The 61629-nt window shown below is 41.3% G+C and overlaps 1 protein-coding gene across 5 annotated transcripts; it reads left to right on the top strand.

Moving 5' to 3' along the window:
• The first annotated feature begins 31844 nt into the window (after positions 1 to 31844).
• Positions 31845 to 54820, top strand: Tial1 (TIA1 cytotoxic granule associated RNA binding protein like 1). 5 transcript variants are annotated; one of them, XM_028769356.1, is made up of 12 exons: positions 31845 to 32307; positions 38931 to 39027; positions 45137 to 45286; positions 45520 to 45574; positions 45715 to 45802; positions 47657 to 47732; positions 48503 to 48611; positions 49526 to 49621; positions 49737 to 49821; positions 50032 to 50155; positions 50336 to 50394; positions 50491 to 50600. In XM_028769356.1, the coding sequence occupies exons 1-11, from the start codon at positions 32276 to 32278 to the stop codon at positions 50351 to 50353; spliced, it is 930 nt and encodes a 309-aa protein (XP_028625189.1). In that variant the 5' UTR covers positions 31845 to 32275; the 3' UTR covers positions 50354 to 50394; positions 50491 to 50600. The 5 variants fall into 5 exon arrangements, with proteins under 5 accessions (XP_028625189.1, XP_028625188.1, XP_028625186.1 ...); XM_028769353.1 differs by lacking the exon at positions 50336 to 50394 and adding an exon at positions 51998 to 54820 and having other exon boundaries at positions 31853 to 32307; positions 50491 to 50630; XM_028769354.1 differs by lacking the exon at positions 50336 to 50394 and adding an exon at positions 51998 to 54820 and having other exon boundaries at positions 31858 to 32307; positions 45188 to 45286; positions 50491 to 50630.
• The last annotated feature ends 6809 nt before the right edge of the window (positions 54821 to 61629 follow it).

Genomic DNA, 61629 nt, shown 5'->3' on the forward strand with positions numbered 1-61629 from the left:
TAGCTCCCAGGGCCAGTGTACATTCTGAATGTAGCCTGGATGGGTGGGTGCTGAGCTGGACAGGGTCAGACATGTAGCTCTTGGTGGTTCTGCTGGGCTTCAGATACTTGGAAATATAAGAGCTGAGAGAGTTGTGTTACACGGTCAGAGGGTTAAGTCACTAGTACCTGCCATGCCTTCCACCAATATGGAGTATCGTCTGCTCCAGGCAGTGTGCTGGGAGGTAGAGAGAAGCTAACAACAGAATGAGACTGAGTTCTCACTTTCTTGGGGTTTAGAATCTCATCAGTGGTTTCCACACAAATAAATAAAACAAGTTTTAAAACTTTTTTTTTTTTTTTTTGGTTTTTTGAGACAGGGTTTCTCTGTGTATCCCTGGCTGTCCTGGAGCTCACTCTGTAGATCAGGCTGGCCTCGAACTCTCGAACTCAGAAATCCGCCTCCCAAGTGCTGGGATTAAAGGCATGCGCCACCACCGCCCGGCTAAAACATTTATTTTATTTTAAGGTGTGTGTGTGTGTGTGTGTGTGTGTGTGTGTCCTGAGGAGGCCAGAGGAGTCAGTCAGATACCCTGGAGATGGAGTTATAGGCAGTTGTGAGCTACTCAGTATGGATGCTGAGAATGAAACTCAGGTTCTCTGCAAGTTGTTACATGCTTTTAATGGCTGGTCTATGTCTCCAGCCCCAGCAGATGAACCTTTTGATTAACATCATCAGAAACAATCGAGACTATGAAGAAGCAGAGAGTCACTGGACATCTCCTGCATTTCTGTCACTACCACAAGTCTCAAGCGCCTGGACATTTTGTTGAAAAAGGAGTTTTGTCTAGCTCAGAGTCCTAGAGGGTCAGGAGCATTTCACTGATGGTTTCTTGTCTCTGGTGAGGTGGATAGCATCACAGTGAAAGTATGTGCATGAGTGTAAGCCAAACTTTAGAACTGGAAGCGAGAAACTGAGGAAGGGTCCAGGCCTATCATTTTTACAATAATTCAGTCTTCAGAAACTAACTTCCCCCAAGACCTGTGTTAATAATCTCTTTAGAAGGTAGAACCCTCCAAATCTGATTAAATCAGGCTAGACCCCACCACTTAGAGATTCCACCTCCTTAACATCACCACACTAAAGATCATGCCTCAGGTTGGACACCTTTAACTGACACTCAAATCTGTTCTGAACCACAGCATCTGCTCTCAATAGGAGGTATTGTGAGCTATGGCCTGGTGGATGAGACAGGCCCAGCTTTGAGAAGAGGTGCAAAGGAACTTTGTAGACTCTGGCCCTGAGGTAGGAAATACCTATGGCCTGAAGCAATGCCTATGTGAATCATAGCAAGGCACAGGAGAATATTTTCTGACCCAGAAGGATTCTACAAAACACACTGAGGAATTCAGACTTCATTCGAAATGCTATAAGATGCACAGGGGATCTTAAGCGAACAGTGGAATTATGGGAATCGTATTCTTTTCAAAAAATAAAAGTATTAACCTGTTGAAATGGAAAAGTCGGCTGCAAATTTTCTCTAAAGACATGATGTTCTAGTTATTGTTATGTTGCTGTAAAGAACACCACGACCAAGGTAACTCTTATAAAACAAAGCACTTAGTTGGGAGCTTTCTTACAGTTTCAGAGGCTTAGTCCATTATCATCACGGCAGAGAGCATGGCAGTAGGCAGGCATGCTGCAGGAGAAGTAATCTGAAAGGTACATCTTGATCTGCAAGCAGAGAGAAAGATTCTGGGCCTCGTATGGGCTTTTGATACCTCAAAGCCTACCCTCAGTGATACACTTCCTTCAACTGGCAGCTTCTGATCCTTTTAATCCTTTCAAACAATATCACTCCCTGGTGACTAAGTCCTCAAATATATGAGCTTATTGGTGTTGTCTTTGATTTTCCAAAACCTACTTTTAATAAGGGTTCTTAAATGCTTTAACCTCCCTTCTAGCCCACCAACCACCAGAGGTAGTAGAAAAGAAAGGTTATTAGGATATGGGGGAAGTAGACCTGTTTAAAAACAGTTCTTTGGAGTAAATCCAATTTGCGTTGTCAGCAGTCCAGTTCAACAGTGTCAGGATAGCCAACATGAATCAGCAGTGATGGCATGACCCAGCATAAACAGCCAGGGCTCTGCGGAATCGGAACAAATCAGCAGGAGCTACCAGGACCAGCATTGGCACCAGGAAACATTCTCTGCTGTGCTCCTCTCAACCTCGTGAAGATCAGCTGTGATGGTTTGTATGTTTGGCCCAGGGAGTGGCACTGTTGGAGTAGGTGTGGCCTTTTGGAATAGGTGCATCACTGTGGGCATGAGTGTGGGTTTAAGACCCTCACTTTAGTTGCCTGGAAGTCAGTCTTCTACTAGCCACTTTCAGATGAAGATGTAGAACTCTCAGCACCTCCTGCATCATGCCTGTCTAGATGCCGCCCTGCTCTTACCTTGAAGATGATGGACTGAACCTCTGAACCTGAAAGCCACCCCAATTAAATGTTGTTCTTTATAAGACTTCCTTTGGTCATGGTGTCTGTTCACAGTAGTAAAACCCTAACTAAGAAGTTGGTACCAGGGATTGGGGTACTGCTGTGATAGGCCTGACCATGATTTTGTTTGGAAGACTTTGGATTTGAGGACTTTGGATTTGGAAAGTCATGGAATGTTTTAAGTGGGGCTTAATGTATTATCCTAGTAGGAATATAGAAGACTTTGTTGCTGTGAGTGATGTCAACTGTGTAGACCTGTCCCAAGAGGTTTCAGTGGAGAAAAACTTCAGTATGTGGCCTAGAGACTGTTTTTGTGGTATTTGGGTAAAGAATGTGGCTACTTTTTGCTCTTGTTTGAAGAGTCTACCAGAGGCTAAGGTGAAGAGACTTAGATTCATTGCATTGACAAAGGAAGTCTCAGAAATGCCCATCATAGACTTTGTTTTCTTGTTAAGTCTCATGAAGAGTATTTTAAACAAGCAGAGCAAGGTGAGAAAGAAAAAATACAAAATGTATGATTTGAGTATTAAAGGGGTGTCAGAGATTACAGTTAAGTGATTGTATGAATCTCAGAGGAGACCTTGAACTTTGGACTGTTGATGTTGTTTAGACTCCTATAGACTTTGGGGACTTTGGAAGTTGGACTAAATGTATTTTACATTATGGTATGCTTAAGTATGGCCCCCATAGACTCATGTGTTAGAACAAGCCTAGGAGTGGAATGTGATAGTTTGTATATGCTTGGCCCAGGGAATGGCACTGTTTGGAAGCGTGGCCTTCTTGGAATAGGTGTGTTACTGTGGGCATAGGCTTAAGACCCTTTCATGTGTCTGCTTCAGCACAACATCCTTTCACCTGTGTCTGCTTCAGTGAAATGTTCCTTCATGACATGTCTGCTCCAGCAAAACACCACCCAACACAACTGACTTTCCAAAGAAACCGTAAGTTTCCATTTCATATCCCCCTTTCTGTTTAAGAATTGGCCTTTTCTCTAACAAACACAATAGAAATAATGATAAGAACCATCACATTTTAAATAAATGGCTTATGTACAAATAAGAACCATCACATTTTAAATAAATGGCTTATGTACAAATAAGAACCATCACATTTTAAATAAATGGCTTATGTACAAATAAGAACCATCACATTTTAAATAAATGGCGTATGTACAATATAGTCAAGTGATAGTCTAACAAAACAACCTTAAATTTCTATCAATATACAATAATTTTTAAAAACCTTAAATTTCTATAAATATACAATAATTTGAACAAAATACCTTAAAATTTCCATCAGCCCCTGATCCTAACCAATAACAACCTTCCACTCTAGATGATAACAACCATAACACATCAAGGTACCAAAACAACCCACTCCAATTTAAGGGATCCGGACAATGGTCTTCTTATATATATATTTGCTTCCTTCTGAATTGGGGCAAAGAATTCCTGTTTTGGGGCCCCAAGGGAAAAAAATAGTTAGTCTGAAAAAAGCTAGCTATAGCATTTATTACCCAGTCTCTGTATTTATTCAGTCTCTGTATTGTCTGTCCTGTCTATGCATTGTCCAGTCTTTGTGTTTATCCTGTGTCTGTGTGATTGATCATTAAGGTTAGCCCTTTTGAAGTTGATTTGCATGCATATTTTGGAGAAATCAGTAATTCAGACAGTCTGTGAATCACCTGGGCTATTTGCTTTGTGAAGACATCCATGTCTCATTTTCCCCTGGTCCGACCTAATCTTTGTAAGTTTTGTTGGTAACTGTCTTAGTTAGGATTTAATGCTGTGAACAGACACCATGACCATGGTAAGTCATATAAAGGACAACATTTAATTGAAGCTGGCAGAGGTTCAGTCCATTATCATCAATGTGGGATCATGGCACCATCTAGACAGAGATGGTGCAGAAAGAGCTGAGAGTTCTACATCTTTATCTTAAAGCTGCTAGCAGAATACTAGTTTCCAGGCAGCTAGGAGTAGGATCTTAAAGTCCACACCTACAGTGACATGTCTACTCCAACAAGGCCATGCCTCCAAATAGTGCCACTCCCTGGGCCAAGCATATACAAACTATCACATTCCACTCCCTGGCCCCCATAGGCTTTTCAAACACATGAGTCTATGGGGCCATACCTAAACATACCATAATACAAAATACATTTAGTTCAACACCCAAAGTCCCCATAGTCTATAGGAGTCTCAACAATGTTAAAAGTCCAAAGTTCAAAGCCTCTTCTGAGATTCATCCAATCACCTTTTTTTTTTTTTTTTTTTTTTTTTTGGTTTTTCAAGACAGAGTTTCTCTGTGTAGCCCTGGCTGTCCTGGAACTCACTCTGTAGACCAGGCTGGCCTCAAACTCAGAAATCTGCCTGCCTCTGCCTCCCAAGTGCTGGGATTAAAGGCATGCACCACCACTGCCCGGCCAGAATACTCTTCTTACATGTGAACTTTAGTAACCACACAATAGAATTTATACCAGGCTGTTTTGAGACTTCCTTTTTCAAAGCAATTAATCTAAATCTCTTCACTTTAGCCTCAGGCAGACTCTTCAGACAAGGGCAAAAAGCAGCCACATTCTTCACCAAAATATCACACCATAGTCTCTCTGCCTTGGGCCAGGTCTGCACAGTTTAAACCACTCTCAGCAACAAAGTCTTCCATCCTAGGAAAGCTCATTAAGCCCCACTTACAACATTCCATGGCTTTCCAATCCCAAAGTCCCCAAATCCACATTCTTCCAAACAAAAGCATACCACCCAGCAGAGGTAGTGGAAGAGAAAAGTTATTCGGGTATGGAAGAAATGGATCTGTTTAACAATAGTTCTTTGGGGGTGAGCTCGAACTTCTTTCTCAGCAGTTCAGTCCCATAGCAAACACCAAATACAAACCAGCAGCTGCAGTCCAGTCCTTTAGGCAATCACCACGCAGGAACCAGCAAGGGCAGTTCAGTCCAGAACCTGCAAGGCTTACCAACTGGCCAGGGTCACAGGAACTTCACAAGAAGTCCTTTGTGAGTTTCTCTCTAAGGCATCACAAGTGGAGCCCAGCAAGGCTATGTAAGTCAAACCAATACATACATATTGTTAGCGAAAAATAGCGAGGCAGAGAAAACCAAAGCAATGGTCCAGCTCCCACTGTCTGTGGGGTCATATTTATATTCCTTTATCATGTGTCCTTTCAAACAAGTTTCTTTGGAAAGTTAGTTATGTCAAATGACGTTTTGTTGGGGCACACAGGTGAAGGGATGTCTTGCTAAAGCGGACACATGAAAGCATGTTTTCCCAAAGCAGACACAGGTAAAAGGATGCTTGCTATAGTAGACATGTGAAAGGATGTATGATGAAGGAATAAAAATATGACCTCACAGGAGCTGGAGCATTGGTTTGATTTGGTATTTTTTGCTAAGGACATGCATGTATTGGTTCGCCTTACATTGAGTTGCTGAGCTCTGCTTGTGGTGACGTCTTAGAGAGTAACTTGCCAAAGAACTTCTCATGAGGTTCCTGGGACGTTTTGCAGCTTCCACGGACCCTGGCCAGTTGGTGAGTCTTGCAGCTTCTTCTGCATTGAACTGCCCTTGCTGGTTCATGTGTGGTGACTGCCTAGAGGGCTGCAGCTACTGACCTGTATTTAGTGTTTGCTACTGGACTGAACTGCTGATATCCTAACAATGAAGATCAAGCTCACCCCCAAAGAGCTATTTCTAAACATGTCTACTTCCCCCATGTCCTAATAACTTTTCTCTTCCACTGCCTCTGGTGGGTGGTAGGCTAGAGGAAAGGCTTAACCTTTATTAAAGTACGTTGGAAGAAATTTATGCCTATACAACACTGAGATCCAATTTCACTGAGCAGATCAAGTACTCTCATGTGATGAATTCAGTTTTAAGATACAAGAGCAGGGGAATCAGTGAGTTGGTCCCTAGAGTCAGAGGAGGCAAACACAGCTATGTTGGTAACCCTGACACCTTCCTTTGGAATCCCAGACATAACTGTGAACTATATCCAGCCCATGCCACCTTTCCTATCCTCCTGGTAGAAGTGCATATTGGCCCTGTCTCCCATACTAACACTACCCAGACCCCTTTGGTTGCTTAGAACACATACTTGCTGGGTTTTGTGTGTATGTTGGTGCTAGGATTGAACTTAGGGCCTTAGCATATATCAGGCAGGTACTCTACATACCCCCTCATGCCCAACTTCTTTTGGAAACTCCAAGGAAAGAAAATAAAACAGAGGCATCAGGCCAAGTAAATCCAGACAATCTCTGCATGTATTCCTAAGTAACAGTAGACTTGACCCATGGCCTGAACTCGCAGTGTGTGATGCCTGATCAGAGACACAGTGCTGGAGAAGGAGCCAAGAGTTCTATGTCTTGATCCACAGGCAGCAAGAGGAGACTGTCTTCTACACTGAGGGGAGTTTGAGCGTCTGTGAGGCTTCAAAGCCCGCCTCCACTGTGACATATTTCTTCCAACAAGGCCATACCTCCTGATGGTACCTCTCCTATGGGCCAAGCATTCACACTATAGGGCTGTATCTGTTTAAATCACCACAGCATTACATACATTCAAAAACAAATCTTACAAACTGAATAGGTTCTCCGTCTCCCTGCAGACATATGTCTCAATGGAAAGAAATGGAAGGAGCAAGTACAAACCATGTTTGAGATGATTTGGGTGTGAGGAGAGAGCAGCTGTGCTGACAGGAGTGGGGCGGGGATTATAATGTTAAACAGGATTCAGGGCCTGAGGCTTAAGAACCAGGTCCAGTAGAGGTTGAGGCTGGACAGGAAGGAGCCAGGCACTCAGCCCACAAATGCTTCTATGCTGACCAGCTGGGGCATGACCAGTTGTCTCTGTGCTGTTGTGGCAAGACCACAAGACCACATGGATGTCTTTTGCCCCTGCTTTGTCAACTAAGTGGGCAGACAGAGCAGTGAGATCAGGCCCTCCATGTCATGTGCCTGCTTTCTGGTGCAGTTCTCGAGTCTGTGTTTTGTTTTGTTTTGTTTGGTTTGGTTTGGTTTGGTTTTTTGAGACATGGTTTCTCTGTGTAGCCCTGGCTGTCCTGGAACTCACTCTGTAGACCAGGCTAGCCTCGAACTCTCAAACTCAGAAATCCACCTGCCTCTGCCTCCCAAGTGCTAGGATTAAAGGCGTGCGCCACCATCGCCTGACTGAGTCTGTGTCTTTTTTTTTTTAAGTTTATTTATTTATTATATGTAAGTACACTGTAGCTGTCTTCAGAAACCCCATAAGAGGGCATCAGATTTCATCACAGATGGTTGTGACCCACCATGTGGTTGCTGGGATTTGAACTCAGGACCTCCAGAAGAGCAGTCGGTGCTCTTAACCTCTGAGCCATCTCACCAGCCCGAGTCTGTTTTTTGACCAGCATTGGTTCTGCTTTCTGGGAGAGCAAGGTGCATCTCCTGGCATCTGTGATTTTTTTTAACTAATTAAATGTTACTCTCGACAGCCATAAAGGCCTTAATTCAGCTAGATGTGTTGGCACGTGCCTTTAATCCCAGTAGAGGCAGGAGGATCTCTAAGAGTTCCAGGCCAGCCTGGTCTATATAGCAAGTTCCAGGGTATACAGGTATGGTGGTTTAAGTGAAAACAGCCCCCATAGGCTCATAGGGAGAGACACTATTTTGGTAGGTGTGCCCTTGTTGAACTAGATATGGCCTCATTGAAGGAAGTATGTCACTAGAGGTGGACTTTGAGGTTCTAGATGCTCAAGTCAGGCTCAGGGTCTCTCTCTTCCTGTTGCCTGCTGATCCAGATGTAGAACTCTCGGCTACCTCTCCAGCATCATGTCTGCCTTTTTCTTTTATAAAAAAGAGTTGCTATGGTCATAGTGTCTCTTCACAGCAATAGAACACTGACTAAGAGACCAGAACTACATAGTAAGACTTTGTCTAAGAATAAAATATAAGCCGGGCGGTGGTGGCTCACGCCTTTAATCGCAGCACTTGGGAGGCAGAGGCAGGCGAATTTCTGAGTTCAAGGCCAGCCTGGTCTACAGAGTAAGTTCCAGGACAGCCCAAGCTATAAAGAGAAACCCTGTCTTCAAAAACAAAACAAAACAAAACAAAAACACAAAAAAAGAATAAAATAAAATAATTTTTATAAAATTATTATATATTATTATATTTTATTTATAAAATTTTTATAAAATAAATAAAGTACTTGCCTTCTCCTACTGTCATCTTTGAAAGACCAACTGCAGTCATCCACCTGGTTCTAAGGATTCAGATCTGAAGCTGTCTCAGGTCCTGTGATACCTGCCACATTTCACTTCCCCCGTGAATCCATTGGCTCAAGTAAACTTGTAAATTTTTGGTATAGAAAAAGACATATTCAGAGATTTCAGACATCAGACAAGATCTGTTACCAAACACAACCTTCTTCATTACTGCATTGCTACGAAGGGAATGGGGCTCCGATTCTGAGGAACTGCACACAGCAGGTCACACCAGATCCAGCCACCGGTTTGTGCCATACTCTTACCAATTCTGAAAAGCAGCCAAGATAGAAACACTCTTGCCCTAGCTAGACATAGAAGCCAAACTTAATTAGGAGCACCCTATGTCCTGGAGGGTCAGTCCTTGGGTGTAGCCATATCTGCTTTTAAAAGAGGTGCTGTAAAGCGGGCAGTGGTGGCGCACGCCTTTAATCCCAGCACTTGGGAGGTAGAGGCAGGCGGATTTCTGAGTTCGAGGCCAGCCTGGTCTACAGAGTGAGTTCCAGGACAGCCATGGCTACACAGAGAAACCCTGTCTCAAAAAAAAAAAAAAAAAGAAAAGAAAGGAAGGAAGGAAGGAAGGAAGGAAGGAAGGAAGGAAGAAAAGAAAGAGAGAAAGAAAGAAAAAAGGTGCCATAACCCTTTATGGCACCTTTAGTGGGTTTTAAGTTTGGCATAGGTATGGGAGAAATATCAAGGTCTGTGTGTGGCCTTGGCCAGCAATGCCCTGGTGCTTGTGAGAAGTTCACACACTTCTAAACTGGAATTGGCCAGAGGGAGCTAGTAGACTTGGTGATATGCTTGGACAGACTTTGAGTCTGGGTTGAGAATGCAGGGCATTTGACACAGCAGAAAAGACTCAGCTGACCAGCCAACCTGCAAGCTGGAGACTGAACCTCGGTCCTCTAGAAGAACAGCAAGCACTCATAACCTTTGCACCATCTCTCATTTCTTGATGAAAATTAGATCCCTCACAAGAGATGACAGAATTAGTGGGCAAATCCTCACTACCAATATTAGAGGCCAGAAACAGGAAGATGGTAAGTTTAAAACACTGAAAGACGCTAAAGCATGAAGCAATGTCTTAGTTAGGGTTTTACTGTTGTGAACAGACACCATGACCAAGGAAACTCTTTTTGTTTTGTTTTTCAAGACAGGGTTTCTCTGTATAGCCCTGGCTGTCCTGGAACTCACTCTGTAGACCAGGCTGGCCTCGAACTCAGAAATCCGCCTGCCTCTGCCTCCCAAGTGCTGGGATTAAAGGCGTGTGCCACCACTGCCTGGCCCAAGGCAACTCTTATAAAAACAACATTTAATTGGGGCTGGCTTATAGGTTCAGAGGTTCAGTTCATTATCATCAAGGCAAGAGCGTGGCAACTTCCAGGAGGACATGGTGCAGGAGGAACTGAGAGTTCTACATCTTCATCTGGAGGTTACCAGGAGAAAACTGCCTTCCAGGCAACTAGGATGAGGGTCTTAAAGCCCACACAGTGACACACCTACTCCAACAGACCCACACCTTCTAATAGTACCACTCCCTGGGCGGAGCATATACAAACCATCACAAGCAAAATTTAAAAATGTTTTGTAACTGCTTTGTGGTCATTAACAGAAGATAATCCCTCAAATCAAATGCTAGAGAAGCAAGAGGTTCAATGGGAAAACATGTAACCACTGTAGTAATTGCTGGATCAGGGAAGAATCATTAATGAATCCTCAAACAATCAGCATAATAACATGGGAAAAGGGACATTGAAATGGACTCAAATAATTAACTTCCTCACAGATTACTTATTGATTTCAGAGGATAAAAGATATCTAGTCAAAGGAAGAATTAAGTGGGTATCTGTTTAAGTGACTGAACTTACATTACCAATAATAGTACAACCTAATACTAGGTAACTACTAATATGACATACTGAGGATACAACAGTCCCTTTGCTATGTTCCTGCCAACAAAATAGCTAACCTGAACCTGACTATGAATGTGCAGAAAGAGAAATTCAAATCAAAGGCCTGAACTTTACAACATTACCCATGTAAAAGGATAAACAAAAGTATAATAAAATTGGTATTTCAAATGTTAAAATTTTATATGTATGGGTGCTTTGCCTGAATCACCTGTGTGTCTGGGGTCCTTGGAGGCCAGAAGAGGGCAACCATTCCCTTGGCACTGGAGTTAAGATATTTGTGAGCCAACAAATGGGTGCTGAGAACCTAATTTTCGTTCTCTGTGTGGAGGTTTGAATAAGCTTGGCCTAAGGAGTGGTGCTTTTAGTGGATGTGGCCTTGTTGGAGGATTTGTGTCACTAAGGCCCTGCTCAGTGTGGAAGAGATACTCTTGTTTGCCTTCCAAAGCCAGACTCCGGCCAGGTGGTGGTGGTGGCGCACACCTTTAATCCCAGCACTTGGGAGGCAGAGGCAGGCGGATTTCTGAGTTCGAGGCCAGCCTGGTCTACAGAGTGAGTTCCAGGAAGCCAGGGCTACACAGAGAAACCCTGTCTCAAAAAACCAAAAAAAAAAAAAAAAAAAAAAAAAAACAAACCAAAAAAAAAAAAAAAAGCCAGTCTCCTGCTGGCTGCCTTCTGATCAAGATGCAGAACTCTTATCTGTGTGTGTGTGTGTGTGTGTGTGTGTGTGTGTGTGTGTGTGTGTGTGACACACGTGTGAACATTTGTGTGTTGGGGGCAGGTGTGAAAGCCAGAGTTTGACACTGAAAAGTCTTCTTAAATTACTTCTGTACTTTATTTTTGAGACAGGATCTCTTACTTCATGTGGAGCTTGCTCTTTTGAACTAGACTGGCTGGCCAGTGAGTCCCTAGGATCTGCTTGTCTCTGCCTGCCAGCACAGAGTGACAGACATGAGCCTTCACAATCAGATTTTTATGAGTATGCTGGGGAGTCCAAACTCAGGTCCTCACGCTTGCATAGCAAGGAGTGTACTCACTGAGCTGGCCAGTCCACAGTTGGAGTCTTAAATGAGAGAACTGTAGGTTTAGCTTAATGGAAGTTGCCTCATCTTTCAGGTCACCCCCACATAAGAGTCCTTTTCACCACTCTCAACAATACATAACAGAAATAAGAGAGGAAGGATTTAATTTGGCTCACAGTTCCAGAGGTCTCACAAGGTCCATCATGGTGGACAGGGTATAGCACAACATAGCCGTTTACATCATATGTTCAGGAGGTACAGAAAAGGGACAATACAAAAAGGGGTAAGATATTCCCAGCAAAGAATACTTCCTCCAACTAGGCCCCACCACTTTCCAGAAACACTCATCCTGTGGACTTCTCCAGGGATTCATTCACTCCTGGGTCAGGGTCAGAACCCTTATGGTGTAACTGCCTGTGGAAATGCCATCACAGAGATGTTTTTAACTAATCTATGGATTTCTCAGTCCTAGCAACTTGATGAGGTTAACCACTGCACCTCTGGTTAAGGCACAAGTAAGAGAAGAAATCATAGAGTGACAGAAATTAGGGGTTCACGATGTGCATGTAAGAGGAGAGTTTCTAAGTATCCATTTTATTACTCTTGACAATGCCTGTACACTCCTTAGCTATCTCTCTTTGATACAGGGTCTTGTGTAGGCAAAAACTAGCTTTCAGAGTTGCACCATCTGGTTTTATGTGGTGTTGGGATCAAATCTAGGATTTAATGAATTGTATTAGTTACTGTAACTAGTCTTTGCTACTTTGTGTGTTCTTTTTCCCACACTTTGTGTGTTCTTTTTCTCCAGTTTTAGGAGAGAAAGAAGGAGAGAAGGGAGAAAGATAGAGATCTCTAAATCTAATTTTTTATTTTTGTTTGTTCTTTTTGCAGGACTACTAATAAAAATGCAACCAATCCCCCTGAGCAATCACCAACCACAAACCTCATCTCTTAGGGCTCCAGCAGTTATATACCCTCTGAAAGCTTCCCAGAATTCCAAATGTTGCACAATTGCAACTGGCAAAACCATGTCTCTGCTAGAGCACGAGGCAAATCATAGTCAGCTGCTGGGAAGCAGCCCCATAGCTCCACACCTGGGATTAAAATGAAAACATATGCTTATAATATTTGTTTTTTAAAGAAATCAAAATTTCAGAATTCTCACTACAAGTTACATTTCTATTGTTATGATAAGACATCATAACCAAGACAACTTATTTTTTTATTTAACTTTTTCTTGATTCTTTGTGAATTTCACATCATGCATCCCAATTCCATTCATTTTCTTGTCCCACCCTTGCAACCTCCCCTACAAAACGAAAAAAAAAGTAAAACTCTCATCATGGAAGCTGTAGTGTGTCGTAGTGTGTCCCACTGTGTCCCACAGCACATCTTTTTAAAAGTCCACACATCTTCACTTGCAAACAACGCTCATTGCACTGAGTCATTGGTCTGGTTCCAGGCTTCTGGCTTCTGCTATACTATCAGTACTGGATACTCACTAGGATTCTTCTTACATATCCTGTTGTTGCCCTGTGTCATGCAACTTTAATCCAGCAGCCTTGCATCTGCAGGCCTGACCTCTTCAAGTGCTCTGGCGGTTCATAGATGGGGTAAATGTTAGGGTGAGCCAACTCAAAGCCCTGGATCTGGGCCTGGGTAGTAGCTGAGCTGGTCAGCTTGCCAGCTCTCCTGCACCTATCAGAGCCCCTCTATTGTTTTGCCTAGATGTGGTGTGTGGGGAAAATTTAAAAAGGCCGCCGCGGCGCAAGCCCCAGAGGGGCTTCCGCCTCCGTGGCGGGTCCCACATTATGGAGGAAGATCTTATGGTTCCAGCGGCCTGAGGGCCTTGGCGGCGGCAGGCCCCAATAACATGAGGAAGTCCTTGGTTCCAAAAAGGTTTATTGTCATGGCGGATAATAGATGGATCTAGGCGTACCCCCCAAAACTCAGGGCAGTCCCGAGTTATATAGGGAGGGAGAAAGGGGGAGGATTAGGGGAGGATCTGGGAGAGGAATGTTTAATTTGCTCTGCCCTCTGGCCTTCATTAGTATGTAAATCTCTAGGGCCTGAGGCCTATAGCCTGGCCTATGTGACTCTATGGAAATGTGACTGTTTTTCAGGATCCTAGATGATGGGAGGGACCGAACTCCTGCTGGTTCTCACGCAGAATTCCACGGAGAATCTCGGGGTTCTAAGTACCTGCTCAACCATGACCCAGGATACCCTTATGCAGTCCCACAGTGGTGGTGCAGGGCCTGATCTGAGTGTTGCAGCAGGTGAGGGGCTGGTCCAGCTCTTCTGTTCTCATGACCCTGGAGCCAGCTCTTCCACCTGCTGCAGGTGGCAAGGGGTGGAGTCAGCTCGACCATCACCCCTCAAATATCAACACTGCCCTGGGTGGCAGGCAGCTCAGACCTAGAACATGTACCTGGCCTTTAGTGGTAACAGATCCCTGCTATTGCAGGGCCCAACTTCTCTATGGCCTCGGGAACTTTGCCGGCTACTCACGTCAGGCTATTCCACACTACCCTTGAGTCTTTACTTCCGCCTCTCTTCATTGTGCCCACACCATTCTGCTTCTCCTTCTCTTCCATCTCTCCACCACTTACTTGCTCATCTTTAGTGGAACCCAGGCCCTCTGGGTGTCTGGGGTTGTCTCAGGAATGCTATGCCTGTCTCGTGCTTTATGTCACCGGGCAGGGGTTGACTCAGGACTGGGAGTCATGTCAGGGTTGCTTCCTGCCCAGATTGCATGGCCCCAGGTTGCAAGGCAACTTATTTTTAAAAATCATGTATTTGGACTTAAGTTTCCAGAGGGCTAAAATGTATTATGGTGGAACAGTAAAGGCATAGTGACAAGAAGAGCTGAGAACTCACATTTGAACAGGAAGCAAGGAGAGCACTGGATGTCAAGAAGCTTTGAGCCCTCCAAGCCCACTCCAGTGACAGCTCCTCCAAGGCCACTCTTAATCCTTCCCTAACAGTTCAACCAGCTGGAGACCAAGTATTTAAACATATGAGCCTATGAGGGCCATTCTCATTCAAACCACCACATTCTACTCCCTGGCTCTCCCACACAGGCCTGTAGCCAAATCATAATGCAAAAGGTATTTAATCTGACTTCAAAAGTCCCCATAGTCTTTTCATCTAAACACTGTTAAGAAGTCCAAATTTCATAATCTCCCCTGGGACTGAAGGCAATCTCTTAACTGTAAACCCCTGTAAATCAAAATACAAACTACATACTTCCCAACATGCAATGGGATAGACCACGTATTTCATTCCAAAAGAGGGGAAACCGAGGCAAAGCGAGGAAATACTGGTTCTAAGCAAGATGGAAACCTAGCAGGGCAAACTCCAAATCCTGTCTAACAAGTGGGTTTAGATGACTCTGCCCTTCCAGCTTTGCTGATTGTAACATACCTCTCTCTCTTGGGCTTATTCTGCTCCCTGTGTGCATCTCTCCCTGGCAGATTTCCCATACCACAGACTCCTCTACCACCTTGGAGTCCCCAGTATAATCCTAACCCAGGCTTCCCTTTCACAGAGGGACATTATGTTCTCTCCGACCTCCTGCCCTCTCCAGGCCTTCATGCAGGGACTTTCCTGACGTCTGTGGCTCTCCTTAGCCAGGAAGAATCCAAAACTCCTTTACTAGCGTATGTTTCATGACTCTGAAGCTAGCGTGACCTGGATGGCACTGCCAAGTTTGACTACCAATCTGGGGTGTAACCTGGTTCCCCTGAGTCACATTTTCAGCAGCTTTGAATTGTTCCTTTTTAGGAGCAGAAAATTCCCAGGGCCTTTTCCTTTCACAGGTTGGAAGCTTAGCTGGGTGGATCTTGCCCTGAGGGTACTAATTCCTTTATTCAAATAAGCTATGCTCGCCAGGCTTCTCAATCTTATCTCTTTCAGCATAAGCCTTGGCTCTAACTTTACAGTTCCTGGTGCTCTGTTTTCTTCAGACTATATACTTTGTATTTCTTTTTGCCCAACTTGCTCTTTTTCATTGTAGACCTTCATAATAGCAATTACTAATAACCACACTGCTGAGTCAAGCAATATTAAGTCTTGAAACTGTCAAAGAAATTAGTCTATTACTGTTAAATTTAGCCTCAGGCAAGTTCTTAGGAAGAAGGCAGAAAGCAGCCTTTTTTAAAAAAAAAAAAAAAAAAAACACAAAATATTTCAAGAGTAGTTCCTGACCCAGTGATTTAAATTCTTCTCGCCTAAAATGTCTTGATTTGGGACTCCACAGTCCACATACACTACTATGTAGTTGTCTTTGGCTACTTTATGAGTTCTTCTTTCTTCCATCTTTCTTCATCCTTTTTCTTCCACCCTTTCAACTCTCTAACACTAGATAAGAAAGTAAAAAGGATGGAGAGGAAAGGAAAGAGATCCCTGAATAACCTCAGGGGTTGGAAAGGGGGCAACCATTATTGTTAAACTACTTCCTGCTGATTAAGGGCGTCAAATTCCTCAGGGCAATTTTGATTTTCATTGTCAGGGTATCTAATACATTTTGTGCATTACTACCTAACAAATGGTGATAAACAACAAGCAACAACCCACCTCTTGGTGGCTCTAGCACTTATACACCCTCAGAAAAGTCCCCAGAATTCTGAATGTCAAACAATCACAGAAACTATCTGCAGCTGGCAAAATCACTCCCTGCCAGAGCAGTAGGCAAATCTGTGGACAATCTGAAGCAGCCCCATATCCCACACCTGGAATTAAAGTGAAAACATATTCTTTTACTATTTCTGTGTTTCTTAAAGAAACCAAAATTCTCACTACACTACTTACTGACTTCCAAGTTCCTACTGGGATGGCCCATTAGTTCTACTTAGAGCATCCCACAGCTTTTCTAATCCAAGTTCCAAAGTCTTCCTGCAAACAACCATGTGGTCAGATCTGTGGGGACTGACTCCATTCTGAGAGCAGGAGCCATTACATTGTTAAAAATAAGTTTGTTTCTCTCTTCTTCTTCTTCTTCTTCTTTTTTTTTTTTTTGAGACAGGGTTTCTCTGTGTAGCCCTGGCTGTCCTGGAACTCACTCTGTAGACCAGGCTGGCCTCGAACTCAGAAATCCGCCTGCCTCCCAAGTGCTGGGATTAGAGGTAAAAATAAGCTTCTATTTATTGTAGGAGCTGAGCTTCTGTTTTTAAGTCTCCCTGTCCCAGCCCATGACCTTGACTTGTTTTTTGAGAACATCCAAACTCTTCCTAATCAGTGACTACACTGGCCACTGGCTGTTGGTTTTGTGTGTGTGTGGTTGTTGGTTGTTTGTTTTGAGATCTTTCTGTACTTCTTTACTGCTCCATTGTCTCTGCTTTGCAACTGTTCCTATTTTGCTCCTTAAAAAGGCCACTCAGGGCTGCTTCCTCTCTAGCCCAGCTTAGGAGGCAGCCTCTGGCCAGCTCTCAGGTATACCCCAATAAAAATCAAGCTTGCTTCACATTCGGCTCAGAAATTGTAGTGGTCTTATTCTATCTGGTGAGATTAACAGTCTGCCACAGTAATAGCCCAGTTCCTGGTAACAACTCCTGTATTAGTTACTTTTTCTATTGCTGTGATAAGACACAATGACCAAGGTAGGTTATCAAAAAATCAATTGATTAGGCTTAAGTTTCCAGAGCCCATGATGGTGAGGGAAAAGCATGGTGTGAGCATGGTGTGAGGTTTCATTTCTTCAACAGCAATGAGAGAGACAGAGAGACAGAGAGACAGAGACAGACAGAGACAGACAGAGAGAGAGAGAGACAGAGAGAGAGAGAGAGACAGAGAGAGAGACAGAGAGAGAGAGAGAGACAGAGAGAGATCACATTGGGTGTGTTGGGAAGCTTTTGAACCTCAAAGCCTCCTCCCATAACACATCTCCTCCTCTAAGACCACGTGTCCCAATCCTTCCCAAATAGTCCCATCTACTGGAGACCAAGTATTCATACATACATGCCTGTGGAGGTCATTCTCATTCAAATCACTGCACTAGGCAAATGATGTACTAAGGAGACTGGTCTTGAACTCACGATCCTCCTGCCTCAGCCTGCCAATTGTTGTTATACTGGCCTTTGTTACCACACCCAGCTTGTTAAATATACACTTTGTCCTTGTTATTTTTTTATTCCTAGGAATAACACCATGACCAAGGCAGTTTCTAGAAGGAAGGATTTATTTAGGCTTAGGTTCTAAAGAGATAAGAGTCCATGACCATCATGGTGGGGTGCATGGCAGCAGGCAGGCAGGATGGTGCTGGAACAACAGCTGAGAGCTTACATTTCAACCTACAAACGGGAAACAGAGAGAGCTAACTTGAAATGGCTTGAGCCTTTTGAAACTTCAAAATCCACCCCATTGGCATTCTTCCTCCAGCGTGGCCACACTTCCTAAGCCTTCCCAAACAGCCACCACTGGAATTCAAGTATTTAAACCATGAGGGCCATTCTCATTCAAATCACTGCACTCTTTGATAGGGGTTACAATTACATCTGTGTTTCTTTTGAGACAGATTCTCATTCTATAGCCCAGGCTGGCTCTGAAATCACTATATATCCCAGGCTGGACTTGAATTCATGTTCCATTTTAGTGGAATTTTGCTAGGTGTATCAGAAATGGCCGTATGCTTCCTTTGGCCTATTAGTTTTCTCTAGACCTTGATCTAAAACTAGCATCAATATAAAGGTGATCAGAGAAGACAAAAGATGGTCAAAGGATTGTTCATTGCTTTTTCCAAACCTTGATGCAGAGAAAGTGGGTAGAATAGGCTACACTGGCAGACTATGAAACCTGCGTGAGTATCAAGAACTACTGTTTATCTCTTATGTTGACTTGAGTCTCTGATTTTGCCTCCAGAGGAGAGGAAAGTCCCTTTTCCCTCACCCATCGACGTCAGGGAGAACGCTGCCAAAGGGCAAGAACGAGGCTGCTTCTAGAGCCAGTACAGGGCCAGGACTAAGGACTCAGGGAGACAAGGTGGTCCAGGGAGGGAACAGACCTGCTCTCCAATCTGCCAGGGAATGGAGAACTAAGGAAGACAGCCATGCTGCTATTTCAGGTCGCTTTAACTTGAGAACCTCTATAGGCCACTCCAGAGAAACTGCCGTTTACCTTGTCATGGGATCGGATGCAGTACGGAGTTATCCAGAGAAGAACCTTGGATTATTTAAGGCAGATCCAGGCTCTTGTATTAAAAATTAACACCGTTAATCTGGAGCTTAGTCAATGCTTTCTTCTTTTCCCTCCTCCGCTCCCCCCCCCCCCCCCCCCCCCCCCCCGCCCCCTGAGCCTTTCATCTCCCAGGATGACCGACCGTCTTTCCACCCGGACACAGCACTGGCTTACCCCGGGTAGCGGAAAGCGGTTCCTTAGAAACAGAGCTCCCCCTGCTGGGCCATGAGTGGGAACCTTCCGAATAATGGTCATTCTTCTCGTGACATCAACCGCAATCGCCACCAGAATTAGGTAGAATAATTAATAGTTGATTGCTAGTGTTGAAGTGGTAAAGGCTCATGAGTTAGCTGAAACCCTTAGGAACTTTTGGTATACTTCTTAAGCTCCCCATTTTCTCGTCTCTACAGTGAGGAGACAGAAATTACATGCTAACAGAGAACATACGGGAGAAAAATTTAAAGATAGATTGGAAAAATAGAAAAGTCACATGGGCCTTTGGAGACTACAGAGGATAATTGAATGAACTATCTTCCATCTTTTTAGTTGAAGGGAGTGGATTAACAGAGTTGTTACTGTCACCAACTGCTGCATAACAACCATCCCATAATCGCTTTTGTTTTTCTTTTTCTTCCTTTTTCCTTTTCCTTCCTTACCTTCTTCCTCTTCTTTTCTCCTTATTCTCCTCCTTTTTCTCTTCCTCCCCCTTTTCTCCTCCTCCTCCTCCTCCTTCTCTCCCTCCTCCTCCTCCTCCTCCTCCTCCTCCTCCTCCTCCTCCTTTTCCTCCTTCTCGACAGAGCTTCACTGTATGTACAACCCTTGCTGGCTTGAAACTTTTTGTGTAGACTAGTCTGACCTTGAATTTATAGAGATTCCCTTGGCTTTTGACTCTCGAGTTCTGGGATTAGGGATGTGGTCAACAATACTTGGCCTATTTTTATAATTATTATTTTTAATTCTGTGTGTTTGTGTGTGGGGAGGATGAGGTACATGTACTTGAGCACAGGGTTCAGAAACACTGAATACCCTAGAGCTGGAGTTACAGGTAGTCGTGACCCACCTGGCATGAGTGCTAGAAACCAAGCATGGGTCCTTTGTAAGAGTACTATGTGCACCTAGCATGCTCAGCACTTGGGATGCAGAGGCAGGTGGATCTCCGACAGTTCAAGGCCAGCCTGGTCTACAAATTGAGTTTCAGGACAACCAGGGCTGTTAGAGTTAACCCTGTCTAAAAACCAAAACCAAAACCAAAACCACAAACAAACAAACAAGAGTAGTATGTACTATTAACTTTTGAACTATCTGTCAAGGTCCCAGTTTCATTTATTCTTTTAAGATTTATTTTTATTTGTATAGCCATTTTGCCTGTGTGTATATATGTGCACCATGTGCATGTTTGGTGCCATCAGAGGCCAGAAGAAGGCTTCAGATTCCTTGAAAAGGAGTTACAGACAGTTATGAGGTGCCCTGTGGAACTAAGACTAGTCCTCTGTAGGAATAGCAAGTACTCTTTTTCTTTTCTTTCTTTCTTTCTTTCTTTCTTTTTTTTTTTTCTGAGACAGGGTTTCTCTTTGTATCTCTGGCTGTCCTGGAACTCACTCTGTAGACCAGGCTGGCCTCGAACTCAGAAATCTGCCTGCCTCTGCCTCCCAAGTGCTGGGATTAAAGTCGTGAGCCACCACTGCCTGGCTAGCAAGTACTCTCTTAACCCCAAGTCATCTCTTCAGCCCCACCTAATACTTTAAAATATTCATTTATTTGGTTTACTTTTTATTATTATCGTTGTTGTCATTATTTTGTTTTTTCTTTTTTTGAGACAGGATTTTTCTGCATAGTCCTGGCTCTCCTGAGACTCCCTCTATAGAACAGGCTAGCCTCAAACTCACAGAGATCTGCCTGCCTCTGCCGCCCCAAGTGCTGGGATTAAAGGCATGTGTCACCACTGTGAGCATTTATTTGGTTTTTTGAAACAGGTTCTCACTCTGTAGCCCCTGGCTGACATGGAACCAGGCTTCCCTGGAACTTATAGAGATCCGTTTACCTCTCCCTCCCGAGTTTTGGGATTAAAGGCATGAGCCATTATACCTGTCCCCTGTTTTATTTTTAGAGCAGAAGCAAACATAGGTTTATTAAGGAAAAGTGAGGAAATTTCCCAAGCATGGGAAGGGATCTAAGGGAGAAATACCTGAATGTGTGTTTACTCCTTGTAGTTCTCTGAATATCCCAGGTTTTTTTATTTCTATGGATAAGGTGTTTTGCCTAAATCTATATCTGTGCACCACTTGAGCACCTAGTGCTCACAGAGACCAGGAGAGGACATTGAATCTCTTAAAACTGGAGTTATAGACAGCTAAGAGCTGCCATGTAAGTGCTGGGAATTGAATCCAGGTCCTCTGGAAGAGCAGCCAATTCTCTTAACCACGGAGTCATCTCTCCAGCCCTGTCTTATTAGTACTCTGTACAATGTGTGCTGGCAAGAACTTTGTTCTTTCATACTTTAGCAGGATATCCAACATGCAACCTGCCAGGTTGTTAGACTAAACATATTTTTAAAGATATTAAGACATAACATTATCATTTGCAAGATCTATGCTCTAGAACTGCTCGACCAAGTTACAAATAAATTAACAAATAAAATATCACACACACACTCACACACGTCATATAACGGTAAGATGTGTCCCACAGGTATAATAATGTCATAACTGGGGACCAGGAGGCTCTCACATGGGGGGGAAACTATGGAGATGATCGACGTGGCAGAGGAGGATATGATGGGGCGGCTACCGGGGCCGAGGCTGGGACCGCGGGGGCTTCAGAGGGGGCCGGGGTGGTGGGGACAGAGGCGGTTTTGGCCTTGGCAAGATGGACTCCAGGGGCAAGCACAGACAGGATTGCAGGGAGAGGCCATATTAGCCTGGCTCCTGAAGTTGTGGAACTCTTCCTGTACCCAGTATTACCCTTGTTATTTTGTAAACTTACAATTCAGAAAAAAAAATAATGTCATAACTGTTATGGTCGTAACTCATTAGTTTCTGCTTGCTTTGAGGCCTGTTGTCACAGGAAGGAATCCATACCTGGTACTGTAAACCTGGTTAAAAAAATCCATGGTTGGCAGATTGTAGGTCATAGAGGACAACTTACTACTGTTCTGTTAAATGGACATGTAGTCAAACTGCCTTCTAAATATTTATGCTTACAAACATAGATTAGTGCTGCTCTCAGCCTTGATCAGATATACATCCCCCGCCAAGCAGAGAGCAATCGATGCAGAGAGCCCAAAGGTCAAAGTGCTGAGAATAAGTGACTCGAACGCTCAGCCCTAAGCGGTACAGCTATATGAATTCCCACAAGGCTCAGGGAACATCCGGAAGAGAGGGTGCAAAGAAATTAACAGCTGGAGGCTGAGGGGGAGTCCTGTGAAATTCTGTCTTCCGGACATGGCGTGGCCATTGTACTCATGAACTCACGGGAGCTAAGGTTATTTGCACAAGATCAATCCAGTCAATAATTCTAGCATCGATCGGGGAGGCGCTCACGAGCTTCCTCCTTAGCTGAGGCGCTATTGGCAATTGGTGGCTACTGGGGTGCTGGGGAGAGGCTAAAGCATGACGAGAAAGAAGAAGAAAGAATGAGAATCTTCAGGGAACAGAGAGAGAGCACCGGAACTGACAGCTTGCATCTACTACTGACTCTGAGTCATTGAATCGGCTCCGCTCCCATTCCTGCCTTTCTCAGGACCCTCCTCATTCTGAGGCTGAACCTTGGCACTAGGGGAGACAGAGTCACTGCCACCTATTTTAGATAGTGGTGACCACTTGTAGGTTGCCTGTGCACATGCAGACAGCACTAATTAAACTGTAACTAGTCAGTAAGTTATAAAAGAGGAGGAGGAGGAGGAGATAAGATGGGGGAGGGGAGGGAGCCTGGGGGGAAGTGGAAAAAGATAGGTGAGGGTGGAGAATATGACCACAATACATTGTATATATGTGAGAGAAATTGTCAGAGAATAGATGCAAATTTTAAAATAAAAATAATCTTATGCAGAAAAATGATTTAATGTTTTAAGTAAGTTTATGCTTTTGTGTGGTCTTATAGTTACCTTTAGATGCGTACAGCCCACAGGCCATAGAATGGCCACCCTGCTAGGCTGTCTGTTCATTCTGCTGATTATTCCTTTGCTATGCAGCTTTATGACCTCATATAACCTTATGTGTCAGTTTGGGAAATTATATATTGTACCACTGAAGTAGTTTTCTTCTTAATTTATGTGTTTCTGCATATGTATATGTACTATATGTATGCAGGAGCCCTTGGAGATCAGAAGAGACGTTACAGATACCTGCCATAGGGGTGCTGGGGATGGAACCTGAGTCCTCTGCAAGGACAGCAGCCACTCCCAACCACGGAAGCATCTCTCTAGCCCCTATTGGAATCCTGTTCAGAAAGTCTTTATGTATGCATGTAGATCAAAGTGTTTTGCTCCAGTATTTTCAGGGGTTCAAATCTCATGCTGGGATCTTTGATCCATTTTGAGCTGATTTGGAGAGAGAGAAAAAAGAATGTGTGTGTGTGTGTGTGTGTGTGTGTGTGTGTTGGGTGAGAGATATGGATGCAGTTTTATTCTTCTACATAGAGAATACAGTTTTCTTGGCATGATTTGTTAAAGAGCCTTTCTTTCCTTCAATGTATTTTGACAGCTTTGTCAAAATTAGGTAGCAGTAACAGTGTAATGTTCTTTCTGGGTCTGTATTACATTTCACTAGTCTACCTGTAAGTTTTTGTGCTAGTTCTATGTCTTTTGTAGTTGCTGTTGTTATTTTGAAACAGAGTCCCTCTACATAGCTGTCACTATCCAGACAGATTGGCCTTGAACTCATAGAGATCCTCCTGGTTCTGCCTGATCCCTGCTTCTGCTGGAATCCAGCCTTTAATGCTTGAGCCACTGAACCCAGCTGCTTAAAAAAAAAAAAAAAAAAAAGGCTGGCTTTGTAATATAATATGAGATTGGATATTGTGGCACCTTGAGGACTGTTCCTTTTGTCATGGATTGCTTTGGCTTTCTGAGGGTCTTTTGTGACTCTATATGAGTTTTAGGATTCTTTCCCTGGTTCTGTGAAACATATCATTTGAATTTGAAGAATGCTCTCGGTTATATCACCATTTCACAATATGACTTTTGCGGACCCAGGAGCACAGGGCATCTTTCCATCCGCTAGTATTCCTTTCCTTTCTCTCTTCCGGGTCTTAAAAGTTATTATTGTTGAGGTCATTCACTTTCTTGGTGAGTTTCAGTCTAGGTATTTTTTAAGCTATTGGGAATGGAATTTTTCCTTTTGGTTTCTTTCTCAGCAAGTTTATTAGTATATAGGAAAGATACTAATTTTTGTATCCTGCTATTTTGTGGGAAGAGTTTATCAGACCTAGGAGTTTTCTGGTGGAGTCTCTGAGAGTCTTTTAAGTATAGTATCATGTCATCTTCAAGTAGAGATAATTTCTGGGTGTTTTCTTTTCCTATCTGTATTTATTTCTTTTGTCTTACTCCTCGAGCCGAGACTTTGAGTACTATACTGGATAATAGTGGAGAGGCCACTCGTGTTTCATTCCACTAGAGTAAATACTGCATTTAGTATAATAGTCTATATATCTGTCATATAATGTCTTTATTATGCTGAGGTTTGTTCCTTTTATTTTTGATTTCTTCAGGACTTTTAACAATTTATTATTGCATTTTATTTGTTGCCCTGGGGAATCAAATTCAGGCTATCAGACTTTGTGACAGGCTCCTGTACCCACTAAGTGATCTTGCTGGCCTTTATTCAGGATTATTATTGAGAACAAAATGGTGAAGTTTGTTAAAGACTTGTTCTCCATCATGTTGGATGGTGATATGATTTCTGTCTTCCTTATGTACAAAATTACACTTACTTATTTGCATATGTTGAAACAGCTTTGCATTCTTGGAATGAAATTAGCTTGGTCATGGTGTGTCTTTTTTTTTTAAGCGTGTATGGGTATTTTGCCTGCATGTATGTGCAGTGCCCACAGAATTCATAGGTGGGCGTCAGATCCCCTAAACCTGGAACAACAGATGGCTGTGAGCCACTGTGTAGGTGCTGGGAACCAACACTCAGGTCCTCTGCAAGTGCAGTAAGTGCTCTTAACTACAGAGCTATCGCTATATGATCTGTTTTCCCCCCCCCCCCCCGGGTTTTCAAGACACAGCTTCTCTATGTTCCAGTGAGTTCCTGGAACTCACTCTGTAGACCAGTCTAGCCTCCAACTCAGAGATCTACCTGCCTCTGCCTTTTGAGTATTGTAAAGGTGTGCACCACCATGCCTGGCCTGAATGTATTCTTGAACTCAATTTGCAAAACTTTTATCAAGACTTTTTAACATCTATATTCACCAAGGAAATTGGTCTATAAATTCTTCCTTTGTTGTGTTATTTGGTTTTAGTATCAGAGTAAAGCTAGCCTTATAGGCTGCTTTTGGTAGCGTTTCTTCCTTATTCATTTTATGAAAGTCTGAGGAGTCATGATGTTGATTCCTCCATAAAGATTTGGTAGATTCAGCAGTGACTACATCTGGTCCTGGCCTTTTCTTTGTTGGAAAGTTTTTGGTTTTGTTTTCTACTATTTCAGTCTTACTGATGGTTATGGATGTCTTTAAGCTGTTTGTATCTTCTTGATTTAATTTCAGTTATATATGGCCAGAAAGTTAACCATTTCTTCTAGGTTTTTTTTTTAATATTTTCAAAATACTTTCTAATGATTCTTTCCATTTCATTGGCATCTATAGCGATCTTCCTTCTTTTCATCTCTAATTTAACGGATTTATATATTTTCTTTCTTTTAATTATTTTGGTTTGTCAGTCTTTTCCAAAGAGCCACCTCCTTGTCTGATGAGCTTTATGCATTATCATTTTAGTCCTAATTTCATTAAATTCTATCCTCTGTTATGTCTTTCTGCCTGCTGCTTTGTATTTGTTCTTGTTTTTCTAAAAATCCAAGTTGTACCACTGATTTCTCCACTTTTTTTGATGTAAGCATTCTGCATTTGTCAGGGTTCTCTAGAGTCACAGAACTTGTGGAATGTCTCTACATATTAAGGGAATTTATTGTAATGACTTACGGTCTGCAGCCAAACTAACCCAACAATGGGAAACTGTCAATAAGAAGTCCAAGAATCTAGTAGTTGCTCAGTCCCACAAGGCTAGTCGTTTCAGCTGGTCTTCTGTATAAGCTGGAATCCTGAAGAAGTAGGTTCCAACAGATGTGCTGGCAAGTAAGTTCAAGCAGGTAAAGAAGAGACAGCCTTCCTTCTTCCATTGTCCTTATGGAGGCCTTCAGCAGAAGATATGGCCAAAACTAAAGGTGTATACCACCATGCCTGGATTTGAAACTTGCTCTGTCCCAGGCTGGCCTTGAACTCAGAGATCTGCTTGCCTCAGTCTTCTGGGAGTAAAGACATGTACTTCCTTGCCTGAGCCTAAGCTTTTCATGAACACTATGCCTCAAGATCTGGATCAAAAGTGGGTGTCATCCCATGTCAAGATCTGGGTCAGAAGCCTGTGTCTTCCAGCCTCAAGATCTGGATCACAGGTGTACCCTCCATTTCTGGATTGTAGTTCATTCCAGATGCAGTCAAGCTGACAACTAGGAATAGCCATCACACACTCATAGCTATGCATATTTTCTTAGAATTGCCTTAGCCATATTCCAAAGGTTCTGCTTTCATTTTCACTTGCTTTTGCAAACTTTTATTTCCTCCCTAATTTCTTCGATGCTCATTTCAAAGTGTGTTATTCAGTTTCTATGCATTTGTATAGTTTCTATAGTTTTTCTTGTTATCGATTTCTAGTTTGATTGCACTATTATCTAATAAGAGATATTATTTTATGCACTTGATAAGACTTTATGACATAGAATGTGGTCATTTTATGGTCTATTTAATGTTTCATACGCTGTTAAAAATTATGTGTGTGGTTTTTGTTGGATAGAATATCCTGAAGATATTGGTTAAGACTATTTGATCTATGATGTATTTAACTGAGGTTCCTTTATTTTTAGTTTACTATCTAGGATACTAGAACCACTCAATATCTGAACCCATGCAATCTATCTATCTATCTATCTATCTATCTATCACCCCTTTTTTTCTTTTCTTTCTTTTTTTTTGTTTTGTTTTTTTTGTTTTTGTTTTTTCGAGACAGGGTTTCTCTGTATAGCCCTGGCTGTCCTGGAACTCACTCTGTAGACCAGGCTGGCCTCGAACTCAGAAATCCACCTGCCTCTGCCTCCCAAGTGCTGGAATCAAAAGCATGCGACACCACTGCCCAGCTCTATCATCTCTTATAAGCATCACCTGTCAATAAAAAAAAAGCTGATGGCCAATGAGTTGAGGCAAGAAATAGGTGGGATGCTGGAAGGAAGGAAGAGGATGCTAGGAGATAGTGACGGGTGCAATTCAAGTAAGCTGCTTGGGAGATCAAAAGCAGCAGGTCAGGACTGAAGGAGAGGTAACTAGCCATGTTGAAGACATAGAATGAGTTACATACATTACGAGCTAGTCAGGAAATGAGGCAAGGCTTGTGGCCAAGGCATTTATTAATAGTCTCAGTGTCATCATTCTGCGAGCAGGGAATGGGAAGGAAAAGTGGATTATTTTTACATATACATAATTGCTTAGTGTCTTCTTTATTTTCTCCTTTGTTAATATGTAGAGGCCTTCTGTATTTCTTTTAATTTTGATATCTACTTATCAGATGTTAGAACAGCCCCACCAGCATGTTTTTGTTTCCCCTTGCTTGCTTTCCCTCCTTCCCTGTTAGTGTCTTCATCAGTGACATGTGTTTCTTGCAGACAATGGGTAGCTGGATTTAGTTAAATCTTTATTGGCGAGGTGGGGTCATTTATGTTTAAGGGTACTAGTATGCCTACTAACTACTGTGATTTTGTCCATTGTTTCTCTCATTGGTTGGGTTAGTGTTTGTTTTTTACTTCCTCCCGTATTAGTATCAGAGGCTCGATGGATTACTGTGTAGGTCTTGATGGATTCCTTCTTAGTTTTTCCTTGTTCAGCTATTTGTCTCATGAAACTCATTTTTCTTTTTGTGATGTTGTGACTGAGACTTTCCCCCTCCTCTGTACAACATTCTTTTAAGTATTTCTCCAGCACTGATCTGATGGTCATGTAGTGTATTAGTCTGTGCTTGACTTGAAATGCCTGTCAAACTTAAACGATAGCTTTGCCAACTATAGAAATCTTGATGGGTAATTATTCTCTTTCAGGACTGAAACATATCATTCCATGCTACCCAGGATTTAAGGCTTGCTGATGGGGTCTGATGTTCTGCCATTATAAGTGAGTTAATGTTTTTCATTACAGCTTTAAATATTTACTTTGTATGTTCTTCTGAGACAGGTTTTCATGTATGTCCTTGCACTCACTATAGAGCTTAAACTTCTGATCTTCCTGCCTTCTTCACCTCCCAAGTACTGCAATTAGAGGTGTGCATGGCCATAACCAATTTTTGTTGTGCTAGAGATTAAACTTGTGGCCTCAGGCAAGTGTTCTACCAACTGAGCTATCCCAACACTTTTATATTGCTGACATGTTCATTATGTTGTAGAAACATGATATATACTCACTTATAAGTGAATACTAGCTGTAAAGGATAATTTACACTACATTCCACAGACCCAGAGAGACCAAGTAACAAGGAGGGCTTAGGTGGGGTAATGAAAGGTTCTTCCTGGGAAGATGAGGCATTAGAATGGCCTCTTTCCAGGTCCTCAAAAATTGGAGACTGGGTTAAGTGGTTAAGAGCACACAATGCTCTTGCAGAGGACCCGAGTTTCAGTACTAGCACCCATACTGTTGGGCAGCTCATAACTGCCTCCAGCTTCAGGGGTAGCTCATGCTTCTGGCCTCTCCAGGAACTGCCATTCATGTGCACTTACCCATACACATAACCCAAATTTAAAATCTCTAAAAAAATAAGAGTTCAGAAAAAGAAAAAGACTGTGTGTGTGTGCAAGGTAAGGAGGGGTTATCAGCTGAACTGAGACTCTGGTCCTTCCTGTGGCTTATGATGCTGCTGACTGGCTACTGATTGAGTGTCTGCTGTCTCCCAGAGGTTGTTCTTCCTTTTTGTGCAACAGGATGTCTGCTGGTCAAGTTTTACATTCTGTGGACTGGGCAGGTTTTCTCACTCTGTCCTGACTCTCCACATCACACTGCTGGGATGACTAGTTTTAGCTGAAGGATGTCTCCTAAATGCAACAGAGTATGAGCTGCAGCCACAGGATGAGACTGGGACAGCTAGAGGCCCCAGCCTCATCCCTTTAAGATCTCCTGAATATTAAGCGCCCTGCTGGAGGGATCCAGCTGTAGGTATCACAAACACTCCTTGGAACTTCAGTAGTCTTAAGTATTAACAGTAGTATCAGGTAGGTGACTCTGGAATTTGATCCACCCATGGGTCTCATATCCATGTGATAATTTCTCCATGATTTTCCAGTCTGAGAACATACTATCACCTGCATCCTTTGGTTTGTCGGTGACTGACTGGCTCTCCTGCTCTCCACAACTGCATGTCTGGACCTCCCTCTATCTCGGAGGTTGAGGCTCTGTGGATGCTCCCTGGTTTCAGGTCTCCCAGGTAGCTATTTATAAAAATAGATTCTCCCTTCAGATTGCTTCTGGCTACTGTTCTCTGAGTCATACAGTGTGACAAATGAGATTCTCTCTGCTGTTGGACTTTTCTGCTGGGGCAATTACTGATGCGTCAAGCCTGGATTTAAGGCTTAGAAGGGCTGTGGGTTTGTCCTGGGTATAAGACTGCCTGAGTTTCATTTCGCATATCTTTTGCAAGTGGCTTCTATTTTGCCTCCCCATACCTGCCAGGGAACTGTATGGCCGAGGATGAGCTTGGTCTCGGTTTTGGTCTCCCCCCCCACACACACACATTTTTTTTTTTCTGACAATTTCTCTTCTGATCCCTTTGCTTCACTTGTGTAGACTTCTGAAGCTCTTCCCTTTTCACTTTGGGATATAATCCGTTTCTCATTCAGCTTCTCCTTCCTAGGCTCATGGAGAAGCAGCCTCCAATCTCCCACTGTACCTATAAATTCATGTAGGGTGTCAGTATTCAGCTAAGCAGATCTATAAGCTACCCCAAAACTTTCTCTTGGCCACCAACTTTTCTCTCCTTCAATGAGATACTGAGTGCAGAGATATAAGAAGTCACTGGGGGTATGGGAGAGATGGTTAAGGGCACACTTGTTCTTGCAGAGGCTTCCAGTTTGGATCTCAGCACTCATAAGCAGCTCACAACCACTTCCAGTTTCAGGGAATCCCGTACCCTTGTCTGATCCCTAGGGGCATTGGCCACACATGTGGTGTACATATATGCAAGCATACACTCATACCCATGAAATAAAAAGAAATCTTTGAAGAAAAAAACAAAACAAAACCAAGCTCTGTGCCTAAGTTGGTGGCAGGCTGCTTCTCTACCACAGAAAACTGAGTTATTTTTGTTCTCAGAGACAATTCCATATGTAGGTTTTGGGAGTGGTATTAATTGCTTTTTTAAATTGTTGCTGGTGGGACAAAATATCTAATAAATGCAACAAAAGGAAGAGGGAATTGTTGCACAATTTGAGGGTACAGTCCATCACAGAGGACAAGGGACTGTGGTGGGTGTAGGAGGCAGTGGTCACATTAAGCTCACAGTGATGAAGCAGGAGGAGGAGAATCTGAAAGATGATTTAAATATGCATGCACCGTAAGGGAGAGAATGTATAACAAAACTTAAGAGAACAAGAAATGGTGCACAGAATTTAGATCATGTGAAGCAAGACTGGGACAAATTAATGTAGTTCTATACCTATGTCTAACACTCTACCCCCGAAAGGTTTCTCTCTGTAGCCCTGGCTGTCTTGGATCTCACTCTGTAGACTAGACTGACCTCACTCTGTAGACTAGACTGATCTGCCTGCCTCTGCCTTCTGGGATTAACGGTGAGCATCACCACCCAGCTTCCAGTAGATTGTCATGATTCTATCTCCTCTCTTGCTTTAGCAACTCAATACTAGCAGTCCATGTCCCCCAGTACCATGTTTTAGCATGAGACCTGGTCGTCGAGCCTCTTTGCTGTTTTCAGTGATCATTAGTTTTTGACAAGGTCTTGGTATCTACTTCAGGCTGGCCTTAAATCCATTATCCTCCTGCTCAGCAATACTATGCGCCACCACGCGAATATTTTAGTTTTAACTAGGGATTTGAAAGAGGGGTAGAGGCGCAAAAGTATTTGTACGAGGGGCTGCTCTTTTGCCTCCTTACCCACTTATCCGATGAGATAATGGGTAGCGATCCTTGTGGAACTTGTAAAGCAAGTTACAAGCAGTATAGTCTAGAAAGGCCTATCTGGTCGGAACACGTGCTCAAAGACCAGGCTAGCTCTGGTGTAGCCCTATGCCCGCCACATCCCTTCGGGTTCAGAGTTGCCTCTCTCCTGCTCGTCGCGTGAGGTGTCGGTTGTTGGACACGGACCAGCAGTTCTGACGGCAGAGGCGGGCAAGGCCGGCTAGCGGGGGAACCACGCGGAGCCAGCACTGCGCCTGATCCACAGTTGAAGAAACCGCTCTGGGGCTGGACGGAGGCGGAGCAGAAGCTCACTCTGGACCAACAGAAGAGCCTTAAGATGCTAGGAGCGATCCTGGGGCGGGCCCCGGCGCGAGGCACTCTGGGATTTGTAGTTTACTTCCCGGACAGCTCCTCTCTCATTTCGGCCGCCCGCCTTTTATTCCTCGCTCTCTCCCTGCACGCCGACTACTTTGTCGCGGCACGTCCTCACGTACGACTACACTACCCAGAAATCTCTCCTTCGCGCTCTGGCAGGCGCAGGGTCTTCCTTGAACTACAGTTCCCAGAAGGCCACTGGAGAAGGGCTTTCCCCACTTTCCCGGGACCGCAATTCCCGGAGACTAGATTTCGCGGCTTTTCTCTGTGTTGGGTTTCTCTTGGAGCTGGTTAGGCTTTGACCGGCCAGCAGACCCACAGCGACGACGTGTTCCGTCGTGTCCAGTCACAGAGTGTACTCTTTGGCCGGGCTTTCTGTCTTTTCAGCCACTTTTGCTGGACAGGCCGTCGCAGCTGGCCTGAGCAGTGACCTGGCGGGCCGCGCCTGCGCCCTGCCGCGTTTCCTGCCTGGCTGGTGGTGGCGGCCATTTTGTTCATCCTCCTCCTCCTCCTGCTCCTCCTGGTTGGAGCGCAGTGTCCGGAGCGGGCTGGGGGGAGCGAACCCGAGAGAGGGGTTCAGTACCTTTTCATCTGTCCCCAGCCGGCGCCCGGAGCCCCCCTCCCCTTCCTTCCCGCCCCCTCCCCTCCCCAGCCCTGCCCTCCCCCTTGTCCCGGGATCACTCCGTCGCACCCACCATGATGGAAGACGACGGACAGCCCCGGACTCTGTGAGTACCCGAGACCCGGGGTGCCAGGCACCGAGTGGCCCGGGCACTGCGGGATGCTAAGGGAGGGAGAGCAGAGACCGGGACTAGCAGCGGACGGTGTTGCGGTGGCGCGGCTGTGAAGTGCATTCTTCATCTGTCCCCTTTCCCAGAGAAGGAAACCCTCCCTTCCCCCCAAACACAGTCACTTCCTAGGGTCTAGGGCTTGTCTCGACCTTTTCCTCCCGACCCCTTTTTTGTACCCTCTTGCTTGGCTGGGCTTGTGCACGGCTGAGGCTGTCAGGCGCGGGATAGCTCCTGTTCTCCCTGTGCTTTGGGGTCCCCGGGCTGAGCCAGGAGCGGCGGGTCCCTACGGGGGCTGGGCTTGGCGGGGGTGGGACCGCTGCTGCATCCTTTGGCATGAACACTCAGCCTCAGTCCACGTCCTCAGCAGTCCACGTCCTCACCCTCAGTCGCTCCGAGTCCTTCTCCCCAGCCTACCACTCTTTAACCAGAGGAACCCCTTGTCTCTTTCTGCCCCACGTGCCCCACGCTGTCAGAAACACCCGCCTAGCGCCTGATGCTTTTGAAGTGCCAAAGTGATTGCCTTTTGCCGCCGTGCACCACCTCTGTCCCTTGGATAACGAAGTTTACTTTGAGCGCTCACTGCGCCAAACTGACAACCAGTTTAAACTCCTTTCGCTCAGTTAGTGATGCCGCTTTCTAATCCGTTTGTGCGTCCGGACCATCAGAGTTCGGTAAAAGGATGTCTGCTCCGCTATTTATTGCGTGTCTTTTGAGTGCTATTTTTCGCGGTATAGCTGTCGGGTTTCACCTGAAGCCCAATCTAATGAATGAATCGCATCTTCCAACCGCTTAATTGGCGTTTCCTTCTTTTCCCTGATGCAGAGTGATGACTCAGCGTCTGTATTCCTTTCCAAATAGTGTGGCACTCTTTTTTTTTTCCCCCTTAGTCTGAGTAATTTCCAATTCATTGTTTAAAGTGAGCACCTTGGGTTTTCCCAGCCTCTCCAGGCCTACTACTCCTGCCTGGAGTAAATACAGAGTCAGCCTGCTGCTTTGTCTCTCCTCCCTCTGCCTAGTATTGATTGATATGATGATCAGAGTCCACTTGGCTTGTTTAGCTGATGGGGAAAGTACTTTTTGGGAAATGGACGGCGGTGGATAGACATTCAGGACCTCTGACTAGCTTCTGAGAGCTTCATATGTAGCACAGAAAATGTGTTCAGTAAAGAAGGTCCATATGTATATTCAGTGTTGATACGGATTTTTATTTTGAGCATTTTTTATACTTTCCATTTTTATTTTTCTTAACATCTGGTTTGGGGAACCTGAAAACATCCTAAACATATCATACCCCTTAATGAAAAATCTTTGTGTGTGTGTGTGTGTGTGATTTTATATTTCTGCCTTCCCCAGAAAAAAGATAATTGAGACAAAATTTGAAATTTCTTCTTCAACATTTGTTTAAGCCAAGGCTTGGTATTTTATAGTTAGCGGTGAGTACTGCCATAGAAGCATCTGGAGAAGCTAGACTTAAGGCCTAGCAAGTATAGAGTCAAGGAAGATGACAGTTACATTGTATCTAAAATACCTGAACTGTCATCATTGCATCATAATAGCTACTGGATAATTGGTAAATTCTGTCTCATTAACTGCATCTATTTGTTCCTTAGAAGAAGTTTCCTGTTTTTGTCTGTTACACAGTATGCCTTTTCTGTTTCTTTTATTCTGGTAGTCATCTTTGCATCCACTATCAGATCTCCTCTAGACCAGAGCTAAATTTTGATATTTCATACATTTATCATCTCAGATCTCTTGTCTTTTTTTTCCTGAAACACATTTCAGTTGTCTGTTTGGTCACCTAAAACTGTGATGTATACATATGAGTGAATAAACATCTTAAGCTCTATTGTTCCTGTATATTAGTATGTGTTTATATAGCTTCCTTTCCCACTTTTCTCCATGGGAAGTTGAAGTGTTTTGTTTTTAAATATAAGGACTGTACTGCTTCCTAGGTCTTAACCCTTCCTGCACTTAGTTCACTCCTTGGAATATAAAAGGTACTCAAATATTTTGCAATTGTACTTTGGTTAAATTAGTGTTGTCTTGTTTTTAAAAGTTATGATTGATTTAAATTATAGGTATTGTCATACTTCCTGAAGTTTGTTTATACATACACACACACAAATACATATACACATACGTACACACACACACACACACATGTAAACTTAATATAAAGTCTTGAAATCAAAGTAAATGTTTAATAGGATGTGATTTTGTTTATGAAGGACCTGTATTTTGCATTGTGATCTATGGATTAGGTGTTTCAAGTAACTACTATGGTTTTAAATAATGTTCTCTAAATAAAGCTTATCTTAACTTGTTTACTTTAAAATGCCTGTGTGTTACTAGTAAGGTTTTCTTCCTGCAGACACACACAAGCTAAGACATATGGTTATCTTCAGAAAACAATATGGTGTTTATAGCCTAGGTAGGTTTTTAAATATTCATTATCTACAGTATTACTAATTTATTTGATGGTATTTAAAGTGGTATAGAATTGCCTTGATGTTGAGTCTGAAATCCTGTTTGTCATATAGTTGCCTTAAGAGTCTGTTTTCTGGTGTTCCTTATTCTCATTTGACATTTATTTGGGGTTATTATGTATTGGTGATCTTAGAAACAAACCAATGAGATCACAGTATGAGATACTGGTGTTTGAAGTAGACCAGTCTTGTAGGATACACTTCAGCCTTGGGTTGTGTCTTTGCAGTGCAGTGATTTATCTGTGGTATCTGAACCCACAGTGCGACACTAAATTATCAGTCAATTGTAGTTTAGTCATCTGTTTGGTGTACTAAAACCCTAGAAATTGTGGATCTAGGATAAAACCAATGCTATCCATTAAGGCTATTTATTCTTCCTTGATACTCAGTAAAAAGGAGGAAATAAGCCATTGAGTTAGAGTGTGTCCTGAATATGTGTGAACAAAGCAGAAGAAAACAATCTAAGATCTCATAGACTTGGCCACACCATTGATTTAGCTGTATTCTGGCTATAATCAATCTGGTTCAACGTAATCATCTTTGTTTCTTCAAAGTGTGTGTGGGTCCAACCTTTAAAGGTCCTTGGTCAGAGTAGTTACCCTACACTACTGTGTCTTTCTTCTACTTTTCTGCTTTCTTTTTTTTTGGTTTTTTGAGACAGGGTTTCTCTGTGTATAGCCCTGGCTGTCCTGGAACTCACTCTGTAGACCAGGCTGGCCTCGAACTCAGAAATCTGCCTGCCTCTGCCTCCCAAGTGCTGGGATTAAAGGCGTGCGCCACCACCGCCCGGCTGCTGCCTTCCTAAAATGTAGTAGTCAACTTGGACAGTTCTTTAGAGGGCTATTGAGGGTTATTGTTGAAAATCTCCTTTTGTATAGGAACTTGTTAAGAAGAATCAAAAAGCTATCTTTATGGAAATGCAACCCCATTGTATTTTGTATAAAAGTACTGGTAATTTCAGCCTTGGTGGGGTTACTTTTTAGAATAAGAGCACACTCAGTGGAAAAGCTGTCATTAGCTTTCTGCAAGGCACAGTGTTCTTAATTTCTGCCCAGTTGGACATAGAAAATAGTTCATTGGCAATGTGAACTTCTTCCTGCTGTGAAACTGCCAAGTTTTCTAGTCTCCAGTTGACACTTAGACCCAATGTTAGGGATAAAGGTATCATTTTCAGTTATTAATGCTTCAGTTTCTACAGTTCTTGTTCTTAGAAGACAAGATAGACTGTAAGGTATGCATTTTCCTTGTTTTTCCTTGAGTTAAAAATCATTTTGGAATTTCCTAAGTGTTTTCTGTTACTATAAGAACTCAACTCCTTCTGCCATTTTGTACATGGTCTTCTGGTAGAAACTGCATATTTAAAAACCTCAAACTTTAGAATATACTACTACTTAGCTGCAGCAGAAGGTGATGTATAGAAAATACTATTTGGAGAGAAACATATCAACTCAATAAGCTACCAAAGGTGATGCTTACTATGATCAATTTTGAACCTTGTCCTAAATACCTTTGTTAGAATTATTCTGGGATGGATCATTTTTTGATAATGCAAAAGGCACAGTATACTACAGTATTTTTAGAAGTATAAATTGTGCTTCTTTTATATACATAAATTACAGACCCTTTAGTAGAAAAGTCAGTCTAAAATTTAATGTAGGTGAAATTATATACTGAATTGTGTCCTTTTTATCTTAACAAATTACGATGTCCTCTGTTATGGGAGGTGTTGTATGCTTTTCTCAAACAGTCTGCTGCTGTAGCAGTTAAATCTTAGTGAAAGTATTTGAAAAAAATAGGATAACTCAGTACTGGACTTTTCTATAAATATTTCATGGTATCCTAAACCTAAATGTTAGCAGTTTTGATCTTTGACAGTGCCAGATATGGAAATCAATTATATCCATCAGTGTGCCTCTAGAATCTGGCAGTTCCCTCACTGATTGGCAATGGGTTGGCTTAGAATGAAAGTCTTCTTAAACATGGCAATGGGTTGATTTAGAATGAAAGTATTCTTAAACAAAAACAGCGTTTACTGTGACTTAGGTGTGAAAAGTAACGTGCATTTTTTTCTTTTAAATGAATGTTTTAAAATATTAATCCAAACTTAAACCTGTTTAAATCATCAAAACTTTGCTGTAGTAAAACAATGTTCCATTTATTTTTGTTACTGGTTAGCGTCACGTTTAGAATTCACTGTTATCCCTTGTCCTCTCCCAGAAATGAGCAGACTAGACTGGTTAGATGAGTATAGTGTTTAGAAAATCAAGATTCCTTGCTCATTTTCTTTATTCTGTGTCTCTTACAAACGCAAGTTTTTCCATAGTCACCGGCTCATAAAGTCTCTGTGAGTGAAAAGGGACAAGCAGGTGTTTGTAGCTAGTTCATGATCCTTTAACTATTTACTGCCGCTGGAAAGAAAAACAAGTCACTGCATGGCCTACAGTGGGTCAGCTCCATTTACATTATAAGGAAAAGATGGCATACTAGAGTTAAACCAGTTTGTCTGCTAGCTTGTTCTTTTATTTCAGTAGCACAGGACTTGTGTTTCAGCCTCGAACATGTACCCTGAGGTTGTTGGTAACTGCTGGGAAGTTTGTAATAAGCTGGGAAGCTGCTGCTCATTTTTTTCTTCTTTTTTTTTTCTTTCATTTTTACATGTGTGTGTATGTGTGTGTGCTTGTGTCTGTGTGCATTATATGTGCATACATGTGAGCACAAAAGTGTGGGAGGAGGCCAGAAGAAAGCGTTGGATCCCCTGGAACTGGAGCTGCAAGCATTGTGAGCTGCCAGACCTAGGTGCTGGGAACTGACCTCTGTCCTTTGCAAGAACAGCAGACATGCTTAACGTCTGGGCCACCTTTCTAGCACCAGTTCCTTAACCAATCTTTTTAGGTTTTTCTTAACCATAGCTTTCTCTTGCCCTTTTTCTTTTAACATGTTTCATTTGAAAACTTTTTATGTATTTAACATGGCAACTGTTGCAAGCCTAATTTTGGACTCAACACTGTTTCCTGATGTTGTATTGTGGTTAGAAAAGTAAAATGGTATCCTTTTACTTCCCAGAAGAAACTATGTCACATTTTACAAGTAATATTTTGGTTTATGAAGTGGTTTGTGACAAATGTACATTTAAGGTGTTTATTGAGAACCAGAAAGACTTTTGGCAATTTATTGAGATAAGTTAAACACATAGTGTAAGGCATAAACCAAGGTATTCATCTCTTGGAGGTAAGGTGGTGACTTTTCTTTTTTCTTATTAAATTGTTAATCAGTTGGTGATTTGGGAGGAAAAAAAAACCTCAAACTTTTATAAATATTCAGTCAAAAGTATTTTGGGGGTTTATCTTAAAATCTTCTCTGAATTTCTAAAGAACTCTTCTTTTTTTTACAAATCTTTTTTTTTTTTTTTTGGTTTTTTGAGACAGGGTTTCTCTGTGTAGCCCTGGCTGTCCTGGAACTCACTCTATAGACCAGGCTGGCCTCAAACTCTCGAACTCAGAAATCCGCCTGCCTCTGCCTCCCAAGTGCTGGGATTAAAGGCACCACCACCGCCCGGCTAAAGAACTCTTCTTAAACTTTTATTTGTTATCCTCATGAAATTGACTTTGGTTGATCCTGGTACTTTTTTAATGAGGAAGTTTAAATTATTCAATTCCCTTTTTCTTAAACAAAGCAGTGAAGATGTACCATCCATCAGTAACAGTCTTCTTTAGCCAATAGTGGAGCAGACTCCAGCTTCCCTGTCCCACCTACCCTCTGTTTTGCTAGAACAACTGAACTCCCACTCTCTTCTTTGTTCCTGTAATTGTTTTGGTTGGCAGTGTTAAGACAAGCTCACTAACAACTACTGTGTAGTATTAGTTCATCAAGATGGTTTAGTAAATCAATATTTGTCATATGTATGGTATAAATTATTGTGAAATAGAAAATATAGCTATCATAGGGCTAGGCTTAACTGGAAAAATTTGTCAAAGACAGGGACTTGAAATAAAAGATAACAGATTAAACTAACACATTATAGGTGTAGCTAAAGAAACACAGCTGATAATGTTTTCTTTTTGTCTTTTCTCTCAGATACGTAGGTAACCTCTCCAGAGATGTGACAGAAGTCCTTATTCTTCAGTTATTCAGTCAGATCGGACCCTGTAAAAGCTGTAAAATGATAACAGAGGTAAGGTCTTCCTGGCTAGACAGGATGGTGATGATGATGATGATACATAGTTGATGAACACAATTTTAAAATTCATTTTAATTTAAGCTATTTTAATTTAAGCTTCAGATTATTCTGTTGGAGAGATTCCTGTTTGTGGTATTGACTTAATCCGTTGATTTGGCCAGTAATCTAGGTGTGGAATAAAGTCTGGTGTGAGAAGGCAAAGACTATGCACTGGTATTACACAGTCCTGATGGAGTTACCTTCAGGTGATTCTGCTTGTGAACAGTCTGTCTGGGAAAGATGGCAGATGATGGTATCTCACATACTCCAATGCAAATACTGATAATTCAGTCTCCGTTTCAAGTTCAGGGTTTGGTATGTTTTGAAGTCAGCACTTGGTTATTATGTGCACAGTGGAGCAGCGGACATCTTATGTATCTTTAGAAAATACTAAAGCCTGAAGATAGGAACTTAAACCATTATAATAATTTGATTTGCTCTAGAGATGGAGCTCAGTGGTAGAGCAGCAGTATTCATGATATGCAAGGCCCTGGGGTCAACTCATAGTTCCAAGATAAAATCTAAAATTCTGTCTCATTTTCAAAGAAAAATTTTACTTTTCTCATTAAGACTCTAGTTGTACATAATGACTCATATATCAGTCACTCTTTTCTTCCTTTCTGCTTGTTTATCAAATTTGTTTGACTGCTGTATATCAGACACTGTGGTAAGTGCTAAGAATCCATTGGTGAATAAGAGAGATCCAATAAGATTTTAGGGCAAGTAGGAGACTAAAGTTAACACTCACATAGGATATAGAATAGAAAGCTCGGGATCATTTAGCTTAAAGTGCTGCAGGGACTTCAGGAGAATACCTGCTGTGGTAGTGGGTCACGGGAGTTTCTACTGGCAGTCAGAGTACAGACTGGAACCCACAGGATAACAGACACTTCTGCAGTGAAGTCTGAGGAAGAAGATCTGTGAGAAGAGTGTCATAGAGCCTGCAGTATAAGGGGAGAGCCCATGAAAAAGAAAAAGCAGAGCGCCCGTTAGTTGTGTTGAGTAGATGTGTAGCTGGAGTTTGAAATGGAATTAGACATAGAAATGCCAGTCGGTGATGAGACAAGTGTTTGGAAGGGCATGGAACTGTACTGGATTCTAAGGAACTGGTGTTTTAGCCTAAAATGGAGAACTATAAAAAAAAAATCTGTGAAGAGCATTGGCCTTTTAATCTCTTAATTGATAACACTTACATTCTGTTGTGTCTATTTTTCCTTCTTTTCATTTCTAACTTTGAGTCTATATTCTTTCATTAATAAAAATACTTGTCATGGGACTATTGAAGGCACTGTCAACACAAGGGAAAGGCAGAGGGAGTTCCAGTTGGATAGAGAGAAGCACTATGGAGAGGATAAGTGTTCTGTGATGACGAGTGGAGAGTGAGGCCGAGGTCGTGTGGAAGGGAAGACCTTACCTGTCTTAGTCTAGGCAGGGATATCAAGATGGTATCATCTGTGTTAAAGACTAGAACAGAGGGAAAGCAAAACAGCAAAGCCCTTGATTTCATAAAGAGGATGACTGGAATCTAGTGGGTGGTTGTGGAGAAAGGGTCTAGTAAGACAGGCAGGATTCAGAATCTCAGGGCAGAGTTGAGATTGTAATGAGTCTAATTTGTATGTTTAAAGATCTGTCAGTGTGGAAAATAGTTTGTAGAGGGTTGCAGGAGAAAAACCGGACGGGTTTATTCTGTTTGTCTGTGTAAGAGATGATGGACTGGTGGGTGTTAGAGTAGTGAAGAAAGACAGTGTATACATTGAGAGTTTTTATTTTGGAGGTAGGAACAATAGGACTAGAATGTCATAGGAGTCAGGGGACGCTTAAGATTTTTGTCAGTGCTATCAGGTGGGAGTAAGCATACTTCTTGCTAAAATGAGAATGACTGAGAAAGGCACAGGATGGATGGAGGAGTGGTGGCAATCAAGAATTTTGTTTTGTCAGTGTTAAATTTAAGATACACTTTGGCTATACAAATGGAGGTTTTATGTAGGAAGTTGGATAAGTGAGTTTGGAATTGCAGAGAATGGTGCTGAAGGATACAGTAAATTTTTTTTTTTTTTTTTAAATCCATGAGACTAGGTAAGATCACCTAGAAAAAGGTAGAGGAAAGTGGAGGGCCTGAGGTCTGAGGCCTAGAGCTTGGAACAAATCAGCATTCAAGAGTCTCAGACAGAGTTAAGGTGGAGTGACAGGCAGACCTTCTGAAACAACCTCCAGTGAGGAAGTAGAACACCAGTATAAGAGACCATTTACAGCAGGGAAGATGGTGGTCAGTTGTTGTGACTTGTGTGGAAGAACAGAAGAAAGATGAGGTGACAGAGAGGTCACTGGTGAGTTAGCATGCAGTTTCAGTGTCTGGGTCAGCTTGATGGCAGTGGCTCTGAATGACTTCAGGAATACAGATGATGGAGAAAAGAAAAAGTCACTAGAATAGTCTTGATTCATCTGATATTTTTAAAAATCTCTGTGTGTATACAGACATTTGAGGAGTGAGAAGAACTCTTTACAACTTAATCATGTATTCTAATTCCTAGATTTGAACCTGTAGATAGTTTTAAAATCTCTCATATATCTGTTTTGACATTTGTGTCATCCAGTCAGTAATGGTGACCAGACTAATTAAGGTAAGGACTCAACTGATTGGTAGAGTGTTACTTGGCAGTGGTCTAGGTAGGAAGTTTCTAAAGGACATAGACTCCAGGAAGGAATATCTAACATCTAGACAGTTTCCTTTTAGAAATTTGATTTTGTTATGTAAAGAATCCTGAGCAGCTGGGCAGTGGTGGCGCACGCCTTTGATCCCAGCACTTGGGAGGCAGAGGCAGGAGGATTTCTGAGTTCAAGGCCAGCCTGGTTTACAGAGTGAGTTCCAGGACAGCCAGGGCTACACAGAGAAACCCTGTCTCAAAAAACAAAAAAACAAAAAACAAAACAAAAAAAAAGAAAAACAAACCAAACAATCTTGTTTTTTGTTTTATGATTTCTTTTTATTTGGTCTGTATTGTTGAGACAGGTCTTGCTATGTAGCAGTGAAACTCACCGTGTTGTTCTTGAACAAGTGGCGATACTCCTGAGTGGAGGGGCTATAGGCCTGGGCAACCACATCCACCTGCTTTGATTTTTTTTTTCTTTCTTATATTAGCTATTATCATAGACTCTAGTTTTCACTATATAATGGTATGCAATGTGTATATACATATAATCTTTAATTTTAAGACAAACATTAAAATATTTAACATCTGACAGTTGAGTTTAAACACAGACCAAACACAATGCGATGTGAATATTTAAATACAATAGTTTTCCCATACTTGAGGTCAGCTTCAGTTCAAGATATAAGTGAAAATGGAAGATTTCACAAGAAAAGAATTTATAAGTTTGTTTTTTGTTTTTGAGACAGGGTCCCTGGCTGTTCTGGAGCTTACTGTGTGAATCGAACTGACCTTAAACTAGCATAGATCCACTTGTTTCTGTCTCCTGAATATTGGGATTTAAGGCAGGTGCCACCATGCCCATCCCAATTGAAAAGCTTTGAATTACAGATTTGAATGGTGTAATGAAATCTCTTAGTGTCTAGAATGAGACAAAAAGGATTTGTGTTCAACATATTCAGATTGTGCATGCTACCCACCTATGAGTCACTTAGTAACTGTCGTCAGATGACTGAAGCATCTATGTAGTGCTCATGCTCCAATAACTTGTACTTAATGATGGCTCCAGTGTGAATTAATGCTGACAATTTGAAATCCCAAAGATAAGTCAAAAAGTGTTCCCTTTAGATGAAAAGGTGAAAATTCTGCAGTTAGTAAGTAAAGAAAATTACAAGCTGAGTTTGATTATTAGCAGTAGGAGTGAATCTTTGAAAGTGTAAAAAAATGAAAAAAAAATTAATCCAAGTTTTTCTGTTGCACCTAAAACTCCACTTAGCGTGATCTGGCTAAAGTGTGTTGTTCCAATGGACCGGCATTTCTGGCCAATCAGAATCATGTGGTATTTGTCTCAAAAGAAAGAAACAAACAAAAGATGGAATAGGCATTATAAGAAAAATAGTGTAAAGAGGACTTAATGCTGTCATAGATTTCAGGCATCTGTTAAGGTCTTAGAACACGTTGCCCAAAGATAAGGGGAGCCACAACACATGCACACACAGAATATGAAAGTATCAATATGAACATACAGGAACTGGCCTGTTCCTGCTTAGATGAAATTGGTATTACTCTGCATGAATATACTAGTTTCCTAAAATCTGTGTGATGGTTTTATATATCATTGTATTAAAATGCGACAGGATTTTACTATATGGCCCAAGCTGGGCTAGAACTGTTATGTAGACTAGGCTGGCTTCAGACTTGAACTTTGAGATCCACTTGCCTCTGCCTGCAGGGATTAAATATGTGCTCCAAGATTGGCCCAGATTGTTTTATTTTTTTGTGGTCTGTCTGCCGGCGTCAGTGAATGTGTCTGGTAAATATTCACTCTTTTCATAGGGGAAAACTTGAGTGTTTTTATTTGTGGTCTTCTCCTATTTCCTTTCTCTGCTTCTTTCTATTGTCTTATTTATGGCTATGACAATAGGATTTTGTGTGAGAGAGCATAGAGCCCACGTATTACTCTTAGGACATTTTACATTAAATAGTGCTGGATGTTTTAACCTGACATTAAAATGTACATTGAGCTGCGGTCCCATATAGGTCTCAGCTTTCTTTAAAAAATACGATTTTTAGGTAGTGCTGATTTCTTAGCATCCGTATTAGTTATGTATTTTCCAACTCATGAACATTTTGTTTTGTTTTCTTTTAACTTGGTGCTTTGTGATACGAATTTGTAGCTCTGACCTGGGTTTACTTAATATTTATTTAGTTACTTGGTTTTAAGATCCTAGGTGGCAAACCCATGCCCTGACACACGCTAGACACTTGCTCTGTCACTGAGCTGTACCCAGCATGTGCTAGAATATATACATTTTCAGCAATTATATTCTAGATCACTAGTATATTTGCTTGACACTGAAAAGACAAATTCAAAATGTTTTTATATTCTCCAGTATATTATGCTTTCTAAAAAGGTATGTCTTTCATATATGTATGTGCATATGGAGATCATGTTGGCCTTCAACTTAGTCTTCTGATTCTTCTGCCTCTGCTTCCCAAATGCTAAGATTACATGTATGTATAATCATGCCTAGCTATCATGCTTGTTCGAAAGATGGAGGATTCATTTTATTAACTAGTTACAAGAATTTTTCTATTTTTATTCTTTATTTCCTCTTTTAGAAAAGGACTACATTATATCTAGTCTGGTTAACAATACAAAATACTATATATTGTAGTACTCACTACCCTAGTTTTGATCAGAGGTATAATGGACTCATTTCTATATATTTTGTTTGTTTTCTTGAGACAAGGTCTCTCTTTATAGCCTTGGCTGCCCTGAAACTCTATATAGACCATGCTGGCCTGGTCACAGATCTCCCTGCCTCTGCCTCCAAGTGTTAGGATTAAAGGTGTGTGCCACCATGCCCGGCTACATTTTTGTAAATTTTTTTTCTTATAAGCCTGAAATATAGTATATGAAGGATTGTAATGCATAAGTAGAAATCGGCCTTTTAGAATAATGTTGGAGCTGGGTGGGTGTGGAGTCTGCCTTTAATCCCAGCTCTCAGGAGGCAGGCGGATCTTTGAATTTGAGGCCAGCCTGGTTTACATAATGAGTTCAAGGACAGGAAGTAAGGTTTCTCTGTTTTGAAAAAAAACCCTAATCATAATAAATATGATAATGATGATGTTGGAAGAAAAGAGCAGTGATAATGAGCAGTCCTCACTACATCCGAGATAGAGGTTTGAGACTCATAAAAGGTTCTAGCTTATTAGACTTCCCCAGTCTTCTATATTCTAATTTAATCCTCACAGCCATGATTCTTTACTGTTTGTATGGCTCTCCTTGATCAAATACAACAGTATTCTGAGGCTCAGCGTAAGTCTTAAGTGTTAGGCTTTCATAGACTTATGGATCTCACCTTATGCATTCCTAGCTGTCAGTAATGTTTTTTCCTGGATTTTCTTCTCAGCAACCCGATAGCAGAAGGGTCAACTCTTCTGTTGGATTTTCTGTTTTGCAGCATACAAGCAATGACCCATATTGCTTTGTGGAATTTTATGAACACAGAGATGCAGCTGCTGCATTAGCTGCTATGAATGGGAGAAAAATTTTGGGAAAGGTAAGATAATCGGATGATGACATCCAGTGAATGTGTATGTATGCATGTTAAATCAGACTGTATTCTTTCCTTAGCAAGATTAAAAATAGACAATCGGCTTCTGAGTGGTCTCTATTCAGCCTAGTGCCTTTGCACAAATAATTCAACTTGATAGATGATTTATTAAGTGGTAAGTGTTAACAGTTCATAATGACATGCCTAATAATTGTATTAAATATAATCTTTGTTTTTAGGAGGTCAAAGTAAACTGGGCAACAACACCAAGTAGCCAGAAAAAAGATACTTCCAGTAAGTACTTCTGCTGCATGTTACTGTGGAGGCGTGACATTGTCCTGGCAGCGTTACCAGCTTACCTAAGGTTCTTTTCCACTTTTAGTGTTGCCTGACTTCTTAAGTATTTGATTACCAAATGCTTTGATTGATTTCAGATCACTTCCATGTGTTTGTGGGGGATTTGAGTCCAGAAATTACAACAGAAGATATCAAATCAGCATTTGCCCCTTTTGGTAAAATATCGTAAGTATCATAATCAGTATCAGACTCAGTAGCGATAGGCAAAACTGTATGATTAACATGTATTAGAATCAAGGTTTTCTTTCTCTAGTTAGTGTGTTTTTCATTTGTTTTTACTTTTCTTCTTTTGGTTTGTTTTGTTTTTGAGTAGATGTTGTTGCAAATGTTGATGTCATTTCAATGTTTGGGGTCTTGTTTTCAGATAACCTTGTGTATAATATGTTTAAAATTTTTAAGTGATTCTGTTTGTTACATTTAAAGCAAATATTTAGATGGTAAAACTTCTAGCTCTTTGTCAAATGTTTTCAAATATTGATGGTTAAGAATATTGGGTTAATGAAAACTAAATGTGATCTTTATTGTGTATTAAACTTTTATTGAAGGAGTTTTTAAGTGGCGGGGGGGGATCTAGGCAAATCCTTGTATTTTATGGTTAAATTGGAAATGTCCTTGTTTAACTATAATGATAAATGTGTTTTAATACTTAGCTTTGAGACTATGTTATACCATTGCAATATTAAAATGTTTTCATGTCTAGATAATAAATATGAGATTAAATTGACTTTTCTTAGTGATATTTGATTTTGCTAGTGAGGGGACAAATATGGGTTGATTTTTAAAAGTATATGCTCAAGTTTTGTTATTTGATTAAATATATTGGAAAATTAAAGGTGATTACAAGTTCTATAAAATGTCATAATTTTGATTAAAATGAATTGGTTATATATTTGTTGATTTAAATTAAATGTATAACTACAGAAATGTTTTAAGAACAACTTTTCTATTAATTTATAACTTGTTGTTCTATAGACTTAACTTATTTGTAAGAAAGATTTAATTCTTAATTTTCTATTTTGATATTTGCTTTGCTTTTTAATGTAAATGTGGTAAGTAGTATTGTTGTAAAATTAGTGTAAAATGATACAGGTTGCTGTTTTTGATCTTTATTTATACCTGAGACCTGCAGTTTTTCTACAGTCCAAGTCACAATTAAAAGTAATAGCATTCTGGTTATTTTGCAGAATTGCTCATAAGAATGGACAGGATCTTGAAGGCTAACTGCAAGGAACTGTGCACACTGGAACTCAGTTGTAGATTTTTTTTCTCATTTCTATTTATTCTTATTATACATTATTTATATATACATATTTTAGTATTTACATTTTAACATTCTATATTCAGTGGAGTTCTATATTTCCAATCATTTTAACTTACTCACTAAAATTTCTGTGTAAATTTGTTGTTTTCGTACTGGTGTGCTTAGCGTTGTTGTTAGTTTTTTATTCTCCTTTCTTAAATTTCTGAAAATGTCAATTTTTCAAAATTTACAGCTGCCCAAACTCCAAAATGATGATAGAGAATTGACCAAGAAAAATAAAGAAATCTGTTAACAGGCCATGTATGCCTTTTTAATTCCTATTTTTTCCTCTTTTTCAATTTTTTAATATTTCATATATTTTGTATCACTAGGCAGAAGACATTTAACTATTTAGATATTGCATGGTAAAGTAGTTAGCATTGTTACAGTAATTTATAGAATCAGTAAGTCTTAGAGGACACTAGCAAATAGAATCTTAGAAAAGGAAATTGTTGCTCCTGTTAGTCTTCAGATCTGAGTGTCTAGTTAGAAAGCACAGGCTATGTGATTAGGTTGCATGTTTATTACATGTTTTTGTCCTACTGCTTTTTTCTAACAGGTAAAGAAGCATTAGGGAGAGTTCAGGAATGGCTGTAGTTAATTAGGGCTAACTGGAGTTTATTTTTAAAATGCTCACAATACAGTGTGTGTGGTTCCTTTTAGTTTTTATTTGGAGGGTGACTTTTACTTCCCTCATTTAGCTGTGCTTCTTTTCACAGGGATGCCCGGGTAGTTAAAGATATGGCAACTGGAAAGTCCAAAGGCTATGGCTTTGTATCTTTTTATAACAAACTGGTACGTTCTTTCAATTAACTCAATTAAAAATCTTCAGTTCTGGATTAGTTGCTTCATTAAAATTAATGATTGAAATTTAATGTGCTAGAATGTTAACTTAGAAATAAAACTTTTATATAATTTCTTTTAGCATATTAGTAATAGAAGATAATTCATTCTTTCAATAACTTGAAAGTACATAGAAAAGGCTAGGGTGAAAGCACAGTGAAGGAAGATTAATAAAACACATTTGTGCATTGGTGAAGGCACAGTGAGGTAGAAGTAAAGCCCAAAACTAGTAGAACAAACCAGTTATGAGAATTATGTTCAGTTTTAACCAGGGAAGTTGATTTTAATAATTTCACCAAAACTCTATTTTTACAGTGAGTATTGTTACAGCAGTTATGTATGTTAGCCTCTTTTTACATTTTCTTCTGTAAATGATACATTACAAAGCAGCCATAAAATTAAGGCACTTAATTTTATGAAATGACCTTGTGAAATGCCTGTTTTTCTTTTGACACATTTGTGTGTATTTGAGAAAAATGATTTTTGGTTGATCAGTGCAACATAATTCTTGAACTTAAGTGTTATATTAGTGTTTTCAAACCCATTAAGTAAAAAACAGCTTTTATGGTTCAAGTTGTTTATTGGTGACACATTTGTTACTGGTGATTAGTGGACTCCCGGATGATGGCATGCATTGGACGCATGCATTTGTCTTACTATGTCTTAGAAAGTTTTTTCCTTTGTTTCTGATTGCTCTTTTTAAAAATGTTTTTTCTCCATAGGATGCAGAGAATGCAATTGTGCATATGGGGGGTCAGTGGTTGGGAGGTCGACAAATCAGAACCAATTGGGCCACACGTAAACCACCTGCCCCTAAAAGTACACAAGAAAGTAAGTTACATCTGTATACGTATTGCAAGTATAGATTGTGATCACACCATGTAGCATTATGTCTTAATTTCTTAGTATTTAATTAGTGTAAGACCTAACCTTGTATTTCATTATAGGAGCTTTAGATATAAGTTGAGAACCGACTGGTTTATTTATAGATAAGATCTGTATTTAAAGCTAAGGCTATCGCTGAGTTGGCAAAAGTTGTTGTGCTTGCCTAAGATGCACGAGGCCCCTGGGTTTGATTCCTAGCATCATACAAGCCAGGTGTGGCTGCTCATGCCTATAATTTTAGCACCTGGGGAATGGATGCAGAAACAGAAGTTCAGAGTCCTCTTCAGTATCATAATGAGTTCAAGCTTAGCCTGGAATACTTGAGGCCCCACCCCCAATGTGTTAAATCATAACATTGAGAAAAAAAATTGTTCCCATTCCGGATAGTGGTGGCGCACGCCTTTAATCCCAGTGCTTGGGAGGCAGAGGCAGGCAGATTTCTGAGTTCCAGGCCAGCCTGGTCTACAGAAACCAAAAAAAAAAAAAAAAAAAGAAGAAGAAGAAAAAGAAAAGAAAAGAAAAAAGAAAAAAAAAATTGTTCCCTCCCACTGGGATATATTTTAACAGTATGTAGCCAGGAGTGGTAGAGCATGCCTTTAGTCCCAGTACTTGGAGGCAGAGTCCAGCCTAGTCCACATAGGTCCAGGATAGCCAGGGCTACATAGAGGACCCCTGTCTCTAAAAACAAAGATTTAAAAATTATATGTAAGAACAGAAGATTGTGTATATGTGTGGTTCTGGGTAGGACCTTGCACACTGCTAGGCCAATGTTCTACCACTTAGTTATAACCTTAGCTCAAAAAGTAGTTTTGTAATACTGTATAACAATCCAGATTTCATCTTTTGTTTTCTTCTTATAGCTAACACTAAGCAGTTAAGATTTGAAGATGTAGTAAACCAGTCAAGTCCAAAAAACTGTACTGTATACTGTGGAGGAATTGCTTCGGGGCTGACAGGTACAGTGCTTGGTTTCCTAATCACCTTCTGTTGATATTTCAACACTATATTAGTATAAATTTCATGGTTAGCATGAGCTTTAAATATTTTCTTTATGTATTTTTCTTTGTATAGATCAACTTATGAGACAAACATTTTCACCGTTTGGACAAATTATGGAGATAAGAGTCTTTCCAGAGAAGGGCTATTCGTTTGTCAGGTAATGTTGGAGCTGTGAGATAAGTAGTGCTCATGCATCCTCCGCATTCCTTTTACTTACAGTATTGGGTCCTCACTAGATGGCAGCTTACCCATGGCATGCACATGTAACGTGAGACAGATGATGACAGACAACTAACGGTGTCTAGTTGATGAGTTTGCCCATGTTCTTAAAGACTGAGGGCAAAACCTCACTGTTTTCTCCTCCTAGATTTTCAACTCATGAAAGTGCAGCCCATGCCATTGTTTCTGTGAACGGTACTACAATCGAAGGACATGTGGTTAAATGCTATTGGGGTAAAGAATCTCCTGATATGACTAAAAACTTCCAACAGGTAATTCGATTTTTCTTAGCATCTTTTAAGGTTTCCATCTTACATATCTACGTAGGAGCTTTGGAAATTGTAAAATTAACAGTAAAATAAAGCATATAGCTGCTTTCAGTTGATTATATAAAATGCTATTTCAAAATTGTTTTGCGGTATTAACTGAATCTTAATACTTTCTTTTTACAGGTGTCACCACCCCAATAAACTTAGACAATGATAAATAACAGAGTCCTATTCACATAAGGGTGCTTACTTAGTTTTTCTCTTCCTTGTCTCCCACTCTTTCTTCATATACGGTGTTTTGTTCTTTTTCCCTAAAACAGTCATTTGCTTTTTCCTAGGTTGACTACAGTCAGTGGGGCCAGTGGAGCCAAGTGTATGGCAATCCCCAGCAGTACGGACAGTATATGGCAAACGGGTGGCAAGTGCCGCCCTACGGAGTGTATGGGCAGCCGTGGAACCAGCAAGGCTTTGGAGTAGAGTGAGTTGTTTTGGTTTTTCCATTATAGAAACAGATGAGCTTCTGGCAAAAGAGAAATCTGTGCTCTCCTAGGGGAGAGTCTGTTGAAATGATGGTACATTAAGGCATTTGGGTTATAGATGGTACAGTAACAAATCTCAGGAAATATGGTTTGTAATGCTTTTAATTACAGAGATGGGGAATGCAATGTGACCTCTCTATAAGCAGTTGGTAGAATTTGACTTACCTACAGTGGCATTTTAATTTAATTTTGTCTGTATAAAAGATCTTTGTCTAGAATATGCTTAGAAACATGATGGTTTCTTTTTTATCTTTTCTTTTTTTTCCGAGACAGGGTTTCTCTGTGTAGCCCTGGCTGTCCTGGAACTCACTCTGTAGACCAGGCTGGCCTTGAACTCAGAAATCTACCTGCGTCTGCCTCCCAAGTACTGGGATCAAAGGCTTGCGCCACCACTGCCCAGCAAAGCATGATGTTTTAATATTTTGCCTTTATAGGACATCTTCGCAAGTTATATGACAGAGCAGTTTTCGTTCTGTGATGGTGATAGAGTGGATTTGTGGCTTCGCTTTCTCTTCTAGGCTGAGCTAGACCTTTATTTTCACAGTGTTATTGAGAATACTACAAAACTCGACTGTAACACGAGTACTTGCCTACTAAGTCATTTATTTTTACTTTGTAAGACAGTGTCTTCACTGTAGCCCAGAATGGCCTAGTTCTCACTTGGTAGCCCAGGCTGACCTCAGACTTAGACTCATAGCTGCAGTCCTGTCCCAACCTTCCAGGTACAGGGATTACAGATAGGAGGTCTTATACCTGGCTCTGTTGTTGTTGTTGTTACTATTCTATTTTTATTTTTGAGATAGGGTCTCTGTGTGTAGCCCTGGCTGTCCTGGATGTTAACTTTTTGAGATGGTCTCAGTGTAAGCCCTGGTTAGCCTGTAATTATATAGACCAGTTTGGCTTCAAACTCAAAGATCCACCTGCTTCTGCCTCCCAAGTGCTGGGATTAAAGGTGTGTGCCACCATGCCCAGCCCTTATTATTTAAAAAAAAAAAAAATCAGCTTTCAGGTAGTTTGCAGACTGAAGGTAAGTTGTGATTATCTTAACAAAACATGCTGGGTTGTTGGGCATTGTATCATATAAAGAAGGCCCTGGGCCTGATCCTCAAGCACAGCAGTGAAATAAAAACATGAAAAGCAGCTTTAAGACTTAATGGTAGTGTTTGTGTTCTGCATGTGTTCTGTTTGTTGTAGATTTGTGGTTTTATCTTTGTGTTCTGTGATTAGACTCTGCCTGATTTTATATAGCTGTATAGATTATCTTTTTCTCGTGTTTGCTGAAAATGTTTTCCCCCTTTCTTCCAAGTCAATCACCTTCTGCTGCTTGGATGGGTGGATTTGGTGCTCAGCCTCCTCAAGGACAAGCTCCTCCCCCTGTAATACCTCCTCCAAACCAAGCTGGGTATGGAATGGCAAGTTTCCCAACACAGTGAGCTGGGACTCTAAACACAATTATAAATCACCACAGGCTCCAATCTCCTGTGACACTGAAGACATGAAAAGGAAACATCGGAAAATGGAAATATTTATTTTAAAAATTGAAATGTTTGGACCCTTTAGCACAGCTTTGCTTGGTGAAGGACACATGTCTTCTAGTTCTGCCTTTTTAAGTTTTTGTTCATGATGGATATGAACATGATTTTTCTTTGTGTACAAAAAACTAAAATAAAGTCAATAAAGACAATTCTGACTATAAATTTTGATATAATAGGAGAAATGGGTAATACACTTTGATCCTTAGACACTATTCCGTTTTTATCTTGCTGTTCAGTATTTTAACTCACTGTGTTTTTAAAAGAGCAAAAAAGGGAGTATCGTGAAAAACTGAGAATCACATCAGTTCGTCCTGAATTATGATACTCCCCTCCCATCCCTGAGGTGGACCACATAGAAGTCAGCAGGAAAAAGTGATTTCAGAAGAAGTACATGATGTGGGAATCGCTGTGGAAGAAACACGTTATTCTCTTATGTTAAAGAAAATGAAGCCAGACTGAAAGCTTACAGCCTGAATAAGGACCAGCATCATCGGAGTTTCTTGAATGATTGTTGGTGGTCCATATTAAGACATATTTTTAAAACTTTAAAAGTGTTGGTTATCAAAAATGTATATTACATTTCATTTTGAGGGAAAATTCCAAGTATGATGTTTATATTAAAGTCAGATGGTCATACATGTCTTTTACATGGAGTTTAAATGACAAACGTTGTAAATATTGAGAACTACAGTGTTTCCAAAGCATGCTTCAACATAGAAGTAGCAGCAATGTCATTACTCGAGGGGACAACATGCTCGCTGCGAGTGCAGTGCTCAGTAGCAGTGTTAATACTGACGTCTTCACGTCTTCACAGTTGGCCATGTAAAATGAGAACGACACAAATGACTACACAGAAGAAGCCTTAATTTCATACAAACCTTTGATGCATTAGTATATTCTAAATTGTAAGTGGAAGTTAGATTTGGGCTTTTTTTTCCTTCCCTCTTTGTTTCCTTTTGTTTTGCTTTTGTTTTGGTACATAAATACCTTGATCAAAACCCAGTGAAATGATTTCAGAGTTCCTATAAGTTGTATAGCACAAATTTTTTTTTAAAAAATCTTGGGATGTTTTTAAAAATTAGTATATTTTCCCCAAGAATTTTTTAAACAAGATTGCTAAAATATCTTAGACAACTTAATGTACCAGTTTATAATCTGATAACCAATCTGAGTCTTACACAAAGTTGTGACTTTTATTTCTAATTTGTTTTTTTTCCCCCTTGGGAGTGTGTGGGTGACAGATCTGAATAGGCCTGAGTTGTATGTGTGCAGTTTAATTGAATCTTTGGGAAGATGTGGGAGTTCCGGACATGCTCTCGCAGTATCTTTCAGTCTATGTGGATACAGTCTGCCTCATAGTTCTATAAAATGAGAATGTGAAATAGATAAAATCCTATGTGTTTCAATTGTGACAGCTGGGGGTGCAAATATTTTAATAGTGTGTTAAACCTGTTGGCCTGTGTATGCACAAGAGCAAAAAACCCTAACCTAACCTTTTTGAGGTAAGATGGGTAAGACGCACCTGGCATCCACACTAAGCTGTTGAAGTCTAAAGATTAAGGTAATGTGGTTTGTTTATATATATACATACATATATGTATGTATATATATATTGGTGACCACAAAGATTCTGGAGTTTATTCCCTCCTTCACTTAGAAATACAGCCAAATGTATTCAGCATAAAAATGTACAGGGTCTGAAGTTCTTTTTTGAGCCAAAATCTTTATGTACCTTAGGTTTTTTTGTTTTTTGTTTTTAAACCACAACTAACCCTGTGTTACACCCGTCAATGGCTAAATATACCCATGGGGGTTTTTTGGTCATACCTTTGGGGAATGTTTTTGGAAAAGTTATTTTATATTTTATAAGAAGAAAACAGGAAGCTATATTCTGCCCTTGAATTAAGATTTCCATTAAACTTTGTGAAACTCGAACAACCTAAAGACTTTTTAAGTTGATAAATTGATAAAAGCTTATTAAATTAAAATTTCAGTTTCCCTTTTTTTCCTCTGCTAGTAACTTAAGTGGCTTATTGAGATAACTAATGGCTAACTCTAGCTGTAGTCTTTTCTGTTTTATATGAGTTAATAAAATTATCCAGACTAGTTACATTGCCATAGTAAGTATGTGACTGACATATCTTTTGTCTTAATTTGGATGAGAAAAAATGTTTTTTGGTCAGTCACAGTCATTTCACAGCAACTAGTTTTAAGATAGAGAGGACGTGTGCAAATGAAATGCACCATTTTAAGAAATGGGACAATCAGCTCGCACAGGTCCAACTGTCTTACAATGCAGATTTGAGTTCATGCCCTCTGTCCACTTTAAGCCTAAGAACTGTTGCCTTTTCTTTCCTGTGTTCATCAAGAACAGCAGAGGGACTCTTTGGCATGCAAGGAGATGTCTCTCATAGTTTCTTGAGCTTTATCTTGGTGTGTTTGCCTGCCATCGTCTGTGCTTGAATCCTTTCTACTAGCATTTTCCTCGGTGCCAGTCCGTCTGATCTTTGTTTGCTGCCAGTGAGAGGCCAACTAAAGCCAAAGCTGTAAACCACAGTTGAAGTAAGTCTTTCAATAAAGACTAGTCTATGTAAGTGGCTTTCTCTTATTGTTGTTCATTGTGTAACTGTTCCAGTCTGCATGGAATCCACAGTTTGGCTTTATCAGGGAGGAGAAAGACATGCCTATAGTTTCAGGACTTAGGTTCTTTGCGTTAAATAAAATTCAAGGTCTGAATATGGAGAGACAAGAATTTGAACCCATGGGGTCAGTAAAATGACTCAGTGGGTAAAGGCGTTTGCTACCACACCTGAACTTGAGTCCTGTTCCCCAGGAAACTAAGTGGTGAAAGTTAACTGACTCCTGACTTCCATGCACATGGTTATGTGTATACTTCCATGGTTATGTGTATACTCATACTTTTTTTTTTTTTTTTTTGTGACAGGGTCTCTATGCAGTCTGGCTGTCCTGGAGCCCACTATGTAGACCAGGCAGGCTACTCACAGAGATCTAGCCTCTGCCTTCAAAGTGCTGTAATTAAAGGTGTACATTACCACACCTGACAAATAATACAACTTTTAAAAAGAAAATTTCATCCTAAAAAGAATATTCTGTTATACAGTAAAACTTCTGTTATTTTGAGTTCCATAAACTTATTTTTTACCATGTTTGGGGGGTAGTAAAAATTTGGTAGAAGTATCTTTGATTAAAGATTATTCAGAAACACAAATGCTAGACAACTCTTGTTCTAGCTATCCCCGAATTAAACTCACTTGTGTATATTTCAAAAATACAAAACTTTTAGCTTTTTCCAACTTTAAAAAAAAACCTTCACTCTGCTGGGTATGGTGGTACACACCTTGTAATCTCAATTCTCCAGATGTTGAGCAGAATGTCAAGTTCTAGACCAACCCAAGCTATATAGCAGAAACCTTGCCTTAATACCCTCCCCCAAGAGGAATCCTTATATTGCCCAGTGGAGTGTACATTTAAAAGCATGTTCTCCAATGCGTAGTAAAATAGTACCCTAGTAATTATGTTCATATAGGTGAAGATTGATGACTTTTTGGGAGCAGGTTGGTCAGCATGCTAGGGATGGAACCCGTGCTAGGCAAATGCTCTACTACCATAAAGCTAAACTCTTAGGAGACCTTCATTTGGTGAAGAGAGCTTGAAACAGCATCTCTCTATGTAGCTTAGACAGGCATAGAACTCATGATCTTCCTGCCTTAGCCTCTCTGGTGCTGGAATTACATGTATGTACCACCACACCACACACTGTTTGAATGCCCTGCTAATAAGAAAGTTGGTTCCTGTTCTCTATTGAAGTTGGGCCTGAAAGACAAGCTTGGCTAGGCTAGGTACTATAAATCTTAAGGTACTTTGTGCAAATACCTCTGTTAAGGCACAATTGACTAAGAACCTAAATATGAAAACATTTTGGGATTATGGTTAGCAGTAGAAGGAATATACACTTGTTTTTTTTTTTTTAAACATTTCTACAAGGGAAAAAAGGTGGGGGAGCCAGGAAGGTGGCTCAGTTGGTAAGAGCTCTTCAAATATGAAGACTTGAGTTGCATACCTAGCACCCATAGTTGGGACAGAGACAGGCAAATCCTGGGAGCTCACTGCTGAGCCAGTTTAGATGAAATAAGGTGTTTAGGTTCCAGTGAGAGACTATCACTATCAGAAAAGGTGTTAGTCTGGTGAGATGGCCCCACTAGCAGATGCTTGCCATCAAGCCTGATGACCCAAGCTCCGTCCCAGGCATTCATATTGTAGAAAAAATTGACTTCTGTAAGTTCTCTTTCTCATCTCTCCACATGCATCCCCACCCAGTTACATAGACACTAAGTAAGAACAGCACATTTAGTGCTGTATTTAAGAAAGTGGAAAAGTGTATTTAAAGAAGTGGAGAAGCTACTGAGGAAGACATCCAATGTCAACCCTACCATATGCCAGCACAGATGTGATGGACACACCCTTACATATGTACATGAGTATATTCCACAATGCAGGGAGGCACCAGTTACTGATAACAATTCCTTCTTTAGTAGAATTAGACTTGTTTAATGGGGGTGGGGGGTAGGGATGAATTGTGGTTTAGTTTTGTTTTTGTGCAAGAATGTACACCTGAGGATTTGCTCTTGCTGAGTGTGTCCTTCAACATTGAACTGTAGCCTCTCAGTGCATTACGCTTCACTCACCTTTTGTTTCTTTAAAATTTGTTGTGTATGAATGTTTTGCCAGCATTTTTGTCCAAATGAGTGCCTGATGTCTACAGGGACAGAAGAGGGTTACCTGATCCCCTAAAACTGGAGTTAAAAGATGGTTGTGACCAGTCAGAATGGCTAAGATTAAAAACTCAGGTGATAGTAGATACTGGCGAGGGTGTGGAGAAAGAGGAACACTCCTCCATTGTTGGTGGGACTGCAAAATGGTGCAACCACTTTGGAAATCAGTCTGGTGGTTCCTCAGAAAATTGGACATAACATTACCTGAGGATCCAGCTATACCACTCCTAGGCATATACCCAGAAGATGCTCGAACATATAACAAGGACATATGCTCAACTATGTTCATAGCAGCCTTATTTATAATAGCCAGAAGCTGGAAAGAACACAGATGTCTTTCAGCTGAGGAATGGATTCAAAAAATGTGGTACATTTACACAATGGAGTATTACTCAGCTATTAAGAGCAATGATTTCGAGAAATTCCTAGGTAAATGGATGGACCTAGAAATTATCATCCTGAGTGAGGTAAGCCAATCACAAAAGAACACACATGGTATTCACTCACTGATTATTGGATATTAGCCCAGAACCTTGAAATACCCAAGATTCAACTCACAGACCACATGAAGCTCATGAAGAAGGAAGACCAAGTGGGGGTGATTCGGTCCTTCTTAGAAGGAGCAACAAAATACTCAAGGGAGCAAATATGGAGACAAAGTGAGGTACAGAAACTGAAGGAGGGGCCGTCTGAAGAACATTCCACCTGAGTATCCATCCCATGTGCAGTCACCAAAGGTAGATGCTGATGTGGAAGTCAGGAAGTGCATGCTGATAAGAGCCTGATATAGATGTCTCCTCAGAGGTCTGCAAGTCTGACATATTCAGAGGCAGATGCTCACAACCAGCCATTGAACTGATCATGGGGTTCCCAATGGAGGAGTTAGAGTGAAGACCGTTGGAGCCGAAAGGGTTTGTGGCCCCATGAGGAAAACAACAATATCAACCAACCACAGCTCCCAGGGTCTAAACCACCAGCTTGGGAGCACTTAGGGAAGGATCCATGGCTTCAGCTGTATATGTAAGAGCGGAGGGCCCTGCTGGGCATAGGTGGGAGAAGAGATCCTTGGCCTCATGAAGGCTGGATGCCCCAGGGGATGGGAATTTGAGGGTGGGGAGGTGGGAGTGGGGGGTAGGTAGGGGTACATCTGCAGAGAAGCAGGAGGAAGGGTGAGGGGATAGGGGGTTCCTGGGTGTGTGGGAGATGGGGTAAGGGGATAACATATGAAATGTAAATAAAACATCCAATAAAAAAGAAGAAAGAAAGAAAGAAAAAGATGGTTGTGAGCCATCATGGGGTCTAGAAATAGAACCCAGGTCCTCTGAAAAAGCAGCCAGTGCTGCTGAGCTATTTCCCCAGCACCCCCTCTCCCCTTTTGGTGAGTTAGGGTATTGCTAGGGTGCCTGGGCTGTCCAACTAGTGGACTCAAGGAATCTTCTAGCTACAGCCTCTAGAGTAGTTGGGATTGCAGGTTTAAACCACTACCTGGCTGGTTTCATGTGTGATGTTTTGAAGTTACTTAGAAAATTCACAAAACAAAGAGTGCTAGTGCATTTGGATAGCGGTTGGAGGACAGCTAGGCAGTCCTGTGCGGAAAGCAACGGCTTCTGGTTAAGGCACAGTCATTAAACTTGAAGCTGGGCTCTGCTTACCTGTGGCCCTCACTATGCCTTCAATTCTCCCACTGAGGAACTTTGTACAATTTCTGGTCATTAAGTGGCACTGTAGAATTGGGTCATTTTAAAGATAAACTGGATTTTCCTACCCCTCAATTTTAAAGACATCATTAAATTTGAGTATGCCAGTAAACAGAAATTCAAACTTATTTAAGTAAAATGGCAAGAAGGAGCTTTATGCAATTTTTTGCTAATAATTGATATGTGCACAGTCCAGATTTTCATATTCAATAAACTGATTAAAAACTAAAGTTAAGCCAGTTGAAGCAATCTCCCAGTGGTTACAAACACTGACTGCTCTCCTAAGGACCCAGCTTTGATTCCCAGCATCCACATACAGATAGCTCACAGCCATCTGTAACTCCAGTTCCAAGGAATGTAAAGCCCTTTGCTGGCCTCTGCAGGTACCAGGTACACACATGGTGCATATATACACGCAGGCAAAACATCCATACACAAAAAAGAATAACCCTAAAGTTAGGGCTGGGGAGACAGCTTAGCCCATACACTTGCCTTGTGGGCAATGAAGACCTGTCTGTTCAGTCCCCAGAACCCATGATAAAGTTGGATGTGAGGACCCATGGCTGTAATCCCAGTCCTGGAGATGGGAAGAGAGAGCCTTGGGGTTCTTTGACCAATCAGCCTAGCCCAATCTAGGAGCCCCAACTCCCAATGAGAGACCCTGTCTCAAAAACCAAGGCGAGCAGCTCGTGAGGGACAACACCTGAGTTTGACCTTTGGCCTCCACATGCAAGCACACATACATGCACATAAATTTAATATTTACTTTTCTTTTTAAAGTAAAATGGGTTTAGTGGCTATGAGTGTTTGTGCTCCCAAAGACGATCTGGGCTTGATTCCCAGCACCCACATGGTGATTCACAAGCATTCATAATCCTAGTTTCAGGGTATCTGATACCCTCTTCTGACCTCCATGTGCATCAAGCATGTACATGATGCACACACATGACAGCAAACCCACAAAATGTATAAATCTAATTTTTAAAAAGTAAAATGTGGCGGCCGGGCAGTGGTGGCGCAAGCCTTTAATCCCAGCACTTGGGAGGCAGAGGCAGGAGGATTTCTGAGTTCAAGGCCAGCCTGGTCTACAGAGTGAGTTCCAGGACAGCCAGGGCTGCACAGAGAAACCCTGTCTCAAAAAAAACAAAAAACAAAAAACAAACAAACAAACAAAACCCAACAACAACAACAAAAATGAAAATGGGTTGGTGAGATGGTGGAAGGGAAAAACTGCCTCCTGAAAGTTATCTTCTGAACACACACTACGGAACATATGTACTCCACAACACATTGTTCACACAATGACAATTTTAAAAACATAAAACAGATGCATAGGAGATCACACTCACACACACACTCACACACACACCTATCCAATCTTAGTTTGCTCCCTTTTAAAGCAAGAGGTAAACTTGAGAAGCGTTTTAACTGTGTTTGGCCAGGCACTAAGTATGTTGTGGCTTATGCCATGTGGCTGTTGATATGCAATGTGTCATTGGTTGAAGGGTGCACATGTTATCAAGAATAACAAGGCTGAGCACGGTGACACGTGCTTATAATCTCAGCAAGAAGCAGGAGATTCACAAATTTGAAGCCAGCTTGGTTGACAGCAAGTTTCGGGGCAGCCAGGGCTAGAGAACAAGACAATGGTCCCTCCAGGTTCCCCACCAGACCAATATATGGCTCTGGTAGCTTCAGTTTCTTCATATATATATGATGACCTTATTCCCTGGTTGAGTCAGTCTTCTTCCATGAGAAGGAGCTTCCAGAAGCAGGGAAACAGGCATTTCTTTCTTTCTTTCTTTCTTTTCATTTTTGAGACCAGGCTAGTCTTGAACTCACAGAGTACTTTTAAATTAAAGTTTTGTGTGTGGGTGTCTTGCCTGCATGTATGTCTGTGCACCACATGCATGTTTGATGCCCATGGAAGCCAGAAGAGGGAGTCCAGGTCAATGAGAGCCTTTAAAAGGAAGCAGGTGGTGCCTCGAGGGTGGCCCTGATGTCCTCTGGCCTCCACACACTGCACACACGTGCACATACACATTCAGGTTTTCCAGTTACATTTTCAATTGCTTCTTCACTGTTTATTTTGTTTATGTACATGTGTGGGCACATACAAGCCATGATGCATGAGCAGATAGATGTCAGAGGATAACTGCTGGTTTGACTCTCCTACCTTGTTGATCCTGAAGGTGCAACTCAGGTTTCAGGCTTGGGAGCCAGCACCATTACCTGCTGAGCCGTCTCACTGGCCAAACATAATATTTTAATTTATAGCTCAATGCAATCTCCCCTCTCCACAGTGTTTTTGATTATGTTACCTCTAGCTCTTTATACGACAATGAAGCTGTGATATTTTATATACAAATAGGAAATTCAGCCTTTCCTCTGTCCTGTCATCTCAAGTTTTTTTTTTATAGCCCCTGTAATGGCTGTTCTGTGTATCTGTATAATTCTTTGCTTACTGTGGCCCCCCAGAGCTTGGTCTCCTTTGAGGTGTTCCCAGTGGGGCTTGTGAAGGGGCTTGTGTGCATATAGGAGTGGAATTTCCAAGAGCAAAGCCAGGCTGGGTGTCCACTCTTACTTTCATGCCAGGCATGCACGCCCCTGTGTTCCCAGCTCCAGCTGCTCGCTGTGTGCATCTGATGAGTGCTTATTCTGCTCCCTAGGCTCACTGGTGACTTGTCACTGGGCATAATATCTGCCAGCTTCTCAGGAACAAGAATAAAGAAAGGGTGTGTAAAAGAAGTGGAAATCTAAGTTTAATGAAGGATTTGAAATAATACGAAATGTTCATATCCTGGGAACAGTGATCTAATTAACTACATTTAAAAATGTAGATGAAGGAGAGAGGGAGGAGAGGAGGGAGAGAGAGAGAGAGAGAGAGAGAGAGAGAGAGAGAGAGAGAGAGAG

Source organism: Grammomys surdaster, unplaced genomic scaffold (assembly GCF_004785775.1).
Source record: "Grammomys surdaster isolate TR1022 unplaced genomic scaffold, NIH_TR_1.0 192, whole genome shotgun sequence".
Classification (NCBI taxonomy): domain Eukaryota; kingdom Metazoa; phylum Chordata; class Mammalia; order Rodentia; family Muridae; genus Grammomys; species Grammomys surdaster.

What these genes read in the sequence shown, in the direction of transcription:
- Tial1 (XM_028769353.1), top strand. Translation starts at nt 32,276, where the DNA reads ATGATGGAAGACGACGGACAGCCCCGGACTCT. An exon ending in GCCCCTTTTGGTAAAATATC is followed by an intron (nt 45,803 to 47,656) that starts GTAAGTATCATA and finishes TTCTTTTCACAG; the next exon opens with GGATGCCCGGGTAGTTAAAG. An exon ending in TATCTTTTTATAACAAACTG is followed by an intron (nt 47,733 to 48,502) that starts GTACGTTCTTTC and finishes TTTTCTCCATAG; the next exon opens with GATGCAGAGAATGCAATTGT.